The 68,681-nt window shown below is 43.0% G+C and overlaps 7 protein-coding genes across 20 annotated transcripts; 5 read left to right on the top strand and 2 right to left on the bottom strand.

Moving 5' to 3' along the window:
* The first annotated feature begins 6,531 nt into the window (after positions 1–6,531).
* Positions 6,532–9,264, top strand: LOC134077463 (migration and invasion enhancer 1-like). Its single transcript, XM_062533090.1, has 4 exons — positions 6,532–6,691; positions 7,523–7,620; positions 7,751–7,827; positions 7,917–9,264. The coding sequence occupies exons 1-4, from the start codon at positions 6,663–6,665 to the stop codon at positions 7,998–8,000; spliced, it is 288 nt and encodes a 95-aa protein (XP_062389074.1). The 5' UTR covers positions 6,532–6,662; the 3' UTR covers positions 8,001–9,264.
* Positions 9,265–16,179: 6,915 nt separating this feature from the next.
* slc4a1a (solute carrier family 4 member 1a (Diego blood group)) lies at positions 16,180–25,070 on the top strand. 2 transcript variants are annotated; one of them, XM_062533088.1, is made up of 22 exons: positions 16,180–16,338; positions 17,412–17,469; positions 17,642–17,697; positions 18,025–18,087; positions 18,203–18,306; positions 18,548–18,594; positions 18,834–18,999; positions 19,229–19,364; positions 19,547–19,610; positions 19,719–19,761; positions 19,966–20,150; positions 20,314–20,521; positions 20,614–20,817; positions 20,996–21,144; positions 21,380–21,574; positions 21,839–22,078; positions 22,300–22,389; positions 22,540–22,706; positions 22,871–23,112; positions 23,312–23,481; positions 23,625–23,798; positions 24,102–25,070. In XM_062533088.1, exons 2-22 carry the CDS (start codon positions 17,443–17,445, stop codon positions 24,177–24,179), a joined length of 2,808 nt encoding a protein of 935 aa, XP_062389072.1. In that variant the 5' UTR covers positions 16,180–16,338; positions 17,412–17,442; the 3' UTR covers positions 24,180–25,070. The 2 variants fall into 2 exon arrangements, with proteins under 2 accessions (XP_062389072.1, XP_062389073.1); XM_062533089.1 differs by lacking the exon at positions 18,025–18,087 and having other exon boundaries at positions 16,181–16,338.
* A 478-nt stretch (positions 25,071–25,548) lies between these two features.
* Positions 25,549–38,127, top strand: ubtf (upstream binding transcription factor). 3 transcript variants are annotated; one of them, XM_062533084.1, is made up of 21 exons: positions 25,549–26,094; positions 28,750–28,805; positions 28,890–29,062; positions 29,244–29,327; positions 29,446–29,601; positions 29,957–30,021; positions 30,196–30,322; positions 30,431–30,541; positions 30,634–30,767; positions 30,860–31,001; positions 31,376–31,417; positions 31,559–31,672; positions 31,795–31,956; positions 32,046–32,192; positions 32,325–32,435; positions 33,861–33,949; positions 34,216–34,405; positions 34,577–34,624; positions 34,797–34,865; positions 35,864–35,992; positions 36,107–38,127. In XM_062533084.1, exons 2-21 carry the CDS (start codon positions 28,769–28,771, stop codon positions 36,212–36,214), a joined length of 2,238 nt encoding a protein of 745 aa, XP_062389068.1. In that variant the 5' UTR covers positions 25,549–26,094; positions 28,750–28,768; the 3' UTR covers positions 36,215–38,127. The 3 variants fall into 3 exon arrangements, with proteins under 3 accessions (XP_062389068.1, XP_062389070.1, XP_062389069.1); XM_062533086.1 differs by lacking the exon at positions 25,549–26,094 and adding an exon at positions 26,213–26,233; XM_062533085.1 differs by lacking the exon at positions 25,549–26,094 and adding an exon at positions 26,292–26,665.
* Positions 38,128–38,755: 628 nt separating this feature from the next.
* Positions 38,756–48,813, top strand: LOC134077458 (ataxin-7-like protein 3). Of its 6 annotated transcripts, none has more exons than XM_062533079.1 (13): positions 38,756–38,968; positions 39,872–39,930; positions 40,029–40,161; positions 40,262–40,433; positions 40,860–40,957; positions 41,084–41,106; positions 41,195–41,240; positions 42,992–43,029; positions 43,259–43,327; positions 43,482–43,525; positions 44,788–44,859; positions 46,853–46,989; positions 47,231–48,813. In XM_062533079.1, exons 2-13 carry the CDS (start codon positions 39,880–39,882, stop codon positions 47,458–47,460), a joined length of 1,113 nt encoding a protein of 370 aa, XP_062389063.1. In that variant the 5' UTR covers positions 38,756–38,968; positions 39,872–39,879; the 3' UTR covers positions 47,461–48,813. The 6 variants fall into 6 exon arrangements, with proteins under 6 accessions (XP_062389063.1, XP_062389060.1, XP_062389064.1 ...); XM_062533076.1 differs by having other exon boundaries at positions 39,815–39,930; XM_062533078.1 differs by lacking the exon at positions 38,756–38,968 and adding an exon at positions 39,457–39,551 and having other exon boundaries at positions 39,815–39,930.
* A 253-nt stretch (positions 48,814–49,066) lies between these two features.
* tmub2 (transmembrane and ubiquitin-like domain containing 2) lies at positions 49,067–52,794 on the bottom strand. Its single transcript, XM_062533083.1, has 3 exons — positions 52,695–52,794; positions 51,444–52,026; positions 49,067–51,193 (listed from the first exon to the last, which is right to left on the bottom strand). The coding sequence occupies exons 2-3, from the start codon at positions 52,004–52,006 to the stop codon at positions 50,800–50,802; spliced, it is 957 nt and encodes a 318-aa protein (XP_062389067.1). The 5' UTR covers positions 52,007–52,026; positions 52,695–52,794; the 3' UTR covers positions 49,067–50,799.
* A 634-nt stretch (positions 52,795–53,428) lies between these two features.
* Positions 53,429–57,549, bottom strand: asb16 (ankyrin repeat and SOCS box containing 16). 6 transcript variants are annotated; one of them, XM_062533074.1, is made up of 7 exons: positions 57,324–57,549; positions 56,092–56,390; positions 55,466–55,733; positions 54,472–54,901; positions 54,180–54,263; positions 53,914–54,027; positions 53,429–53,759 (listed from the first exon to the last, which is right to left on the bottom strand). In XM_062533074.1, the coding sequence occupies exons 1-7, from the start codon at positions 57,347–57,349 to the stop codon at positions 53,574–53,576; spliced, it is 1,407 nt and encodes a 468-aa protein (XP_062389058.1). In that variant the 5' UTR covers positions 57,350–57,549; the 3' UTR covers positions 53,429–53,573. The 6 variants fall into 6 exon arrangements, with proteins under 6 accessions (XP_062389058.1, XP_062389059.1, XP_062389055.1 ...); XM_062533075.1 differs by having other exon boundaries at positions 57,335–57,547; XM_062533071.1 differs by having other exon boundaries at positions 56,092–56,466; positions 57,324–57,546.
* hrob (homologous recombination factor with OB-fold) lies at positions 56,951–65,559 on the top strand. The gene is made up of 10 exons (XM_062533068.1): positions 56,951–57,116; positions 57,394–57,444; positions 57,868–58,866; positions 59,052–59,135; positions 59,235–59,372; positions 60,784–60,892; positions 62,131–62,216; positions 62,401–62,523; positions 64,235–64,433; positions 64,761–65,559. The coding sequence occupies exons 1-10, from the start codon at positions 57,114–57,116 to the stop codon at positions 64,811–64,813; spliced, it is 1,845 nt and encodes a 614-aa protein (XP_062389052.1). The 5' UTR covers positions 56,951–57,113; the 3' UTR covers positions 64,814–65,559.
* The last annotated feature ends 3,122 nt before the right edge of the window (positions 65,560–68,681 follow it).

Below are 68,681 nucleotides of genomic sequence, written 5' to 3'. Positions count from 1 at the left end.
ATGTTCATATCTTTATCAGGATAATCAGGGTAGAAATGGCAATTTCAGTCATTTTCAGCCATGAATTGTTGGATTTTTGAGGGTCTCTGAGAGGGGTCCCAGAACTCCATAACAAAAAACAGCAGGAGGGTTTTAAGTATATGGCTGTTCATAGTTCCACATACTTATCACATATACAAAGTATGAGCCGATTTGGCCGACCCCCATCTTCCCACCTCTGCCTGGTTTTCTCATGCGATGACTCTTAAATGTTCTTGTAGTTGGAGCAAATATACACTTGTTTTATTGAAAAAAAAATGTCATCTGTAGATATTAATTATTGATAAACCACAACTTAATATGTGGACCCCATGGCTATGGGGTTGGACTCCTGTTTGGGAACCCCTGGCCTAGGCTATTGACTGACTTATCAGCAATATGAAGTTTGGCAAGCATCATTAGAGTGACATTTTTGGACATAGTCTTGTGGCTTCTGCTATTTTTCATCACATTGAGAGGGTAAAACATGACACATAGATTCATTTTAGGAGTCTTGTCTTTTACTCTCAGAAATAATATCTAATAATAAGGTTTGGGCATCAAGATAGCATGTTTAAGTGGCTGAGCTACATGTAATTCTAGTCATTTTTTTGTAGATTGCACTGTTCCTGACGCTCATTTGTTGTTGTTCTCCATGGAGCTCCCCCTACAGCTTTGGGCTGCATATTCCTCAACTGTCTCTTTGGTATTTTCGCTGGTTCTGCCCTGTCTATTACTGTCTAATGGTTCTGCCATGATGGACATCTAAAAATGTCCAGAGAATTTTAAGCATTTTGGGCTTCTCGCCCATTGACGAGCTCATGTCAATTTGTACCTGTTTTGATTGAATTGCTATTTTCTTTTCTTTTATTATTATATTATTTACCTATTTATTTATATGTATTTTTCCTTCCTTTTTACTTTTTGCAAAACTCAATCACTCGTGTAGTTTGTCTGATGAATATACCAATGACACAAGTTTGCATTTAGCACATTTGCACATCTGTGTTTGCACAGGTCCATGTGAAGTATATGGAAATGATTGATGGGCAGAGATGAGACGCTGGCCGCTTTTTGACAGCACTGCAGACACGGTTCTGCCTCCAGCTGAATTACTGTGGAATCATTATTGTACACAACTGGAAGTCTACCCTGTGCTTTAACACTTAAATTACAAAAGACTGAAAATGGCATCACCCACAAAAATAATTGTATAATTTGAACTGTCAAGTAGGCCTACAGTATTTCCTCTTATGAACAATGAGGAAAACAATCATTTTGAAAGATGATATTGAAAAATAAGGCCAAAATAAAAATAAAATAAACTTGTGCTTACTGAAACAAAACTGAGTTAACCTGTCATTTCAAATTGACCTGTGAATGCCAGAATCCTTTCAGTATTTTCACCGTGGAAAATTTGAATACAATGATTTTGCATTTGTAGTTATTTCTGGACCTCACAACAATTATATCACGTGCAACATGAATAACAAGAAAACCACAATCCTCAACATCAATCACAGTCAGTGTCTCTATCAAGCACTTGTGCAGGAACTGATCAGTGACAAGTTGTGTCAGCATAACAAACTCTGGAATCTCACAAGAATTCAGTGGTAAGCAGAAGTAGTTTTCAACATTTTCATGTTATTTTGATGTAGATGCTTGAACATTGTGAACTACTGTAAATCATTCTGAAATTCAACATTTTTAATTACCTTTTCTGCAAACTGTATGTCATCCTGCTTTATACAACCATAACTAAGAAAACATATATTTATGGTAATTATTCAGTAAACTTTTGAAATCAGGCCATCCAGTTGTAAGACTTGCTTTAAAGTGTATTTAGACCTTTTGAAGTCTGGCCATCCAGTTGTATAGACGTGCATTAAAGTGTATTTATTTATTTATTTTATGTGTGTACTGACCAAATGCTAAGGGGGACGGTATCTCATTTTCTTTGTGTACAGGTGTGCATGAGAAAATGACAATAAATTGAATCTTGAATCTTGAATGTGGACCTTTTGAAATCCAAGATAAAAATACATCGTGACCTTTTCATTTCACCAGCCTTATTCCACGGTTGACCAAATATGTGGAGGCCATTTCTCTCTCCTGATAATGGATCAACTGAGCCCACCAACATTTCTGTATCCTCTGAGAAATGCCCATCCCACCACCAAATATACTCGACTATGTTGGCCGCCACACAGCTCATTCATGCGGTTCTAGGTTTACCGGCGTGTGCGGCCGTCTTCTGGGTGATTCTCCAGAGGCACTGCCGGTCAGCTCAAAGAGGCCGCAGCAGGTTCTTCAGTCTTTCCACCTCTTCGGACCTCCTCATGATCAACCTCATCCTGATCGGCATCGTCCATTGCATAATACAGTTGCTCGAAGCCATCAACTCTCTCCCTGGTGCTTCTCATCTCCTCCCACCTCAGGTCATTAAAGTGTTGAGCCCCATCACGCTCATAGCCGGGCCGCCCTGCATGGTGTTCATTTGCCTGGACTGCTACCTGGCTGTGGTGCACCCACTGAAGTTCAAGCATCTCAGGACAGCATGGAGACTCCCGCTGCTCTTCACCATGTTCACGTTGCTCTACACCAGCATCATGGAGGCCATCATCATGGTCCTGAATCTCGCTCCGTTCAACTACATCACCATTATCACATTTCACATGGCCATGCTCACTATCATCCCCCTCAATGTCTCCACACTGCGGGCCCTGTGGCTGTCCGGTCCTGGGCGACACCGCCTGGCCGATCTCTGCCCCATCAAGCGCCAAGCCTTCTGGGTGGTCCTGTGCATCCTGCTGGGCACCATGTTCTACTGCCTCCCTCAGGTCATTCTGCAGACCTGCTGGCTTCTCAAAAGGGTGGAGCCAAAAACCTTCAGATGTGTGGTGCATCCCATAGTAATGATATTTCCCACCGTGTTCAGTGCTATGGTCTACCTGCTTTTTCTGTTTGTCCAAACACCAGTGAAACAGTTGGTGTTTAAACATTAAGTCCCCCTAGTCTACTGCTGTCAAAAGACCATTTACTCTATGTTGTTTTCTGCCATGGATATGATGTATATTGATGTATCTTTGTCATGTAAAGACAATTATTTCTTAACAAATAAAGTTATTGTGTCTGTGTGTGTACGTTTGTGTGTGTGTGTGTGTGTGTGTGTGTGTGGGGGGGGGGGGGGGGGGGGTAGTTTGAGATTGCAGATGGCGGGGTTTAAGGTTAGGTGGGTTCCAAAGGAGTTGGGTTTAGAGATTGCGGAGAATTTATTTATCTAACCTGTTTTTCTAGCCTGGCACGCCCTCCCAGATGGTAATCAGGCTACTGTTTTTCCATATTTTATTAAATCAAAATAAAATCACACTATTTTTTGTTGCATCACACCAGCAGACGTCAACTGGTTATAGACCTAATGTCTTAGGCATAATATTTGATTTATATATGTGTGTGTGTGTGTGTGTGTGTGTGTGTGTGTGTGTGTGTGTGTTTGTGTGTGTGTGTGTGTGTGTGTGTGTGTGTGTGTGTGTGTGTGTGTGTGTGTGTGTGTGTGTGTGTGTGTGTGTGTGTGTGTGTGTGCGTGCGTGCGTGCGTGCGTGTATTAATTCACCCACTGACAAGAAGAGATTTCGTTGAAGAATTTTCAGTGCATTGCCTTTAGCTCGCTACTGTAGGATGCTCACCCGGATGTGACACACCAGGAAATACAAGAGCCAGCTGAATGGTTGGCACGGGGCGTATGTTTTGTTAGTATGAATGGATGTTGTCGTCGGATTGAAATTCTGCTATCCACTTTATAATCTTGGTAAGTCATAGTCCGGTAGTGTGTTTACATCGTCAAGTCTATAATTGAACTTATTTACGATCCTAATCTTATCCACGAGAATGATGTATGCAGAGATAGCTATCTGGAAGTAGCCCACATTCAAAGTCTCCTCACTGGATGATGATGAAGGCTATTTTTTCTTTTCAAAAGATACTAACGTAAATGCTAAATTCTAGCTTCTGTTGATACAACAAAATGTAATTTTGGGTCAAAATGCATGCTTTTGTACGTTTAGTAGCCTGATCATAAGTCTGTTCACCATAATACCATGTGTCCACACTTGTACATTTTTGCTAGGTGGGGTGCTCTGAATTGCCACAGCTGTATGGCAGCATTCCTGTGACAGCTCTTCTGTTCTAGAGGGCCACGATGACACTAATTGTGGATGCACTCTGGGCTGTATGGAGCATTGGAGCCTCGATCTATGACTATTTCCAAACCAGTGCTATAGAAGAGCGTATCCTTGCCCTTGAGAGTGTGCTGACCATCCACCAATGTGTCATTGGAGTACTTTCAGCTGGTCTGATCATCCTAGTCACATACATCTTCTTGAGAAAGCACTGACTGCCAGAGGAGTGATGCCATAGCTTACAAAACAAAAGACTGTTGTGCAATGTGCCTTGAAGATGCTAACACCTATGCTGAACACCCTCATTGGAACTGTCCCTTGATTTATTTCTATATGTTTTTCATCTAGCAGATGTTCGGGGATAGGAGAGAAATGGTCAACTATTTATGTTTAGATGACGCTTACAACAGCTGTGTGTGTGTTACAGGGACCGATCTGGTCATTTTCATTTGACCAGGGAAATGAATTTGGAATGACCATAAATGCAGAAATAATATTTTTCCTGATAAAGGCAAGGCCATGCCATGTATTTAAAGAATTGCTGCTCTTATGTGGAATTCAAACACAGTGTGTTAAATATGGATTGTGAAAATGTTTTAAGTTAGTAGGGCCAGGGTTCCCATGATCATGGAAAACCTAGAAAAGTCATGGAATAATAAAAACCCACTTCCAGACCTGGATAAATCATGGAATTCAGGAAGTTCATTGAAAGGTTTGGAAAAGTCATATAGTGTCATTGTCCTACAAGGGACCATTGAGTGGTACGGTTCAGTTTGCTACAGTACAGTAAAGTTTGGAAAGGTAAACCCTGACCTGGCTTGCGTTTCATCTGCCAACCGTACCCTTAGGTATGTAGGCAGGGTGTAGACTGGATACCGATGGCAACCGCATCCACGTGATAAGTGTTGATAAGGAGCTGGGACAGGATGGACAACTTTGTATTTTTGTCGCCCAATCAATGGACTGCAGTGGATCTAGCCTGGTTTAGCGCCACCCTTTACGTTGCTCAACCCATTAAGTTTGGTACCCAAGTTGATTTGGTACCAGTCACAAATTCTGACAATTGAAACGCAAATATGTGTGTACTGCACAGTGCCAAACTGAACCATACCACTCAGTGGAGACATGTCATTAGGTAGCGTACATCATGTCACAGAATTCAGTTGCTTCCTTCATAGATAAAGACTAGTGGTGGAGAAAGCACATGTTATCCAATATTGTTGTTTAAGTCACATGTCATCGTTAGCTCCAACTTGTGGCGTAAAGTAAGCCATACTGATAGGCCATGAAGGTCATGGAAATTTCACTAACAATTATTGAAAAGTCATGGAAAGGTTTCCAAATTGTGTCAGTGAAGACCCTGTAGAGCCTGGTAAATCAGTACTTTGGTTTCAATATTTCTTGTCTCAACCCCCTAACTTACTGATGCTATCTGGCTTCTGTCACTGAACTTACAACCTTTTATTTTTATTCTTTCTGAAGCCATCCATGTCTTACATTACTTGATTTTGTGTTAGTTAGATATTTCTTTGTCATAAATATAAATGTGATCAAATGTAATATCCTGTGCTACTTGGAAGCTGACTCTACTACTGAGGTTACAAAATTGTCCACCATACATTAAAGGGAATATCATGATGTCTTTTGTGATGAAAACTTTGAAATCATCAACGTTAGTATTGTCTCAAGGCTGTAACTACCATTTTCTATTTCTCTAACTGGAGAATAAAATAATTTGATGAATGAAACACTACAACTCCAACAGTTCATTGTTTTATTTACAGAATGATTTATTTACAGATCTTAAATTGGTTTTTATTTACTAGTTACAGATACTGATATTTATTAAGGCTATCAATTGAAATAACAATTAGGCCAGGAAGAATTATTGCCTTATTCCAGATGACATCTCAGATGGGCACTTACTGTAGTCAAACTTGAATTCAGATACGGGTCATTATACTGACTAGGCTACTGTTTTATGGATCACTATCTTATTGTAATTTCAGACAATCTAATTAGGCTACTTGTCCAACTGGTTTCACCACTTGTCCACCACTACTCACTGCCTGGGCCTAGCAACTGGTCTAGTGTTACATGGTCAAACCATGTATTTTTAAAGTAGCCTATCTTGATTATCTTCGAAACTCAAGTATTACACAAATTAATTTGGTTTAAGTTGGCTGTTAACTGTCTATGAAAACAAAATATTTGTTGGGGAAAGCTGATAACATGCTTGATGCATTGAAGTAGGCTACATAACGAAATTGGTTACAATACTAACTGTCTGTGGTTACAATGTTGCCTTTAACGTTACAGCCGGTAGGTGGCAATCGTACACATAGCTTATCCATTTCAACAGAACCGAACCGTCTCTCTCTACGGCTCAGCAGACAGTAGAAGATAAACCCTGTCGTTCAACTTGTAACACATCACACACACCAGGAAGTAAGACAGACAAGCGAGATGGGCGTCCAAATCAAAGTCGAATACTGGTGAGAAAATAAACGTTATTTTATGTGAATTTAAGTGAACATGGCACATGATTTTGATTACACAGTAGGCTACGCCACCTTCTTTTCAACCAAAGCCAAAACAGAAGCTAACTAGGATTCACCCCGTGGCTTTATATGTTTACGTTAACGCTAGCTACCACATTATAATAGCTTGTTGCAAGTCGACAGTTAATCTCAAATTGTAATATTGTTTTCAGGTTGAGTGAGTAGTAAATAAGACAGTGCACACTGCCTTAGGAGCAGTTAACGTTACACAATGCGCAATGTAGCTAAGCGCATGCTAACAGCTAGTTGAGTAACATTAGCACCTGAGCTGATTTTTCTCGATTATCTGATTGTAGCATAAACTGTAGCCTATACAGTCTATGGATTGTAGATGTATTCAAAACATTAGCAACGTTAAGCACATTATATCAGCGAGGCTTTCTCTGTTGGTGACCGCGTTTTCTCTGGCATAATCCTGAAATCTTGCTTGTAATGCTGTAATAAAATATTATTGTTAGCCTATCCTCTTTAAGCCATCTAGGTGGATATCATAATGTTATGTGTACTCTCTACTACTCAGCTTTCTAATGTACAATTTAGATTATTTATGTAATGGTTCTTGAACGAACTTTTCTCATCTTTACCTTGGCAACCCACACAGCATGGTAGCCTACAACAACATAACAGTTCAGCAGGTGGCAGCAAAGATCTGAGAGCGGATCCAATGAATTTAACATGTCATTTTAGTGGATAGCTGACATGCTGCTGTCCAGCTAAAACAGTAGGCCTAACCACGTTAACAGTGCAATCTCTCCTATTTCACAGCGGCGGATGAGGCTACGAGCCCCGCTATCAGGAACTCAAGCGGGTGGTCACTGCAGAGTTTCCTGAGGCGGAGGTGGCTGGCGTTGTAGGGAGGCAAGGTATGATCATTTGTGTGTAGCCTATGTTTTCTTTTTAATTTTTTTTTTTTATCAGTAACCAGACTCTTTTAGGAATTTACTTTAGGATGGCTGATGTACCTTACAATGTTTTTTTTTCTTCTTTTCACAGGGAGCTTTGAAATTGAGATCAATGGGCAGCTTATTTTCTCCAAGATGGAAACCAGCGGCTTTCCCTATGAAGATGACGTAAGTTGTTCAGAGCCCCTACATGATCATTTGTTAGGTTATTTTGAACCCCATATTTATTTGAAAGTTGCCCCTGTTTTTTTTTTTAGGTCATGGATGCCGTCCAGAAAGCCAGTGAAGGCAAGCCGGTGGAGAAGATCACCAAGAGCCGGCCGCCATGTGTCATCTTGTAACCAGGTTGCGCCCTCTGACTCCTGACCCATGTCCCCTGACTGTGACCGCATCTCTCCTCAAGAGTCCACGTCTCTTACGCATAGATCCATGGAAACACTGCCACCATTTTCCTCTGTAACCATGCATGTACATGTTGAAAGAACATCCCGTGTCTGTTAAGCGATGTTGAGTTGGCAGCAGAGATGCATTACTGTTCCCTCAGGTGAGTCCTCTCTCCTGTCTGCTCCTGTGGGGTGGGGTTTTGGACATTTATGATTACTGTAGCTCAAATGTCAAAGGTTACAGTATGAAGAGACCTGTCCAGGTGCACCTTTTGCAGGAACAGAATGACAGAGGATGCCTGGGGATGTGGCATAGGTGTTGGGCGTCATGAGCATTTTCCAAAAGCCAGTTTGCCTAGTCCAAGTATACCGTATTTGGGTTTGTATTTGTTTTTATTTTATTCTTTTTTTGATCACATTAGACTTTTCTTTCTGAAAAGAAGAAACATGCTGCTGTTGGTAGTCTTGTCATATTGATGCCTAATATGTAAGGGATGACAATTGTTTTTTTTTTGTCTGTTTTTACAAGAAATGCAAAAATAATTACGCACAATTTGCAAATGGCTAATAACACCAATGTAATATGGAGAATAAACCAGTTGGTCTGAACAAAGTGCTGATAACCTTCTCTTGAACTAATATGAACTCTATTGTGGAGTGCTCTTCTTGACCAGCTCTGCCCATCTCTCTTTCTGTCTTTGACTCACAAAATGTACTGTTTAGTATTTTGATTTAAGTGTAGTATCTCTTTGGTTATGGCAAATGCAGATTTTCTAAAGAAAACTGCTATGTTAAAAATAGAGGACAACAAAGGCAACTGAAAACAGGTATCTAATGTCAGCAGTACATATTAGCATTCACTCTGTACCGTACTCCAGTGATTTTGGCCCCAGACCTGGTAACAAAAGGTTTTATTGCCCATTTCTAATTTGTGATTGCCATCAGTCATTGGCTAGTCATCAGAAAGTTAGCATAAACCTTTGAGAAATCCCAGACATCAAGGTACTGTCTGTTGAATTAGTGACCTTTAACAATGGTCTTGTAGTAGAATTCTGTGCTCTCTTGTTGCTTTCAGATATGCCATTACTAAGAGTTATCGTTACTAATGTAAAGTTAATCAATGGAGGTAAATAAAATAGAAATTCTGCTCAGGGATTTTTCAGTTGCTATGAATGACAGGGATGATTGATTTGAATAACTTCAATAAATATGATCAATTACATATTGTGCATTTTCAGATTTGTTCTATTTTCATATTACATTTACGGTAAAAAATGGGGGGTTAGCAATAGCTCAATCGGTGTATGTTCAATTACATTATGAGCAATGGAGCTCGTAAAATTACAGTGGACATGCATCACAGGAGCCTGGTGTCTATTGGTGAAATATGACCTATATGGACACAATTCAATTTGGTAGCACTACCAGATGAAATGTCACACCACAATCCTGATGATCTGTCAAATCACAATAAACCTCAGCTCAAAGCTGCAGCTCTCATCGAGGAAGCAGTCTTAAAACATCTGTCTGTGGACGGTTGAAGAAGCATACCAATGGGCTGTTCGGTTTCAAAGTCGAAAAACATGGATATTAATGTCTCAATCGAATATTGGTAAGCTTTGCATGTTATTGCAATAATTATTAACTTTAATCTAGCTTTTGAACAGAAAGCAATTAGAATTGAAGGATTTTAGGTACTTCAACCTATGGAACTGTAGGCTACATATTAAAATGTTACCCAAATTGAATTGAATCTATTTAGTGAACATATTAACACAATCCACAAATGTTCACATTCTGTTGATTGTGTTTGACAGGGGAGGATGAGGCTATGGGTCCCGCTTTGTGAACCTCAAACAGGGGCTTGGCGCACGGTTTCCCAGAGCAATGATTTCTGGCTTTCTTGGGAGGGAAGGTATGTTTTATGAGAATCAGTTCTACTGAGGTGATTATTGCCATCCTATATGGCGTGCATAATTGAAATGTTTCTTTTTCTTGGTGCAATAACAAATGAAGTACCTGAAAAATGCGGTCAACTGTGTCAACATGTGACTGGTGACAAAAGGTTGGACAGGCTCAGCTAACTGATGTCATCATTGACTTCCCATATAATATTGTGAGACATGATGGTTTATGTATGAGAAAATATTCCAAATCCAGAGTTAGCATATTCAGAAAAACTCTTTTCGTTCCCTTACCTTCTAACCCTTTAGAGAACAGTGAAGGTACTGTGTGCTACAGGAGTTTTATGACTAGAAATTCTGTTGGAGTAACACAAATGACCCTCAAAGTTATTCATCACATGCATCCGTTATATTTATACTGGTCACAGACTGCAAAACCACTGATCTTTTCATGGAAGACCTTTGTGTAATTCATCTGATATGATGATCCCTACAGGCTGCTTTGAGGTGGAGGTTAATGGAGAACTGGTCTTTTCCAAGCTGAAGAGCGGCAGCTTTCCTACTGAGGAAGATGTGAGTGTAATACAATTACACTAATACAACGAAATGGTGTTTGGCTTTCAGAGCTCGTTAGATCAATATTGTTTGACTGCAGTAATATGAGTTGAGCCGAGTTCAAACACAATAGACAAATAGATAGTTAAAACACAAGAGTAACAGTCAAGGCAATAGCTGGTCGCTGAAAGTTTTAGTGTGTGATTATTTAATGAAATAATTGTTGAGTTGAGTCTTTTGTCAGTTGAAATGATTCTATTATTGTTTCCCTTTTCTTTTCCCTGGTTTCCTCTGGTCCTCAGGTCATTGCTGTTGTGCAGAGAGCCTCTGAGGGAAAGTCACTGGTCAGAAATGACCGGCAACTCCTCACCAATCCCACGGCCTGTATTATTTCATAAGCTCTTCACCACACACCTAATCTGTGTCCTGTTGTAGTCTCACTCATTACTCAAAAACAGTGTGTCTACTATGTGTACAACTATAATGTATTGGCAACACAGCTGAAAAATGCAATGGACTTTCTCAGTTACTCGAAGGTAAATTACTTCTCTTTGAATAGGAAAAAATGTTGTCTAGGGTGGGAACTTTGAAAACAAAGAATTGATGTAGAGGCACTTAAGCGAACCTGTTCTTCGCATTTCTGTCAGTAGAATCTGGTGAAAGCCAACTTCAGTCAAGGTGTTTCTGATTTTCCTGTTCTTACTGAAACCACAAGCTAAGCCTAGGCGAACAATTAACAAAGGTTAACAATTATTGACTAAGAAATGCAGTTATTTTTGCTTCCTCCTAATGGTATAACTGTTAAAAGTTGAACTGACAACAAACCTTCTGAAGTGGACCTTCTTCATTCTTGACAGATCATAATCTTTTGCTTGAGGTTGGGACCCAGTGTAGTGACATAGGTGCCTTTTTTGCCCCTGCCCTTCAAGAAGTCTGTGCATGCCACCGTACATCTGCTCATATCAGATGACCTTGTATTATACAAGTATGATTCCATTAGGTGAGTCGTCTCTTTCCGGTCTGCTCCTATGAGGTGGGGTTTTGGACATTAATGATTACTGTAGCTGAAAGGTCAAAGGTTACAGTATGAAGACCAGTCCAGACTCCTCAGTAGGGGCTGGGACACAGAGGACACACTTTGTTGCCATTATGTGAGCTAAAGTCTCCGCTTATAAGACACCTCTCAAATGTGGTGTGTAGTGTCCTTAATATTTTGTGTATTGTGAAATAGACCCTGTAACCAACACTTCTAGTTTCTCGTTTCTGTTGTAAGAATTCGGTTTCAACCTGAGGAGGTTTGAGGATGGTACATTTTGAAAGTGATGCCATACAGCACTGTTTACCATGGAAACGTCATCTAAGATAAAACACATGCCATGGTTTTTTAAAAACAATAGATTGTAATGCATAATAATGATAATAAATTGTCCTCATCTCCTTTCAGGCTGAAGTGATATATTAGATCTCATGCTGTGTTAAAGCTTACGTGTCTAGAGGAGTGTTTCCCTTTTATCCTCTGGCTGGCAGCACTCTATTTATGAAGAGACAGTCTCATGCCACATCATTGTCATGCATTAAGCATTCAAAAGCCACAATTTATGTTTGGTGCTGTTTATGGCAGTGTAATATTCCTTGACCAGTATACAGGAAATGGTGTCAAGAAAGATAGACTTGTGCAAAACAGTATGCAGATTGACAGCAGTTCATCATAGAGGAATTTCATGAAATGTGATTTCAGTGACCTACAATTTTAGGCCAATTGTTAATGAATCAATATGGATTTTTTCCCTATGGCGCCATTGCATGCAGCTCTCACGGCACACAGTTCTGGAAACATTTCCCTAGAGGGCGTTTGATCTTCTCTCTACAGTGATGATGTAATAGGGGCAGAAAGACCTTTAAAGACACTCGTCAGATGAAGTATAATGTCATTCTTCTTTATTTGGTGTACTCATTCATCTGTATGACAGTGGACTCTAATAAAGTACAGTATGCAAATAACTTTGCACACTATGAAATGTAGCACGCGGAAAAGCTTAGTATTTAATAATTTGCTGTAAAAGTAAAAGTGCTCTATGTTTCAGATAAAAGAGCCTTGACGTAGTTGGGAAGTGTAGTGATCCTGACTATAGGTGGGTCCTACATACAGCCTCTGGCACCCCATGATAACTGGTGGCACTCAGCTCAACATTAGACAGATATGCCCTATCACAGAGGGCTCAGAGCAACACTGGAGCCTCACCCCCTTTCTGTCTACTCAGACCTTCCTCTCTGTCCTCCTTTTGAATAAAAACATTTTGAGGATGTAGAGGTTGTTGTTGCCATGACAGTTCAACTCAATTAAATGTTCAGTGGTGGGGAGATAAAAGTAAACTCTGACGACATGGGAGAAGCTAGCTTAGCAACAGCCACATGGGGCCTATTACAGTTGTTCTCGATCGCTTAATGCCTGCGTCAACTCTGACATCACGTTGTCAAAACCACACAGCTCTAAACAGAATCACTCTCGCCCAAACAACACATTTTGCTTGAAAAAGACTAACACTCTCAAAACTTCTAAAACACTTATTTTTCATGTTTGAAAAAAGAATATTAATTCTTCCCAAGATGTAACCATCATTGACATGTAAGACATACAGAAGGCACCTAGACAAGTCAATTGTTAATGAAATAGACAAGTTAATGAAAGAGACTGTTTTCATCGCAATACTCTCTAAATGTGCTTTAGATCATACATGCAAATAGCAACACAGAACAGTCATGGTGAAGAAATCTCTACCACCTGAATTCGTTTCCTTTTTGTTAAACACAGGGAAACAATATAGAAACAAAGACTGCAATAGAGTTTGCGATCTTTGAATGACATCTGTGTTAACTGCTTGGCAAAAGTGTGAGAAATGTGTGAGCCCAATGTGTGAGTAGTTTGAGAAGGCTAATGGTGGCTTATAATGACGCTATGAGCTTGCTGCTCCAAATACTGTAGTGCTGGTGTTCTCTGGTGTGCCTACATGTGAGACAATCCTCAGAAACCTTATGTATAAGTTCATGTGTCACCTGGATGAATCTGAGAACAGTGTCATAGAGGCCTTAACCAGCCCTAGAAAGAACTGTGTGTGATACTCAACCAGGCTTAGAAAAAACTGGCCAGGGAAACTATTCATGGATTTCATCAGGTCCTTTTCCACATTAAGCACCATGCAGTATGTGATAATCAGTGCTTCATTTTATACACCTGTGGAAAGGGACCTGATGAAACCCATGAGTACTGTAGATTGATTGATTGATTGATAGTTTCATTTTTATGAGCTGGTTCATCTTATTTTGACCTATTGACTGAATATTTTATGTTATGGACCCTCATGTCAGTCTGAAATAAAGATTGAATTGAAATTGAAATGGACTTTCTTTGGTTTCACAATATGACATTGTTGTTTGATCTAAATGTGTGTGTGTCTGTGCGTATGTGTGTTCAGGTACAATGAAATGGGTAACACTCGCACTCTAGCCCGTCATTGGTCACGGAGCAGGACCACAGAACAGCAGCAGGTCTTGGGCCGTTTCAGATGATTGAGGGGAAGAACCAGTAACTGTTATGGTGCATTGTTTTTTTTAATCAGGGCAACAGTGTTCAGATTAAATGAAGAACCAGTAACTGTTATGGTGCATTGTTTTTTTTTAATCAGGGCAACAGTTTTCAGATTAAATGAAGAACCAGTAACTGTTATGGTGCATTGTTTTTTTTTAATCAGGGCAACAGTTTTCAGATTAAATGAAGAACCAGTAACTGTTATGGTGCATTGTTTTTTTAATCAGGGCAACAGTTTTCAGATTAAATTATGTGCTCACATAATTGCAAAATGGTTCTCCAATGTTTTCTCAGTTAGGGTATTAAAATGATATCAGATTAGTGAACAGAATCTGAAGAGCTCTTTTCCAAAACGCTAAATCCACCATTTTTATGAATTTTCATAAATATTTTTTTTACATTTTCAGTGTAAATGTATTGGGTTATGTTTAGTTGATTTATCTTTACTCAATCAAAACAAAACAACTGCATTTTTATTGAAATACACAATTAAATAACATGATTTTTTTTTAATGTTTTCAAAAATGGATTTATAGAGCTTTGGAAAAGAGCTCTTCATGTGCCTTTGGAACATTGGATGAATGGTTGCTGATAATGAGCAACATAGATACTACATTAAAGATCAGCCAATTCTGTCTACAACAGTCGCGAACCTTTGCAGTTATGTATAATGCACATTATGTAATCTGAAAACTGTTGCCCTGATTAAAAAAACAATGCGACTGATCTCAGCTGGTAGTCTATAATATCTATATAATATCTATCTATAATGGAGTAGAATGGACATTTCTAAGTGACCCCACCATTTTGACCAGTAGTGTATGTATGTAGATAAAGCCAGTAGAGAACTGATGGTTGTACCCCTAGAGGGCCTCACTCTGTTCGCAATCGAATGATAAGAGGCCTCTGTCACCAAACCAGATCTAGCACACCATTTCCCTCTATCCTGCACTTTACCCAAACCATGAACAAGACTGAACCATTTCTTTGGGAGATTTATGCTTTAAGGGAATGTTTCAATGAATCTGTTGCCTGACATGTCACATGTCACATTCAGTATGGGCTGTATTTAGCGTCTAGATATCACATGATACATAACCATTGACTCACCCCTCCCTTCTGTACCCCTGAAGCAATGTCTTGTCTATCAGCTCTTCAGCTGTGCAGGAAAATGTCTTTTTGACATTGGACAGAGAGGAGAATTGAGCTTACTTGGACTGTAATTTTAAACAGTATTATGTGGTCGTATTAGGGCTTGCTACCAAGTGCCTGACAAAGAGCATGTATGTTGGTAAAGTACAAGCTTGCTTGTGTTTTTTGTGTGTCTGTAAGTGCATGTTGGAGGCTGGATGCATGTGAGAGAGAGATCTGACGCTTGAGTTGAACTTGATATACTAGTGACTCAGCGGAAAAACTGTCTATCAAATGGAAAATCAGCAGTGCACCTCAGAGGTGGTGGTGGGGGGTTCCTCCCTCCTCTTTCCTCAGCCGTGTGTGTGTGTGTGGGGGGGGGGGAGTTCCTCAGCCGGCACCAACGGAACCAGCATCATGGGTCCAAGGGTATCCCCAGCACGTCAACAGCACGACATCAGAGGTCAAGATGCATCCTCAGAGATAACTGTCCCTTAAACACACACACACACACACACACACACACACACACACACATCTTGAGTGCATGACCCCCTCATAACTGTCAACTCCACCAATACTGTACGCCTAACCTTAAAAACTCTCAAAGCCACCTTTTCCTTTCAAAATATGTGTAGATTAGGCTCTTATTTAGGTTTTGGCCTTTTCAATCCTTGATACCTTTCATGATTGATCACTGACACCTCCTCCCTCTCTCTCTCTCTCTCTCTCTCTCTCTCTCGCTGCACTTGCCTGCCTAGCTTGGCCCCTGACTCTGGTTGGCTGAGGGCTAGAAGGGCTGGGGTATCCCTGGCTCAAGGTGGGACAGGGCGATAGGGCTGTTTGTCTGCACCCTGGGCCTTATCTGCCCCTTACCCCCCCTCGGTGCTACACGCTTGACGTTGTGGGGGGGAGGGGACACCGTAGGGTGCCGTTGCTTTTGCGTTACTGGAGCTCAATGCATGACTCAGCTACGTAGTTTCCATGGGTGTTCCCTCGCTTTTCGACTGGCGCCCTGTTGAGAGTTCTACTGCGCCCGACTATTCACTTGTACGTTGGGCACATCTCCATACACAGGGGAACGTACACTCACTGTGCTGCCAGGATCACCTGTCCACAGGTAAGGGAGTGGTTCTATGCTTCAGCACTCAGATGTGTTTGCTATATGTCTCTATGCACACAATAATTGATTGATATTGGATTTGGATGTAGTTAAAGGAATAAGAAGATAGGTGATTGGGAAAGGTCTGATGTCAGCTTCAAGCCAGCTAGCTAATCAGTCGGTTGGTTTTAAAATATATAGCCTATATTAAGATGGCGTGTCATCTTTCATCTATCTATCTGTGACCATTTATCATTTTCTAATTCGAGAAAATGTAAAGATCTTTCAAACGTTTTAATGCTTTTATTGACTCTTTAAGCTTTTACACAGCATCAGCCATTAGGGATAAAAGAACAAGGGCTTGGAGACCCTTATTCATTTGTGGCCTATTTTCTAACAACAATTTAAGTGCAGTAGCAGTCATTTGAGAATATAATTGACTAGTTCTCGGTAGGTCGTATGAAGACCGCTATACATGCTTTTGGAGGGAGATGTTGGGTTTGGATAACATCCAACTCAGATCAAACATAATATTGAAAACTGTGAATCTCTTTACAATGGACAATTTTGTGGAACTGAATGGTTGTCTACTATGACACTATTCCTAACATTTCAGAACTGGTTGTTGTGTTTTTTATTTTTCCATAATAAACAGTATATCAGTTTTTTAATCTAGCAAAATGTAAACATAAAACAATAAATCTTTGTACTCATAATGGAAAAACATCAATTTATTTCTTCCAGTCTAATGACTGCATACATGAATAGTATGTAGAGAGTGAGATCAGAAGATATTTAGGTTAATAAAAGTGAATGTTTTGGGTAAATGTTACAGTAAATGTCCTTGGGTCCTCAGCCTTTAAACAGCATTATATTAGCATGTGTTGGTGGAGATAATTTGCAGCATTTGTGCTTCTTAGAAGGGTGTAACGTTAGCAAAGAGATAAGAGAAGCAATACCTCCATGCAAACCGTTCACCATCAACATACCTTCTAGCCTCTGTCGTCAGACTTTTGAAAGTCTGAAAGTTTAACTGACAATGCTTGTTTGTGTGTTCTGACAAAGCTGGTTATAACTGTGTTTCTGTAAAGGCAAAAAAGAGGAGCACAGAAAGACTTGCTGATGGAAGGCGCTCCAACCTTTGAAGGGGTAAATAACATTTGCATTCATCAACAACTTTAGAAGACAACACAACAATCTTTCCTTCAGTATATTTACCATGTCCATTTGTCTCCTCTTTCTTATCTCTCTCTCTATCTATCTATCTATCTATCTATCTATCTATCTATCTATCTATCTATCTATCTATCTCTCTATCTAGGACAATGACTTGTCCTTTGAGGACAGCGACTCTCCCTTCCCATCACCACTACGCCTGTGAGTCACTTGTTGCACACGCAAGCACGCACACACACACACACACACACACACACACACACACACACACTTTTTGTTTTTCAGAAGACCTTATACCCCGAAGCTGTCCAGCATGAGTGACAGGTTTTGTATCTCCTTGTGGTAGAAAGCAGAATTGCAGGAGGTGGTCTCTCCTCCCATCTAGAGATAAGGAAGCCTGAATGAGGCCTGTTGCCTGCCAGTTCGTTATCAGACAGTGAGGGTGGGGGTCTCATAGTTCAGCAGCTACAAGCACCAGCACTAGAAACTGAGAACTAGAAGGTGGTACATTTCTCTCTCCTTTGTCAGGGCTACCTTTCACCAGCTCATAAGGAGAGAGAGAGCACTCTGGTCTGTTGTGCGTAAGATCTGGTGAGACTTGGTTGCGGTGGTGTGTGGTGCTAAGTAAGTAGGTCTCCAGCAACGCCTCATAAGGGGCGTCAATCTCACCTGTGTGTGACCCACTCACCTTCCCCACTCCCCGCAGGACCCCGCCCGGGCACCAGGGGGGGTATGACCTGGAGCAGAGGCGGCAGGAGGAGGAAGAGGAGCAGCCTGCCGAGAGTTTCGTCATCCGCGCAGACCCCGAGGGTGAGTTCATTGGAGCGCGCCAGAAGACAAAGCATTTTGATTAGTCCAAGTAAACAGAGCAGAGCAGAGTGAAGCTCTAAGGTATCACTACAGCTGGTGATGGTGTAATCTTTTCCAATTAGCATTTCCTGCTTTGGCAAAGTACTTCCTTTATGTTTGTTTGTTTTGTCATATACAGTATCTCTCACAACTTATATTGGTGCACTGGCTCCTCTCATTGCTTTTTGTCTGTGTGTTACAGCTGCATTGAATTACAACACCAATGCAACAACCAGAGGAGATGCTCAGGTATCTGCACCCATGGCCCAGGCACTCAAACCACACACACAAACACATACACAACAACAGATACTCTCACAACGCAAACAAACAGAAGACATTTCAATCATATATTGTGTGTGTGTGTGTGTGTGTGTGTGTGTGTGTGTGTGTGTGTGTGTGTGTGTGCGTGTGCGTGCGTGCGTGCGTGCGTGCGTGCGTGCATGCATGTGTGTGTGTGTGCTTGTGTGTTTCACTCTGTATCCCAGGCCTACGTGGAACTGAACGAGCTCAAGGGGGGGATCTGGCAGGAGACGGGCCGATGGGCCGGCTACGAGGAGAGCTACAGCCCAGCCTCCAGGAAGTGGGGGTCCTCCCACATCTCCTACCTGACCTTCAAAAGCCTGATCCAACTCCGCAAAGCCATGAGCAACGGTGAGGCAGCAGTGCAGGATGGATCCTGAATGAGGTCACAGAACACGTTCAGGGAACACACCGCGCCGTTCTCACAGCTAAATTACTCTGAGTTTAGGTGTTACATGAATTGTTGCCTGGTTAATTGCCGTTAGTAAATATGAAAAGTAGGCCTTGCCATCTCTGGGTCTTTTGTTTCTATGATGACGTGATGGTGATTTGAGTCCATCTCCATGTTCTTTCCCTTCAGGTGCAATCCTTTTGGACCTTGATGAAAGCAGCTTGTCTGGTGCACTGGAAAAGCTGGTTGATGAGCTGATGAATAAGGGAGAAATACGGCCCAATGACCGTGGCCCCCTGCTGAGTGCATTACAACAGAAGCGCAGGTACGAATGCAGGGACAAAAGACATGTGGACCAACATCAGTCACTCTCTCAATATCACCTCAACTCTTCTAAAAATGACTGATCAAGTTCTCCCACATTTGAATGATGAACCAGTTCTGTTGTTAGCACACTGCCATTCTGTTCGTGCACTCACACTCCTCTGTGTCTCTGCACGATCTTAGTCAAGCAGATACTGGAGAACCTGGTGGAGACATTGAGATGCAGACCTTCTCAGTGACAAAGCAGGTATCACTTCATCTGACCACGCTTTCTCTCTCTGTCTCTATTCATTCTGTCTGTATACCGTGTTGTCTTGTGACTGTCGTAACTTCCCCCTCTTTCTCTCTTATCTAGCGAGAGTCTGCCGAGGCTATAGAGGCTTCTGTTGTTCTCTCAGGTATACAGTGTGTGTCTGTCTTCTTCCTGATGTTTGTTTATTACCAAAGAATTCTTTTAAAAAATGGGTGTTGTGAATCTTAAACAGTGGAAGTACTGTAAATAATATGGATGTGTGTGTGCGTGTGTGTGTGTGTGTGTGTGTGTGTGTGTGTGTGTTTGTGCATGTGTGTGCGTGTGCGTGCGTGCGCGCTGTTCACTGTAGGAATGGTGGACACTCTGCAGAAACCAGCTGTGGCTTTTGCCAGGTTGACCGACTCTGTGGTGATGGACTCCGTCCTGGAGTCTCCGGTGCCCGTGCGCTTTGTGTTTGTTCTCGTGGGGCCCGGCCAGAGCGGACTGGACTTCCATGAGAATGGACGAGCCATGGCCACTCTGATGGCCGACTGGGTGAGAGTGGAGGAGGAGGAGGAGGAGGAGGAGGAGGGGAGGGAAGAGTTAAGGGTCGAGAAGAATGGAATTGGTGGAACAGAATTACATACATGACAGCAAATAAATAAGTAACATCAAATGGGGTGAAATCACTATTGATTCAAAACCATCTGTCCAATAGGTATTCACCCTGGAGGCATACCTGGCAAAGAGTGACAAGGAGATAACCAATGCCATCGCTGACTTCATGGACTGCAGCATTGTTATTCCTCCCACTGAGATCCAAGATGAGGCCATGTTGACGCCCATCATTGATTTCCAGCAGAAGATGCTACAGGATCGACTCCGCCCAGCTGACGCCAGAATTTACTTTGGTCAAAAAGCTCTAGGTCAGCCATCATCTTGTGTAAAATATGTAACTTTATAGTGCCAGAGAGGACATTCATTTATTCCTTCATTCATTCACTCCCTGTTTGTGCAGCTCCGAGTGGCCCAGCGGAGCCTCAAGAGGACCCCCTGGCCCGTACAGGAGTACCATTTGGAGGAATGATCAAAGATATCAAACGCCGCTACCGCCACTTCGTCAGCGACTTTACAGATGCTCTGAATGCCCAAGTCCTGGCTGCCGTTATCTTCATTTACTTTGCTGCACTGTCACCTGCCATCACCTTTGGAGGTCTACTGGGTAAAGGAAACGTTTAGCATGAGATGTGTTACTAATATTTGGTGTTATATCTGTTTTTATTTTTAACTTATCACGCCTTGTCATTTGCATAGCTCACCTCTCTCCAAACCATCTACTCAGCAATGCCTTCAAACCTCACACCTGTTGCCACCACTGATGTTTATTTTGTCCTCACTAGCTGACAAGACAGAGCACATGATGGGTGTGTCGGAGTTGATGATCTCCACCTGCGTACAGGGCGTCATTTTCTGCCTTGTGGCTGCTCAGCCCGTCCTGGTCATTGGGTTCACTGGACCATTGTTGGTGTTTGAGGAAGCTTTCTTTCAGGTATGACTCAGACGCAGACAGACACACAGGTATTATTAGAGTTCAAAATATAAAAACAGGTTTACTGGCAGTTTCAGTCATGTGTAATAACTAGTATCTATGTGTTTTGTGCACCTTGTAAGGTTCATGGTCTATGGTTTATGATTTTTTTGCAAGAAGATTTACGATTTAAAATGTACCTTTAGCAATGCTTTACCTTTATACACATGTGCTGTTTCTCTTTTCTTTCCTTCAGTTTTGCAAGGCCCAGGGCTTGGAGTACATCGTGGGTCGTATCTGGGTGGGAATGTGGCTGATTCTGATTGTGGTGGTCATCGTGGCTGTGGAGGGTAGCTTCCTAGTCAAGTTCATCTCACGCTTCACCCAGGAGATCTTCTCCATCCTGATCTCCCTCATCTTCATCTACGAGACCTTTGCCAAGCTCATTAGGGTACGGACCACTTTGAATGCTTAGTGCCAGTTTCTTAGTCCTGCACTAAAAGGAGAACTTCAGTGGAGATCGTAAAAAACAGTTTAGCTTTTAGAACAAGGTGTAATCATACTGGAAACCGACCCTTAAAGTCTAAATTTAAAAGAAAGGCTCTTACACAAGTTACACACAGGTACAACAAAGCCATCTCGAGTTTGTCTCTTTCTCCATTGTTTTCACCTCATTTTGTCATTCCCTCATTTTGTCAATTCCTCCACCTTGTAGATTTTCCAAACTCATCCATTGATTCTGAACTACGAACATCTGAATGAATCCGACCCTTTCCAACTGATTACTGAAGTTAAAAACTTAACACACGATGGTGAAAATTACACTCTTCACCACATCCACAAAGAGCGCGCCTACCCCAACACTGCTCTGCTCTCCATGTGCCTTATGTTTGGATGTTTCTTCATTGCCTACTTCCTGCGACAGTTCAAGAATGGAGTCTTCTTTCCAGGCCCGGTAAATATATACAGTATATGTATATTAGACTTTAATCTCTTTTCTACATAAAAATACTATAATGAGTCAAAGGCAAATAGTAAAAAATATTGGTTATTTGTTCAAAATGGATCAATTATTAGTTGCTGCATTACCAAGATAATTGGAGATGCAAGTAAGGTTTGCTGTCCTAGATTTTAGTGTACTGTGCTTATGCTGAACTTTTTCCCTCTTCGTCACAGCTACGTCGCATGATTGGGGACTTTGGTGTGCCCATTGCAATTTTCTTCATGATTGCTGTGGACATCAGCATTGAAGATGCCTACACCCAGGTTAGGGAAAATTCACAATTGTTATTTATTTAATAAACAAACAAACAAACAAAATAAATAAATAAATAGATAAATAAATAAATAAGTAAATACAAAATCACTTGAGGCAAATCCATTCATCAACAATCATGTGGTATCTCATCCAAACAGAAACTGGTGGTGCCCAAGGGTCTAACTGTGTCCAACACCTCTGCCAGGGGCTGGCTTATCGACCCCTTTGGTGAGAAGAAGCCCTTCCCTGTGTGGATGATGGTAGCTTCACTTGGCCCAGCTCTCCTAGTCTTTATCCTGATCTTCATGGAGTCCCAGATTACCACGTGAGTGTCTAGTACCAGCAATGTCTGCAGCACTCAGCAACTCACTTCGATGGCACTTTATTAGTGTTTACAAGCTTGAAGGACTTTGCCATTTGTGTTACTGTTGAAGGACAGAAATCTGTGCTCATGATTTAATTATGCCTCTTTTTGACCTTCTCGACTAGGCTGATTGTGAGCAAACCAGAGCGAAAAATGATAAAGGGATCGGGATTCCACTTTGACCTCCTGCTGCTTGTGGCCATGGGAGGAGCGGCATCCATCTTTGGTGTCCCTTGGCTCAGTGCTGCCACTGTGCGCTCTGTGACGCATGCCAATGCTCTCACTGTCATGACAAAGGGTCCAAAAGTTGAGATAGAGAAGGTCGTGGAGCAAAGGATTAGTGGCATTTTGGTAGCCATATTGGTTGGTGAGTGCTGCCCCCTGGTGGTCTCCGAACATCCTAGCGAGTGATAAATACATTTAATGAAGTACATTTATGATACTTTCATGGGTGAAATGAGCATTTTTAATATGAATATTTCTCAATCTCATTTCTGGATGTGATGTTATGTTGATGTTAGGTACTCAGTCCTCAGACGGATCTTGTTTATTCCCCATCTTCTAAGGTGTATCACTTCTAATGGAGCCACTCCTGAAGATGATTCCCATGACGGCCCTGTTTGGTATTTTCCTTTACATGGGTATTACATCTCTGCAAGGCATTCAGCTTTGGGACCGAATGTTGCTCCTAATCGTACCAAAGAAATACCACCCCAATCTGCCCTATGCTACCAGGGTAATGCACCAGTGCCACTTTTATAATTTTATTTTGCTCATCCATTTTGTTCTGTTGCATGCATTGCCAGCAGTTGTTATGGACACCTTAATGTTTTAGCTATATTTGTATAATCTCTGTAACTGTTCTCCTTCTTTGTACAGGTACCCACTTTGAAGATGCACTTGTTCACAATAATCCAGATAGTCTGCCTGGGCGTCCTGTGGGCGGTGAAGTCCAGTAAAGTCTCTCTGGCCCTGCCCTTCATCCTCATCCTCACCATCCCGCTCCGTATGGCCTTGACTGGAACCCTCTTCACCAACTTTGAGATAAGATGCGTGAGTGTTTGAGGCTGTTAGAGCAGAGCATTACGTTTATTTCATTTACCATGTTATATCATATGTGCACTTATATTATATGAAATAGAAACACCCATTTGTGTATCCACTTGTGTGTAAAGATCAATCTTGCTTGCAAGGTTGCAGCTTTGAGATGTTTACTGACCCATGTTGGTAGTGCCGCAGTAACAAATGGTCTAAATGTGCAGAGAATGGGTTTGATTAAAGCAATCTGAACATGTCTTCTCATCCCCATGATAACACACGTGCTTTGATGAGTGACGTGATTTCATATCTCCTCAGTTGGATGCTGATGATCCCAAAGCGGTGCTGGAGGAAGAGCCGGGAGTGGACGTGTATTCGGAGTCCCCACTGCCCTGAGAGGCCAGCCATCACAGCAGAATTAGGGTGCTTTACCTGGCTATCTTTCAGTGAACATCACCATAGCCAGCTGCCAAAAATCGTTTTTGGCTTTTCACATTTGGCAACAAATAATATAGAAACCATCTGCCAATTGACATGTGTACATACAAATTTATCAAGGGAAATTAGAACATTATACCAATCATAGAATCTCTCAGGCAGCCTGAATTTGGCCTTCATCATGTGAATGTTAGTATTGCTGACTGCCATCAATTGGACCAAAAACTTTTGTATGTCAAAGCAGTGTCCACCACATATCCTTTGCTTGTGTGAAATAGAGGATTCAATTTTAATTTTATGCGGACAGCAGGTATTACAAAATTGATACAAGATCATCACATTTCAGTGCTGTTGTGTATTAGATATGTGCAAATTATTTCAACGCTTTAGTGCATTTGGAATTCATATGAGCTTTGCTTCATGTTATGTTATGTTATGTTATGTTATGTTCTGTTACATACCATACATTAGTTTACGTTTTCTTTGAGAGTGGTGTTCTGGCTGGGAGATTGCATTTGGAGCAATAGCCATATCAATTAGGGTCTTTATTGGGGCCCTCTTTTCTTATTGCTAATACATAAAGGTCTGTGCTGAATGGAATGTTTAGGTTACACTTTAGGAAGTCACTGTTTATTAAACATAGCTTTAGCCTGTTTTTGGATAAAGTTCTAGGGATATGCCTTAGTAAATCTTGTCTGTAAATACCTCTGATCAAAACCAAGTGTTTGTCTTGCCTCTCCATCAGGTCATTAGCAAGCATGACTGATGTACATTTAATCTGTATTTTCTACCAGTGTGCCGATTATTGACTGTTGCCCGGAGTTATAAATAAAGTTAAATTAAAACCTATCTTGATTGATTCCACATTTGCACATTAGCCTAACACAACAGACAGATACACATGAACTTCATTCTGTCCCTAGTGTTTTATTCAGTTTTACATGATGTACAAATGTATGTAGGCCTAGTAAATAGGTCTACTTCAACACACACACACACACACACACACACACACACCACCAGGCACTCCTCAAAGCAGTTGAAGGAGGCTTGCCTGACATCAACAGTTTGAGTCGAGCAGCGTGACATATCAACAAACTCAGTGCAAAATCCGCCACCCCTATGATGTTACAACCAAGCTGTGCTCTTATTGGAAAGTCATTTGTTTTCACAGAGAAGCGCAGCCTTGATTGGATGATGTAGGTAACGCCCACAAATAGACAAGGTGGAGTTGAAAGAAATTACATGGAGAAAAAATAGCTGTCAAATAGACTTTGCTAAATAAGCGAGTGGTATTTAAAAAGTAGACTGTATTTCGGGAATTTGTACCATAGACAGTGCAACAGTTTCGCTTTCGAAATCAATAGGGCAGACACTAGAGCTAATGTCCATTTGTCGCAAACATCATGTATCCCGCAAACAGATCGTATGTTATTATAACTTTATTGCAAATCGTTTCAGTTTATTATGTCAGACTAAGTAGCCTAAAAGTAGATGTATCAACCGTTACTTTAAGAAGGCTACAACGCATGTCAAAATGTGAGCGTTGTGAATGCTATCGTAGTCTACCCGTTATTCTACAGAAGCATCATGCAGGAGTTCTCGCAAAATCCGAATCGCCACTGAGGAGCACGATCATGATGCGGCCGGCAGCCGAAGAGAGAGCGAAAATGCGGATGTCTCTGGGAAGAGAAATGGTCGGATCGAGAAGGTTGCGCGCTGAGTGGAGGGAGCGAGCGAGTGAAATGGAGGCGGGGGGAAGTTCCCATCTCTGCGGGGACTGGAACACCAGCGCCCTGGACCGACAGCGCAGTGCTGGCTAACATTCAACCCTCCCCTTGTTCCACAACCAGTTCCACACACGCAGCGACAGGTAGGGTTCACCGCCGCCTCCCACGTTCTACTAATCGACTGTTTGATAAACAAACCTTTAGGAAAACATTCACCCAACACAACACAATTCGAAATCCTGACAGCCGATTGCACCGAGGTTGTTTTATTTTGTTGTGCGGGTGAGTTTCAAAAAATGCCTAATTTAAAACAATGTGCTATGTTGCGTGGATCAGAGGGCAGCACACCGTGGTCGCCATACCCGAATTTCTTGTCCTGCGACTGGGGTAAGAGATAGCCGATGTGCATACCACGTGTGTAGTTTTGGAATGTGTTAAAAGTCAACTAAAATATGTAAGTGTAGCGTACATTATCGTTAACTGTGTTCTTGGAAGTGTGTTTGAGGAGTCGACTACGTTTCCGCGCCGAGTCAAGTCTCCATGAGGCTGATCAAGGAACAACCAACCGCCTCTGGTTAGCCAACAGGGAGCTCGGTTAAATATCTCACCGTGTGGGTTTGCCTTCTCCTGCACCCGTCTGTAGAACCGCCAAAGCCAAGTTTAGGAAATTCTATCGTTCTCTGGGCAGTCGCATATATTCGAGGAAAAGATAAGGTTAGTTTCAAACTACTGTTTTATACAAAATAAGGTTTTTTGTTCTTTGTGTATTGTGTCGACTAGACGGACAATGTCTTGCTTCGGTTGAATCAAGCTCTCGCCATGCCTGGCTTTAGTATGGCGGCTCTAGAACCATCGTCACGCCAGAGCGCTGGTATCTGTCTCGGATGTAACATTTTTTCCTTCGCTACACCTGAATATTGCTGTTTTCCCCGCGGATATTGAGAATTTAAACACATTTTGAATCTTCTATTTATGTCGACGAAGACCATGGTTATCTACTGCGTTATTAGTTAATAGTTATTTCTATTTATTTAGTAGTTTCACCTTCCATGGCTTTGAACAGTCTGTAGCCTACAGACCGCCACCATACGGGTTCATTCGCCTGTTTCAATCCCCTGTACTCGAGAGTTTCCGCGCGGTTACTACTAAACGAGTTTATAATACATGGATCAATCAGGCATAGGGGGTTGTAGGCATTCTTTTGCCTGGCATTTCGATCCTCTTTTAATAGCCAATGCGTCTGGTTCCCCGTCAAGCCAGATCTAGTTGTAGCCGGCTGTGTAGCCGTAACCTTGGTCAATGTTTGGGTCGCTACGGGTTTGCATTTCACCGCCAATGTAGAACCATTTAACAGTTTTTATATTTACGTATGTCAAGTCAACTTCAAAAGACACCTTGAAACATAGTCCTCAATTGTTATTTGAACTGTCTACATGCACTGCTTCACGGACTTATTTTTGTTCATTTACTGTGTCTCGCAATTTTCAGTCAGTTATGCGCCATGGCTGTGTTAAACATGGTCATTAGAACTCACTGGCGTCCCAACAAACTGACTTTAAATGTAGCCAAATATTCTCTATATCCTTGTGAATTAAACAGTTGTAATACGTGTAGCTCGTACTCTTTACAGATTCTAAAATATCAGTTTGAGCTGACGAAGGGTCTGATTCTTGGTACGATGAAAACTAAACTAATCTACACCCTGACTGTTTCCCCACTGAAGGTGCGGGAGAGGGCTGGAGAGACCGACGCCATTACAGGCTCTCGTTCGACAACGCCTCGCTTGAGAAATATTCATGTTATTTCAGGCGTAAACACACGCGAATTGCTTGCTAAGTGACACTTTTAGATTATAATGACGAAAAGTATTTGAATGAGCCGAATGTTTTATTCGAATAACGAAATGCGTTCGTCCATTATCGGTCGGCTGAGCTGAAGGACGAGGGCAGATGTCCATGGCGGAAACGAGCTCCGCGCCCTGTTGGTTGTGAGGCTGTGTCGAGTGGTGCAGTATGGAGTATGTTCCCTGGCCACCTTTCCCCCCTCGACGGAGACCGAAAGCAGAGCCCCCGTCCTTGGTCAGCTGGTTGCCTACAGCTGCCTGTCGTCCAAATGTTCGCTTCCTCTTTCCGTGGTTCCTCCCAGCGCCCATTCGTCCCGAAAAAAATCCTCCATACGAGAGCCGACTCCGGTGGAATGGTCGACGCAAAAGGCGTATACTGGAGTTGTTGAGTGGCTAAAATGTAACGTTTGCGTTCCTGGAGCCGAAAGAAAAGTGAGGGATTCAAAGCATAGCCGTAGTCGCTGCCCTCTGCTGAGTTATTTGAGATTTGAAGCCGTCACAAGCAATAGGCTCTGTCTCACGATGCAGCGTAAACGGTTAGGGGCGGTGTAATGAACATCTTCTATGTGTTGGGGTGGATTTCAGTTCCCTGATTTAAATAAGCTAGCCCACTCAAATCAATTCAATAAGTCAAAAAGTTTTAAAATAAGAAGCAGTGTATAAGTATGGTCCGTCTGATTATTTTTTTTTAATGAAAATAAACTATTCAGACGACGTGCTCGATGTAGAGCTATTAGAAGCGTTAAGAATTTGCGCTCAGTGAAGAAGGATGTAAGAAGATATTTCAGAAATGATAGTTTTATAACTGAATCCAAAGCATGCACTGTGTGATTTACAAGATAATTTGACAGATTAAACATTTTGTTGTTTCATTTTATAGGCCTGTATTTGATTTGAGTGAATTTGTTGGGAAAAAAATGTACATTAACATGCATTGATATGTTTACTCCCTCAGATAAAGAAGATAGTTGAAAATGAATGGAGACATGGACGCCTCCACTAAAGACCAAGGTGGGCTTAACTGTAATTCATTAGCACTGTGTTTCCCATCTGTGAGGCATATTACACTGACATAACTTGTGTTCCTGTTTGTAGTGTGGTCTCAGGAAGATATGTTAAAACTCCTGGATTGCATGAAAGTGAACCTGCCACAGTTGGACATCACCAAATATAAGACATCAGAGTCCCACTTGAGTTGGGAGAAGGTGGCATTCAACTCCTACACTGCAGAGATGTGCAAGCAGAAATGGCAGGAAGTCTCTAAAGAGGTCAGTCCACTCCACAAGCTGCTGAAAGTCTTAAACATTTTCCATAAAGATGATCTATTTACTGTATTTCTGTTGGACTATTTTGATGTGATTGTGATGTCTAACAATTATTTTTCATAGTTATTATGGTGTGTTAAAATATCTATTTTTAATTAAAATAGTATTTTGATTTAAACCGTAGGTACGCAAATTCCGTACATTGACGGAGATAATAGTAGATGCACAGGATTGCATCAAGAATCCCTTCAAGGGCAAGAAACTGAAGGTATGTCTTCGCGTCTCTTAACATAACTTTCTCGGTGGTGTAATTATGTGACTCTGTGTTTATTAAAATGGAACTGTGGTCTTGCCTCATTAGTTATCTTTTTCCTATTCTTTTGTAGAAACATCCCGACTTTCCCAAGAAGCCTTTGACGCCATACTTCCGTTTCTTTATGGAAAAGAGGGCGAAGTATGCAAAGCTACATCCTGAAATGAGCAATCTTGACCTAACAAAGATTCTCTCCAAGAAATACAAAGAGTTGCCTGAGCGCAAGAAGGTGAGGAAGATGATCTGAGACTAGATAGAAGACTAAATGAAACAATTTCAGTGTGCCATCCTCCTTACCTGACCCTGTTTTTGATTTGTAAACTGATGGCAAAACTGAGTTTTTACCTGTGTTTTGTCTAAGGCTGCATGTACACTGGTAGGGCTTGATGCTCCGTTCTGTGTGTGTGTGTTTTTTTTTTTTAACTGCCTGTTTACATCTTCTTTTCAAAGTGTCCTTCTTGCGAATCTGCAAAATAAGCTACTGGTTCTATTTCAAGCCCTAGTTTTCTGTTTGTTTCACTTTGAAACTTCAGTTTTTACCCTTCAGCGGACTTCTTATACTCAGATTTTGGTTCTTTCTACAGGCAAAGTATGTTCAGGACTTTTTAAAGGACAAGGAAACCTTTGAGCACAGTATGAATAAATTCAGGTATGGATGTGTGCGTGTTGACTCAACTGAATACTGTTCTATACATTTCTGGAGAATTGTACTGGTATTACTATAAAAACCTTCAGGTAGCTTCCATATCTAGCATCTGGTAGCGTTGTGTCTGTGTGGGCTTGTGATTTTGATTATGTTTATTTGTTTGGATGTTTAATATAGAGAACTACACCCAGAGCTGTTAGAGAGCTTGACGAAGAAAGGTTCCAATGTCCCCGAGAAGCCCAAGACACCACAGCAGCTGTGGTACAACCATGAAAAGAAAGCCTTCCTTAAAACGACCCCAAGTGTAGGTTTCCTTTCACACACACACACACACACACACACACACACACACACACACACAGTATATCAAGAAACCTGGCTAAAACAGTGTAACTCTTTTATTTTTTTTCAGGCAACAACCAAAGACATCAAGGACAGTTTGGGAAAACAGTGGACACAGCTCTCAGACAAGAAGAGACTAAAGTGGATCGCTAAGTCTCTAGAGCAGCATAAACTATATGAAGTAAGCCATATGTTTATGACAACTGTTGCATTGGGTTTGTCAACAAGTAATAAGATTCCTAATTCAGTTTTGTCTTCTGGTCTTGTCCTCAGGAGACAATGCGAGATTTCATCCAGCAGCATCCGGAGCTTAACATGACGGAGGAGGACATTGTGAAGTCCACCCTGACCAAGGCTGAGCGACAGCTAAAGGACAAATTTGATGGCCGACCGGATAAGCCTCCACCGTAAGTGGCACTCTCTCTTTTACATTTTGTTTTACATGTTTCTCTCATGGAAAAAGGATGAGTAAAAAGGGTTTCTTTGATGGTTTTCCTAGGAACGGTTACTCCATGTTCTGTGCCGAACTGATGTCCAGCATGAAGGATGTGCCTAGCACTGAACGCATGGTCATGTGCAGCCAGCGCTGGAAGCTGCTCAAACAAAGCGAGAAGGATGGTTATCAGAAGCGCTGTGAACAGGTTTGCACACTCATATTTTTCAAGAAAATAAGTCATGTTTAGACACGTGTGTAAACACACACATTCACTACCCACAAAAAGTCAGGGGTATTTGGCTTTCGGATTAAATTTCAGGATGAACCCAAAATCCACTATAATTTTTACAGGTGAACTTAGTGTGACCTTCTCTAAACTTTTGAATGTGCATGTCCAACAGTTCATGTTTCAGTACTCTCTATGCTGAAACATTAAATTTCATCCGAAAGCCAGATATCCCTAACCTTTTGTGAGCAGTGTACATAAAGATACAGATACAAATTATGAATATACTCACCTGTGGTATTTACTGTTTGTTTACAGCTTCAAGTTTATGTTTTTTTCTCCTTTGTTTACAGAGAAAGAAAGAGTATGAAGTGGAAATGAACCGCTTCCTTCTTGTAAGTATCGAGTTCCACATTTCTAGTTGCCTGTGATACTACATACGTTTTGTCTGGCATATATGCCATATTCCACCTCAGGTGTACAGAGCATGTCTGATAACTTTATCAATTTCTGTCTTTCTTATATGTATGGCACAGAGTATATCTGAAGAGGAGCAACAGAGAGTTCTGGGAGAGTATAAGATGGCAGGCTTTAAAAAGAGTAGCGGGATCAGCAGTCCGTCCACTAAAAAGAAAACCTCCAAAGCTAAGGTCAGTCAAGTTACCATTTCATTTATAGTCTTACCACACTTGTTATAGAAACACTTCTTTGAAAGATTGTTTTCCACCCTCAGTCCTACTGCTTATTTCACTTTTTGACTCCTCCCCTCCAGGCACAGAGTGGCCCAGACAAGCCCAAACGGCCCATCTCCGCTATGTTCATCTTTGCGGAGGAGAAAAGACCTAAGCTCAAGCATGAAAGGCCTGACCTCTCCGAGAGTGAACTCACCCGGCATCTTGCTCGCATGTGGAACGAACTCCCAGAGAAGAAAAAGGTAAAGACAAAGAAACTTAAGAAAATTCAGAAGACCGGCTGAATTCTTAGCAGAGTACATTTGAGATTTACTGCATCGTATGTCTTCAGGAGAAGTACAAGAACCTAGAGGCAACCCTAAAGGCACAGACTGAGGAGAAGGCACAGGAAGAGAAGAGCAAGCTGCCAGAGACCCCCAAGAATGCTCAGGAGATTTGGCAGCAGAGTGTCATTGGTGACTACCTTGCCAAATATAAGGTATTACCTCTGTCTGACTCTTTTTTTGGAGTTGTATAAAATCTGGACTGAGGTTGTGGTAAGCCTTGCTTCAAACTGTAGTCAGAAATGAAATAATAAGGCATATGTTTGTTTGTTTGTTCTTTCCCCAAGAATGATCGGCCCAAGGCCCAGAAAGCCATGGAGAGCACCTGGAACACCATGGAGAAGAAGGAGAAGATTTTGTGGATCAAAAAGGCGGCTGAGGACCAGAAGCGATATGAGGTGTGTAAGAAACCCAAGCCCTGTGTTCTCTTGATGTTCTGCTTTGCAATAACAAAAATATTTGAACCGTAAGATTAAGATAATTGTTTGCCATACATCCTGATATAGATAGGGTGTAGGGGTGGCACGGTTCACAAAATCTACGGTTCGGTTTGTATCACGGTTTAGGGTCACGGTTTTCGGTTCGGTACGGGTCTTGTTGTTTTTTCTTTTAATCTTTAACACTCCAGAATAGGGGTGGGTGATTGATATCTGCTATAGCCTATTGTTTGCGATATTATCGTGAATGCTGTTTTGACGATGTAAATTACATTATCGAATATTTAAAGTAGGCTACTTAGAGGGGGGGAGGGGCACACTCAAAATCACGCATTGAAACCCCATAAATTCATTAAATCAGGAGGTGTGCAACAAAAGTGAGAGAAGCCACTGGCTGCCGCAGAGCAAGTCACATGATCACTAGTGGGCATGTTGTCACACGCGCCTAATGTTTATGTTGTGCAGCTACAGTCTATGGGATTTCTCATAGACATTAGCCATAAGCTAACGCATTAGTTTCTTTTCTGTAACTTGGAATGCTAGCCTACGTGATTGCTCTTTAACAAAACATTGAAGGAAATAAATGTGCCCTGGTAGCCTAGAAATCTAGACGCACCCTAGCGGGCAAAAATATTTTTGCCTAGCGGGATGGTCTAGGGTCGCACCGTTGAGGACAAGCCTGCGCTAGGCTCGAGCTCAGCCTAGCCAATCAGAACGCTCTATCTGTGTACGGAGTCCTTGAGCCCACCTTAGCTCACCTTCGGCTTCCGATAAGACGCCAGAGGGCTGGACCATGCGTCTTCGTTCGACGAGTTGAGACCGTATCGCACAACCATAGAGAAAAACAAAAGATGGATGAGGCTAACGAAGCACGCTCGTTTGAATCGGCTTTGGAAGAGTTAGACTTTGGCTTTTCTTTGAGGTTTGAGCAGAAAGTCATTCGTTTTAAAGGATGTATTTGCTGTTTTGCCGACCGGCTACGATTGGTCACAAATGCTGGCCTATTACGTGCAGAGGCAGTTTGAAAGACAACTGTTCATCCCACCCACAGGCTTCAACTCTGTGAATGGTCCGACCCCAGACTATACATTTCTGTGTAGTTTGGCTTGCCAGGCTAGTGCCCTGGTGTTCTGCCGGTGCATCCTGCAACTCCGGCCAGTCTTTGTCTCTCGCACTTCTAAAGACTCGCGCGCAGCACTTAAAACTCCATACTCCTACTCTCGCGCAAAAGGGAAACGAATTGTCACATGAACCGTAGGACCGTACAACGAACACACACTCCGAACCGTGACATGCCATCCGCACGGTTCGGAGCATTTTTCATAAACCGTGCCACCCCTAATAGGGTGTAATTAACCAGACCCCACCCCCACTTTATTTTGACAGAGAGAGTTAAGCGAAATGCGAGCCCCACCCCCGGTGATTGTTCCAGGCAAGAAGATGAAGTTTGAGGGCGAGCCCAAGAAGCCCCCATCGTGAGTATCTCTCAGTATTGTGTGTGTGTGTGTGTGTGTGTGTGTGTGTGTGTGTGTGTGTGTGTGTGTGTGTGTGTGTGTGTGTGTGTGTGTGTGTGTGTGTGTGTGTGTGTGTGTGTGTGTGTGTGTGTGTGTGTGTGTGTGTGTGTGTGTGTGTGTGTGTGTGTCTTTGTCTTTTAAATCAGCTGTTAGCAGTGACTTACAGATGACTGCATAAAGTGCTCTTAAATGTGCCTGCCCCTGAGAGTGCTTCTCCTGTTCCACAGGAACGGCTATCAAAAGTTCTCTCAGGAGATGCTGTCCAACGGTGAGCTCAACCACCTCCCCATGAAGGAACGCATGGCTGAGATTGGGGGCCGTTGGCAGAGGCTCCCACAGAAGGAGAAGGACAGATACAAGAAGATTGCCGAGGAGAAGCAGAGGCAGTACAAGGGGCTACTGGAACAGTGGCTAGCGGTGGGTACCATTACTTGTCACACCACATTATGCAACCTGTTCTGTTACATAACTTGCTTGTGAACTAAAGTCTTGATTGTATGTTAGGAAACCTGTTCTCCAGTCATCTGTAAAAGCCATCAGATGAATGCAGTGTTTCTCATAGTTGTCTTTTCCTGAATTTGTTTGCAGAGTTTGTCCACACAGGAGAGAAACACCTACAAGGAGTATACCTCTCAGGTAAGTTCCTTATTTGAGTTCTTTATTGTGTTAATTTTTGTATGTATGTATTATTTTTCATTTCATTAGATGATACCAAAAATGCAAAAGTCTGTTTTTGTCTGTTTTGCTCTTCATCAAGAAATAACTCATTTCCTTTCTTAACTGACTTTTCTATGTTTTTCCATGATAGAAAAGAAAGAGCACTGCAAAGCCTGGTGGCACAACTGCAAAAGTGAAGCCTAAGGCAAGGAAGAAGTCGGTGAGTTGTGTTTATTTCTTTCTGTTCTTTAAGTGTGGTTTCAATCACTGGTCAACATTTAATAGCTAAATGTATGGCTTCAGGGATCAGTACAATGTCAAAATATCAAATTAACCTCTAAAGTTGAAGACTGTGCTGATTTTTAGCAGAGCTTTTGTTGATGTGGTAGTCCAGTCCAGGGTGGGAATTATACCAAGGCCATGAGGCCATGGCCGCCGTTGCCCTACACTTTGGCCTTGATGCCCCCTGAAAAAAAACCCATCGTAAGGCCACAGTCCACAGTGGCCTTTATACCCCTGACTTAGGGTTGCCAACCATTCAGTATAATACGGAATCGTCCCGTATTTGATTTGTGGCAGGTAATTATCACAGAATGTACAAACCTGTCTGAAAACGGCTTATGATGCTTCCATGAGGGAAACATCCCAAAACAATGGTACTCATATTTGCTGTTGTTTTCAGAAGTATCTCATGCAAACATGCAAAAGAATGAACTATTGTAATTATATAGCCTATCTTACATTAGTAAAGCACACCCCTGATGTGGATAGTTTTCACAAACTTTTTGTAAACAATTTTGGCACAAACATTGACTGCTTTGAAGTGAAAGTGCATGTCTAACAATATAGCATAATACTAATTGTGATATGATAATCATAATGATGATTTGATGGGGGGTGGGGTGAGGTATGTGTAGATGGGCCCTATGACCCCGAAGTCTGCCATGATTGGGCTTCAACTTAAAGAAGTTTGAGGCTGTGTTAGTGTTTCTCAAAGCCTACAGCGACTAGCGGGTCTATGTATTTGTGTCGAGATAACCCTAAAATGTAAAACCATCGAATTTTACTCAGTGGCCTTTGTGCCCTATCATGTGGCCTTGGTGCCCCTAAAAAAAAAAAGAAGGTGAAGGCCAAATGGCCTTGCCCCTAAAATGACGAAATTCCCACCCTGGTCCAGTCTTGTTTAAAACCGGGTCCATCTTTTTCTGTCACGGGCAGGTTTCAGAGGAAGAGGACGAAGATGATGACGATGATGATGAAGAGGAGGAGGAGAAAGAGTCTGAAGAGGACTCATCCAGTGCAGAGGACAGTGATGAAGAAGAGGACGACGACGATGACAATGATGATGTAAGGCTGTGTTTGTGTTAGATAAGATGCCTAATAAGTTGACTCAGATCAGTGTGGACATTTGGGGGGTCTTACTGTCTGTTTGATGCATGTCATCCTTCCTCATTTACGCAGAACGACAACGACGATGACGACGAAGAGGCGGACGATAAAGAGAACAAATCCGAGAGCAGCAGTGGTAGTTCTCAGGACTCATCAGGTTCTGGGTCGGACTCTGAGTGAGCCGTGTCGGCTCGCTTCTGACCTTAAAGACTTCAGAGCAGCGCCCAAGCTGAGCCATGAGTTGCACAGACAGGCTCTCTGTACCTGTCCTGCACTCCTCCAACCACAAGGGGGAGCACTCCCTCTGCACCACGTCCACACGGTGTCATCCACCTTTGTTGTTCTTCTGTTGCCTTTTTCCCCCCCGGTTGTTCAGTCCACCGTGGCAAAATCATTGGGCAAACGTTTTTGAACCGATGACCCAGACCAGCTTCCACCTCAGCTTTTCAAATTCCCTTTGGCTTGTCAGGTGGCTTGACAGTGCTAAATGGGTCCTTGTGGTTTTCTATAGGAAACTGGCTTCAGTTTTGTGATTGCGGTTGTATTTGGAACGCAGTTATTCACACCCCAATCTGACGTTCCGTACATGTCTCATCCTGAGCCAAAGAATCTGTCTGTCCACATGGTTATGTCAAGAAGTGCAGGGGACCAAATAATTGCACTCTAAGAATGTGCTCTGTTTGTTCATCTCCACCGCCATCTTCTTGTTTTTTTTCTTTGTAGCTGCTCCGTTACCTCCGGTCCATTTCTCGTTTCCAGTGATTGATTGTTTGTTGTTCAAAAACTGTTTGGTTCATGATGATGTGGTGTCTTCAGGAAAATTGAAGCCATTTTGAATGTTCCCCCAGTGAAAGGACACAGTTACCGGACTGCTTTTGCAGTTTATTTATAAGGCACCTGTCCTTGGTCTGGTTTGTATGGACCATGAATCTGTCCTGTGTAGGGACACCCTCGCGTTCAAGAGGAGATCTGGTTATTTTTCTGTAGAAAGCAAAGGTTTGACCACCGGCAGGCTAAATAGCCATTCCAATGGCCTCAGAAATGGTAGAAATGGATTAAAGCAATGTTCAGTTTTGGTATTAATGTAACTATGATCTCAGTGATCAGTGACTTCTATGAGGCTTCTTTCTTGACTTGGGGTATATATATGTGTATATTTATATATACATACATATATAGTTTTTATTTTTTGGCTAGCTGATGCACATTTGTTCTCTTCCATCCAACCACTGTTTTGTTTTTATCTGATACTGCTTACTTGGTTATATTCTTTTAATATTTTTGAGCTGAGCTGTTTGTTTTTAAAAGTGACTGACACATTGGAGTCCCCCTCCCCTCATCTAAATACTGTGCACTTAATATTGAATCTAAAAGATTCGCCTTGCCCACTGTCACCGCATTTAGGTACAACATAAACACACCAAACTCCATGTCCAACTCCATGTCTGGTCAAGGAAACGAGTCTTGTACGATTCATGAATGTAGATGGATGCTTCACCTTAAAAAAAACCTTGTCCATACAGTGGAAAGATAGTTTGGTAGTGTTGGAGTGTTTGAGTTGGAATAGCCTCTCAGATTATAGCCAGGTGTTTTCACAAGATGACGTTCTCCTATTCCTAGCCATCATGCTTTTCCCAGAAAAAAAAGAGCACATAGCTGTCCAGGGGGAATGAGGGTCATTACTATTTTCAGGGTGATGGAACAAAGTCACCAGGCTTACTTGATCTTACAGAGGATGTTTGGTTTAAATGCTGTTGTAAGGTATTTGTAAATATTGCTTTTTTGTATTTTGAGTAAATATAGTTTAATTTGTCCTTTTATTTAGCGACGCCTGCCTAAAGGCACTGGCTGTGGCCAACAAGTCTGTGTGTGTTTGTTGCGTTGAGGGGGGAGGAAACACTTTTGATTTTATGTTTTTAGTTTTTAAAGATCTCCCCATGTTTGTTTATTTGTAGGATTTACTTAAAAAGAGGACAAAATGGCTTTACAAATTTGTACGGCTGATTTGAAACATTTGGATGTTTTGTATAGCAGGAGGTGTTCTGTCCCCGCGATTTACCATTTGGGAAATAAATTTTGTCTTTGACAGTGAATTTGCATGCACTGCATTTTTTATACACACACTCTTTGACAGCATGATAATGCAATATGTCACAGGTGTCCTTCTCTAGAAGAGTACAGAGTGGTTTGGTGAGTAACCTCAAAGATCCTTCATTACTGCTCCGCTTTAACCCTCTCTGGTAACCCCTATGTTGCTGGACAACTTCCCCCATACGGTAAGCAAATGGTCTTGCTTAAGGTGGACGAGTTTATAGGTTTATTATTTTTCTTCGTTTTTTGTAGGTACATCAAAAGATACTTTAAATAACCTAATGATGGAAGGAGAGAGTGAATGAATTAATTTAAACATTGACCAGCTAGGCCTCACTTAAAACTAGGAAAAGAAAAAAAAAGATTTGCCACTTTTCCTGCCATGATTTCTGTGCACCAGAGCTTCCTATGATTACCCTCTTCCTATGATCACCTGCATATTCCTACTGTAAGACAGTGTGTTGTTCAGTGCAGTCTGTAAGTAGGTGACGTTGACCAGGAGACAAAATATTTCTGTCTACTGAGATCATGACTGATATGTCATCGCTCGACGTACAGTGTGGTCGCGTTCTGCTTTACTGTCTGACTGACGTTTGTGTTTATGATTGATTAGTGATGCCTTACCTCAGAAAAATATGCCGTATCCATTTCGTAGCTGTCACATTTGATCGGCTTTAAGATTTGTTGTTGCCATTCACGTAGAGACTATCCTCACATCGCTATGCGACTGGTACATGAACAAGTTTAGAACGCTGTCTGATCATTCGTCTTGAACCACACCAAGAGGATGCGAGAATTCATCAGAATGATACACATAGTCCACACTGACCCACAATTCACGCTGTAAGTAACGTTACACCTGGATTAATAGCCATAGTTAGATTCAATGTTAAAATATCATTTTTTCTAGACTTAAGTTATGTGTGCTGTCCTAACTGGGCACGTAGATAACATCTCGATACATTGTAACATTTCCATAATAGCCTGTGTGTAGTCACGCCACCTCTTGGTGTATTGCAAACTAACCTAGCAGTATAGCTATCTGAGTGTTAGCTCGCTAGCTAGTTATAGCTAAATAGCTAAGTTAACCTAGGGAACTTAGATATTCTTTAATCTTTATTTTTGACCAAATCCTCACAACATTGCTCGCTACCTCACTGACGCTATGGGACTTTCGTTCTCTTTCGCTGAAATATCAAGACAGAAAACAAAAGTTAATTTTGTAACGTTAGCTATCGCTAGCATGATTTTCATTTGCCTTTCGTTCCTCAGTCATAGCTTAATTAGCTCGTCCCTTCGCCACTTATTGTAAACAAACGTTGCTTGACATTAGCATAAGCAGTAGCAGCATATCTGTTTACGGTGATGTTTGACAGGATAGTATTGCTGGTTGCATTGGCATACGTCAGTTTGTCATAATTTTAAGGTATTGATAAATGTATTGCTGTCTGACATTAATGTACTAACTCGACAGTCTGACTTGAATTTGTAGTGTTTTATGTGTTGATTAACTGAACCGAAATGTATTACTTTTAATGTTAAATCCCAGCTAAAATGATGGTTATCATTCAACTTCTAGTTTGTTTAGACAGTAACACGTCACATTCTAACACATTTCTGACAGACGGCACGAAATAACAGATTGTGTTAATTAGAGACCTGGCGTTATTTTCATTTTTCTACCCACAGTGACCCGTAGCCATGCCACCTGTCATGTAGATCTCACAACTGTCTACCTCCATTTAGTTTTTCAAATGAAAATGGAGGATATGTCTCTGTCAGGCCTAGACAACACCAAGCTGGAGGTATGTACTCTGATTGAATACACATTAAAGCATTATGTTGTCTGGGTAAATCTGCTGACTGACCTTCAGTTGTTCATTTGTTTCTGGTTCTCTGACAGGCCTTGGCTCAGGACATATACTCAGATCTTGTTGAGGATGCCTGCTTGGGGCTATGCTTTGATGTGCACCGGTCCGTGAAACAAGGCTATTTCTTTCTGGATGACACTGACCAAGAAAGCATGAAGGAGTTTGGTGAGTGTTACAGGATGGTTGTCTCAAGCATGTCAAATTGTGAAAGACTTGCAATCTTCTTGGCCAGAATGTTTTTATGAAGATTTGTCCCTTGGTCTAGAAATTGTGGACCAGCCAGGGGTAGACATCTTTGGCCAGGTGTTCAACCAGTGGAAGAACAAGGAGTGTGTCTGTCCCAACTGCAACCGAAGCATTGCTGCATCACGATTTGCTCCACATCTCGAGAAGTGCATGGGGATGGGGAGGAATAGCAGCCGCATTGCTAACCGCAGGTATGTTCTTAAAATAGAGAGATTGTGTGTGTGTGTGTGTATGTGTGTGTGTGTGTGATTCCATTTTTGCTTTTGTGCTTTCGTCAAAGCAGTGCAATGGTCACAGCTGAAGGAAATGCTTCTGTGACCAACTGAAGACCACTCTACAGAGCTATGTCATCATCCTTTCTGGATTGATGAAACTATAAAATGCAACTATCCAAACTTGCTTGAACGATCAGTGTGTCTGAACAATTTGCTTGTCTGAATTGAATGAGAAACTTGAAGCTGCTGTTAAAGAGAAGGGTGATTGATTGTGTGTGTGAGCGTGTGAGAGAGAATGCACACCTTCTGTAATGACGTCTTCAAGTGCACTCTCTAAAATGCACATTATCAGTGATCTATCATGTGTGTGCTACAGGAATGCCTTGTGTTTTAACCTTTTAGGATAGCCAGTAGCAACAATTTAAATAAATCAGAGAGTGACCAAGAAGATAATGATGACATCAATGACAATGACTGGTCTTATGGCTCAGAGAAAAAAGGTATCAGAGTACTGCACTTTATACTCACTCATTCATTCACTCACTCACTTCTCTCTCTCTCTCTCTCTCTCCCTCTCTCTCATAATGATTACTCCTAATATTCCAATCTTCTCTATCCTTCCACAGCTAAGAAGAGAAGATCAGAAAAGGTATGTGGTAATGAACGTCAACTTAGTGACATTCTGTGTACAAGTCACATTGGTTGGATACATTTATAAGCATTTTCTTCTGTCCCAGAATCCCAATTCACCCAGAAGATCAAAATCCTTAAAGCATAAAAATGGTGAGTTGTTTATCTCCTTTCTCCTTTCGATGGTTACATTATTGCTTAGATATGGATAATCTGATTTTACTTTCAGACCAACAAGAGTTCAACTATAACTCTCTGACAGTGATTTGATAGTGAATGTAGGTCAGTATCGAGACTGTGTGTGTGTTTGAGTTCCTTACATTAAGGCTGATGTAATCAATTCATTCTATTGTATTCCATTCTAAGTGACCCTGTCTATGTCAGTAGATGTAGTGGATGTTGGGTGCATGTCTGGATTGAGATGTGGTTTGGGATGATGTGTGTGTGTGTGTGTGTGTCTGTGTGTGTGTCTGTGTGTGTGTCTGTGCCTGTCTGTCTACTACAGTAAGTCTGAGTGAATGCCCAGTGTGCATTATAGACGTCTGACGATAATGATGCGTTTCCTCTTTGAAAGGAAGGTTGCATGCAGCCTCTTTTTCCCAACCTGCACCATGAGCAAAGAATTATGGGAAATTGGTCGGTGGCGGTGACCAATAAAATACAAAATGTTGAATACCTTTGGAGTGGGGAAGAACTAAAGAAACTATAAGGCACTCTGAGAATAATGGCAACTACATCCTACTACTACTACCTTCAAATGTTTTTATTTCCTCTCCTAGAGCCTTGCCAAAAGCTTTGTCTCAAAAGAGAACCAGTGGTCAGTATTATTATTAAGATGGTGGCCCACCCCCTGGTTGTTAACAGAGCACCAGTGGATTGTGGGAATGATGGGGTGCATTGTCACTTTTAGTTCACAGAGCAAGACCCAGGCAAACGCACTGGGGATCTGTGACATGCTACCCTACTGTAGATGTCAGCCTTTCTTTATGATGGCTCTTTTAATGTTGTTTCGTGGATCATGGACATTACAAAACAAATCGAACAACAACAGTGTTTACATTACTGCACTTTGATAGTCATGTTGCTGGTCTGGAGGCTGGAAAGGACTTGGTGTGAGATCATGTTAGTGACATTGGCAAAGACTTCCCCGGTCTCTGCACTGAGCTGTTGCTTTGCAGATGCCAACCCACTGTCAATGTGTGCATTTGTCCTATTTTGTCTATTTTTATGGTCTGATGTTTTATTTCTGTTATTCTGCATTCTCTCCTGATTGTGTACTGACCATTTCATCATGCAAAGGCTTCAGTGATAAGACAATTTCATAATGCATAAGCATCAGTAATAAAACAACAATGCTGCCATGCTCTGTAAAATAATAAAATAGAACCGCAATTTCCCCTCCAGCCTCACAAAATAAATGATCTGATCAACAAGCCACACTTGTGCGACTCTTACCTTATTTGACCTTTGACCCCTGTCCTATTTGCCATCCCGTTATTGGGTGTCCACTCAAAAATAAACAGCTTTATGACGTGTAGTAAAGCAAAAAGAGCAGCACTGAACTGATTGGTTTCTAATAGACCCCCTATTACCACTGCATTACCAGTGTTTTGTCAGCAAGATTACACACATTTGGGCCAAGGAAGAGCCGAATCTCGGCAGAACCAATGTCATGAGCATTGTGAGATGGCACAGGGCTGCTCTATTCGGTTTCTTTTTGGTTTCCTGCAATCGAGCACAGTTGTGATGCACATTCATTTATTTTGGCCTCCACATCTGACCAATCAGAAGAAGTCGGCAGTGGAAATGAATCAGGGCCTCCAGCCTGCAGTTCCAGTGGGCCTGAGTGTCTCCACTGATGGGCTGGCTCTGTAGTAGTAATACCTACTCTTGTCTGTTTACAGGGGAGTTCAACAGTAGTGTCAGCACAGACATCTACAAGGTAAAAAACATTTCATTTGGGTATCCAGATTTTATGTCTTGATTATGCAGATAACATTAGTGTTTGTTTCAAAATGGCTATCTACAGATACATTAGCAAGGTGTTTTTGTGTTTATATATAAAATACATGAATACATTTGGTGGTGAGTCATTAATATGACTTTGAGATGAAAATCAGTAAATAACTTGGTAACACTGAAGTGCTTGCATGTTCTTTGCTGCCTCGCAGTATAACTATAACACAGGCATCAGTTATGAAACTCTGGGTCCGGAGGAACTGAGATCTTTGCTGACTACGGTATATTTACCCCTCTTATCCTCGATTACATTACCATGTTTCTCCTTTGGTCCACATACTCATTCAAGCTTATCAGATGTGTACAATTCTTTTGATGAAAGCTGAGTTTTGTTTGATTCTTCCATTTCTTATGAATGCAATTCTGTCTCCACAGCAATGTGGGGTCGTGTCAGAGCACACCAAGAAAATGTGCACCAGGTAAGGCTGATGCCGCCATAGCAATCTCTCTCTGTGGGCGAGTTTCCCCCCTCTCATCAGATTCCATCTCAGGCTCCAGAGATCATTTACACTCCAAAAACTAAAATACCATTGTAATGGTACCCAGTCTTATGCGAACACTTGAACTTTAAACACGTAGAGCAGTTTTTTTCTCTGACTGATGTGTAGTATGTGTAAGGGCTTAAGCTTTGTGTTTTGTTTCGGGTGTCTGACAAACCATCATCGTCCACTCAGTTACTAATACTTCTCTACATTTTACCATAAGCATTTGTCTTGGTAAGAGCTCAGGTAACATTTCTGGGACACCTGATATGGCAAATTTAGTCATAGACATAAACATCATTCCACAGTTTTTGACACTTTGTGTAGAATAGTCTTATTTAGGGCATCCATAGTTATTGGCATTAAGGGAGCCATAGGCCCTCTCTACAGTATGTGCTGTTGGCCAATGGCCATACACACTGCACTTATCAAGCTAATGGTAGCGTGATTCAAATGCAATTGGTTGGACTTGTTGATTACTGTTAGATGAAAGCTTTTTCATCTTAACCAGTAACATACAAGATTAGTATCATACTAACTCTGTTCACATTAAACTGATAGTGTGTAGCTTTGTGGGATGAACTCATGAGCACAGGAGGCAGTCTCATTTTTAAAGGCCTGGCCTGAAGTGAAGTAGCCCCAGGTACAGGTCACAGGGTTCATAGCTGTTGTTGTGCATGATGTTGGTGTGAAGACATGGCCTTTTTCATCAATGGGTGGAAAGGGCCATGCCATTTTGGGACTTACTTTTGGTACACAAGTGGCAACTCTATTCATCTCAATTGCAATTCAAATCAGTGGCCTTGTCAAGTCGCTGAAGTTTCGAACCTGTTAACATTCTGTTTTCTCCACAAATTTCTAAAAATGACTCTGCACTACTAAAAAGACTGGATTTTGCCATTACTGAGCTTTCCCAAAAACAGATGGCTAAACCTGAGTGTTCTGATTGGACTGACAACACAAGCGTTGGGCTTAAGAGACGGTAACCTGGCAAGACTTGCCACATATGGGCAGAGACTCTCAAGGACACTGCCAGCGCCCACCCATCTCACCTCTAACCTCTGACTGCCCGCTCACCCCTCTGCTCTCACGTGCGATTGGACGCTGGCAGTGTTCCCTTCCCATTCGCGCGCTGCCATTGGAGTGTCTCTGCTGTGGCCAGCCCGAGCTGTGCGTAATGCCACGTTGTGTCCTGCCAGGTCCCACCGGTGTCCCCAGCACACGGACGAACAGAGGAGGGCCGTCAGGGTGTTCCTCCTTGGGCCGTCCGCGTGAGTTTCAGCCCCCTACCCCATCTCACCTCACCTCAACCCATCCTTACCTAAACCAGTAACCCTCCTGCCCTACCCCCCCCTGCCCAGTCTCACACTGTTCTGACAGTGCACCCATTGCTTTGTGTCAGAATGTTGCTGTGAGAATCATCCTCATCATCAGTTCAGAATACCTACGGAGTACACCTCGTCTTTGCTTTCTCAGGTCCCATTGAAAGTGGCACCTTAGGTCAGACCACTAAAAGGAAAGCATGTCGCTGTGTTTGCTGGTCGGGCAGTAGTCGTTGATCAAGCTTTAAACTTGGCTGGTTGAAGTAGTGGTCAGTTCTGCATACACATTAGTGTATGGGAGTCGATAGCCATGGAGTAGGGTGAACAAATGAGGCAACGTTCACTACAACATTTTACACTCCTTTTTTAGATGACATATTGTAAAAGTAGATGACAGGGCAGCTGATTATTACAGCTGACATGCTTTTGGAACGACTTGGTTAACCTTAGGCTTTGGAATGAAACGGTTATCCTTTACAGCTTACTCTTGTGATGCCTGAGTGCTTAGTGCTGTTTAGGGTCCTAATAAGAAATTATAGAAAGAACTAGAGAATGTAATTCCAGGGAAATTACGAGTGCATGAAAATGCAAAAATGTATAGATACAGTAGATAATGTAGATATAGTTACTAAGGTGTAGCTAGGGTAAACATGGTGGTTGCATAGTTTAAAGAAAGCTGATAGTGTGAAGGTAGACAGTTTAAAGCTTAAACATTACAGTTCTAACTGAACTATTGATTTCTAGCAGTTATGTTAAAAATGCTAACAATGCTAACCAGGCTGATTAGCTAACTTAGCTAATCATTTCTAACAGTTATGCTAAAAATGCTAACAATGCTAAAAATGTTAACTATGCTGACTTTACTAACAATGCTAACCAGGTTGATTAGCTAACTTAGTTAATCATTTCTAGCAGTTATGCTAAAAATGCTAACTATGCTAACTAGCTAACTTGGTAATGAGGACTTTTATTTTGAAACATTTGTTGCTAGGGTATCCATGATGGCCACTATCAGAAATTAAGAAGTTACTGTAGTAAAATCATGTTGGTTGCTATGGAAACGGTCATAAACGCTTAATTTGAATGGTTGCTATGTTGGTTGCTAGGTATGTGGAGGTTTCATGTAGTTGACTGGAGGCATAGGTGATGATAACTGACAGTTGGAATGGTTGAACAGTTAAATAGTTGAGTATTTTCAATGGTTAAATGATTTAATAGTGTATTATTGCAGTGAGGACTTTTATTTTGAAACAGTTGTGGACAGAGGAAACAGTTAACAGGTTATGTAGTCTTAATGAGATTGTATGCTTAAAGCCTGAGAGAGAGAGAGAGAGCTGCTGCAGCTGGACTGGCCACCTGGCATAAGATTCTAATTGCCCTATTATGATGTCATAATCGTAATGTTAAGTCTATGGGGGGAATTTTAATAGTTTTTATTTAATAGTTCAAAAAGTATAAAAGTTACAAAGTTGAAAAATACATAGCTGAAGTCACCTAAGTAAGACCTACGCAGCGCAGTTTGAATGAAGTTTCTACGTTAAACGGTTCAAGCTGAATTGCACGCACAAAAACGTTAGAAGAAAAATAAGAAGAAGAAGAAGTCGGATAACAGTAGAGTGCATTTTCATGCACTCTAATGATGACATGGAGTACGGTAGTCTCCACCATTTTCAAAAGACTGAACATACCCACCGTTTGCTTTTACTAGCTTATCGACCAACAATATTGAGGAAAAACAAGCCTGTTAAGTCCAGATGATCACATTGTTTATGTAGATATCAAATGCATGTTCTTATTTATGTGAGGTATATCTGTCCAGATAATGTACCTTTCACTCTTACTGACCATCCCAAATATGACTCTGTGATTGAAGTTGTTGAGGCTGGTGGATGGTGGAGTAGCTTGTGGGTTGCAGTGTGTCTTGTGTGGTTGTCTCCGGCAGGTCCACACTCCCTGAGCCAGAGCTGGTGATGGAGAGTGATGGCTACGACGTCTCTGACGGACAGGTGCTCATGGGTCGCCTTCACTGGGACGGCTCCTCGGACATCTCCCCCTCAGACTCCGCCTCATCCAAAGCTAGTGAGTTCAGATGTTTTAGTAGCTACTGTACAAGTCTTATTGGCAGTGCTTTACTGTATGAAGAAGTACATATCAGAACATAGTATCCTCCTTATAGGGACTGGTTTAGCTCCTACTCCAAAAGTACGTCATGAAAATTTTCGTCCAAAATCTGTTCATTTTTGCATCGAGTATACAGTACATATCACAGTACCTATCCCACCCCCTCTGTGATTTCCCTTTCTCTTTGTCCATGTCTCAGGTACTACAAACTCAGACCCAAAAAGGACAAAGAAGAAGAAGAAGCCGAGCTCTCTGTCCCTGACCGCTGTGGGAGTGGACAGAGGGGAGCGGGAGGACCGAGGAGGGAGTGGGAGCGGAGGACTGGGAGGCAGTAGCAGTTCCCAGAGTGCACTTGGCCTCCCCGGCCGAAAGAAGAAGCCCAAACTCCCTGCACCTTTGGGCCCTAGTATCTACGACGACCTGAACTGAGACAGATGCCCTATATTGCACTCCTGGTCCTCACATCCTGTTTTGCTCGTCTCTCCGTTTCCCCCGTTGACACAAAGATGCCTTTTGAATTGATAATCAAATTGGATGCTCGTTATCAGTAGCTCAGCTTAGGGATCAGTGGTTTGACAATCCTGAAGTACATTCATCCAGTCCAACCCACAGATCAGTTGATGGCCTGTCTTGTAGGCATACTGTATAGACTTGTGTTGTGTAAAAGACGGCGACAGACTCGGCTTCTGACTAGTTGATCATGTGATTTTACTCATTTTAACTTTTTCATTTGTGCGTGCATGCATGTGTGCGTACGTGTGTGTGTGTGTGTGTGTGTGTGAGGTGCAATTGTAGGTTCTGGTCCTTTGGTTCTGGTGTGTTGCTTTTTTTTTGTAGTGTAATTGCTGGGCAGAGTGTGTGATGGCCCCCAGTCAACTGGTGGTGTAAAATCCTCTGTGGGGTGTGTGTGTGTGTGTGTGTGTGTGTGTGTGTGTGAACATTTCTACATGGATCATGAGAAGAACTAAGCTGTGCAATCACTATGACTATGCTGTGTTCAAATTACTAGCGGTGGCCCTCCTCACTTGTTTCACTGATAAATCATGTCACTGTTGTCAGTCAGTCCCTCTCCATGCATTTTGCTCTGCTGGTTTGCATAGTCCTGTCCCATAGTCTTCCACCTCGTGCTCTCTGTTACATTGTGCCACACTGACTCCACTGAGTCGCCGGAGACAAAGAGCTGCTTACTGTCACTGGCTTCAGGAACTCTGCATCTGTATTTATTGCTGCACGGGATTTTCAAGCAATGCATTTTTTTTTTGTTTCTTTGCTTGTGCATCCTATTATATTGTTATCTCTAAATTAATATCTAAATTTTGTATATGTTGTCCATGTTTGTATGTTGTCCAACATATGCACTCGACATGTATAAATCCAAACTTAATTTTAATGTCCTATTAGGTGAAAGTGATGAAAATTGTGGTTACTCGGCTGTAATCCCAAGAATATCATATATTTGAAGGTTTTTGAGACATGTCTGCAAAGGTTGGGGTGTCTCAGCCCTCTGTGTGTGCTATTGTATGTGAGCGATGCATTCTGCTCCAGTGCTACTGAAACTCTAGCACTGCTGGCAATGAAACATGTAAATATTTAAGAAAAAAAAACGTAACAAAAACAGAATTATTTTTTCATAACACATGCATGTGTGCTGTGTTTGCCCATGCATATTGTGGTGTATATATTTATATATTTGTGAAAATATACAGTAGCTTGCCATTTTCCCCCTATCTTTTTAAGGTGGACCATTCTGGTCAAGAATAAACAAAAAAAGTGACTCAGGAATTTTTTTTTTCCCTGTTTGTTTACTAGTTGTTTTACTCAACCGGTGTGTAAAACTAGGTGATAGTCTTACCTGCTATAGTAACTAGATTTGAACGCTGGAGAACAGTTGGCCTGCCATTACATTTGTTGCCATTGGCATGTTCCAGCTAATCTGTGACGACCGGTCATCTGTAGGTAAGGTGTGTAATAATTGCGTTGTTTGTTTGAGGCAGTCCCCTGGATAAATGGTTAAAAGTGAACAAAAATCACCAGATCCAGTTGAAACTCATTTAATCAGCCTTTCAGTACGGAAGCCTGCGAGGAAAACTGATTGCAATATTTTACCCTCTGAATGACTTCATGACAATGACATCCGGAAATGACAAATGGAACGGAAAAGCTGTTCAACTTTCAACTCAGATATTGCCTTTGCTTTCACTGGATGTAAATGATTTGTCTTACAAATGAGATGCTTGTGATAAACTTGCTATTACAACTTTGCAAGAGATGAGATATTACAACATCTCTGCAGGGTCAACATTTGTTATCACATAAATGTCTTTACATATCTTATATACAACAGGTTTATACATACATTAAAGCCCAAAGAGCCTGTTTCTGTGCAATTAACAGCTATATTAGTAAATAGAACTGCAACCATTATAGCGAAAAAAGGTAGCAACAACTTATTCTGTCAAAGAAAACATATTGCTTAATGAGTATTTACAGTACCTTCTGAGAAACTACAACCCTTTTCCCCCACTGGTAATAAAACATCTGCCATTAACACGTTTGCTAAATGATTTGCAAACACTGCATATGACGTGAATATATGGAAAGTGATGATAGTGGTACGGGGGGTTGGAAGGGAATTCAATAGTCCTGGCACGACACTTGGCATGGGATCAGAGACACTCTAAAGGCACAGTAGAAATCTACACTGACGCCATTTACAAGTTATTCCTGTTCCATGGAAAGAGCTTATTCTTCCCAAACACAATCTTTTTAAATCTGAGTAGCACTGTTAATGCACAAGGATGTAATGTTTCTGTGTAGGTATATCATTGCACAATTTAGGGCTTGGTTTAAATGATTCATAAAAAGTGTCTGCTTTTGGGCTGTATGACTACCAAGCCACGTGTTGGAAGAACCCTACAAGAAATATCTGGGGAAAGACTATCCTAATATTACAACTTAATCAGTTTTTCTGACATCTTAAAAATCACACCACTCTTTTCCCCTTTTCAAGCACACACACGGTCTTTGTCACTGAGGGAAGTAAGTCACTGGCTCTACAGTCTAGTGGTCTACTTATAACACAGTATGGAATGGTGTTGAGACGTTGCACTGTACTTGGAAGTGGTAGCTGTTCCCATCTAAAGAACTACTTGTATAGCTTAGCTATAGGTTGGCATATGCAGGGAGGTCACTTAATCTGTGATTGTATGTTAGTAGGTTCTGATGTGCATTGTTTCTTGTAATGCAGTGTAATTGCTGGGCATATTTCTATCAGTGCATAGTGTGATGGGCCCCGTTTACAAGTGGTATAAAATCCTACGCTCTGTATTGTGTGTGTTCTACATTAATCATGAGAAGAACTAAGCTGTGCTTAATGTCATGTGTCTTGTTCACAAACAACAGTGGAGGAGCTCAAAGGGAAAGAGTGCAAGTAGCAAAAGACCGAACGGAGAGAAAGGACAACGTTTGGGCAATGTTCCAGCACACCACAGATGATGACTGGGCACGTGAGGGTCTGAGATGAGATTTAAAATACAAAGAAGGCCTTGTTAGGCTGCTTTCCTCCAGTATAATCAGATTTGATTGGCAGTCGAAAATAGAGAACACCTGTGCATATGGTTTTGAAAGCATACTGTACCGGTTCATAGAAAAGGGTTAATGTAACAAACCTTGGGCTGTGCCCAAAGCCCACTTCTCTTTTAGCATTCTTCACCTTCGCATCATTTGTCCATCAAGCTCAAACCCCCCTTCTCAAATCCACGTTCCCCGTCACCGGCTGTGCATCCCGAAAATGAAGAAGCTGAAGAACACCGTGACGCCCACCAGGGAGACGGTGGCGGGTGCGGTGAAGAGCTGCCGGTAGTGGATGCGGAAGTACCACACCACAGCCAGCATCACCACGAACACAGGCACCACCAGGCTGCTGGAGCTCAGGGTCAGGCCGACCGAGCGCAGACCGCCGCTCGCCCCCGACTCTCCCCTGGCCCGAGCGCTCTCCTCTGGCCCGCCGGGGGCCTCGGGCTGGGCCGGCGCCTGGGACACGTGGCAGTGGAGCACGCTGTTGTGCGTGATGTTGAGGGAGGCGAGGGTGCGGCGCGGGTCCTGCAGGAGCTGGCCCTGCCAGATGAGCTTGATCTGACGCTCACGGCCAGAGAAGTACTTGCTGCAGGGAGACAGCAGAAGGAGACACAATGAAGTGTTTCATGGAGGACAGATATGACTTTGTTTTGGTGACACTAATTTTTTTACATTACTTCACATAACCAAAGAAAAAATGGCAAAAGTTGCCAATTCTCCATAGAGTTTCCTTACTTCCTTTATTAATGCCTTATGAATGAGTGCTACTGGTTAATTACTTTCTTATAGCCTCGTGAGATACTATCTGAACACATCTACTGGCCACTCAATCTCACCTCTTTAGCAGGCCAACTGTGTCATGAGGCCTGAGCACGGCCACCTCTTCAGTATCATTCAGATACTTCAAGCGCACTGTGATGTTTTCCAATTCGTCATCTACTTCTTCCTCCTCCTCATCGTCATCATCATCATCGTCGTCCTCTTCATACTCCTCCTCATCCTCTCCTCCTTCGGCGTGTTGCCTGCTTCCCTTATTCTCCTTTTGGATTTTGCGTTTCTTCCTTCTCACCCTCTGGATGTCCAGGAGCTCGTCCTCCTCTCCCTCCTCGGCTCTGCTCTCCTCCTCTTCGGGCTTCTCCTCTGGGTTGGAGTTGGCGTCTGGCTGGTCTTCCACGTCCGTGCTTGAGGGCGCCCCCACATAGCCGTCGTGGCCTCCTAGGCCGATGAGGGAGGCATGGGCACCCACCGTGAGAATGGTGCCCAGAATGTGGTCTCCACGGTCGGCCACATGGGTGGACAGCCAGGCTAGGATGATGGCCACCACCAGGAGAACCACTCCGCCCAGAGCGGTTGCCTCATCCCCAACTCCGTCCAGCACAGTCAGAGCACACACCGCCATACCTTCCCCTCAGTACACTCCTAGAAGAGCAAAGGATGTGGACTTAAAAGGACAAAAGGCATCAAGTGTTTTATAGTGTATCAGAACCTTGGTAAGGTCACCATACAATGTGTCACGCTTTTAGCAAATATTCTTCAGTTACTTTATCAACCGTCCCTGCCTTTAATGTTTTTGGCATAGAGTTTACCTTGTGGTAAAGCCAAGAGCACTGACCCAATGACCCAAGATGATTAAACATGCAACTCGGACAAGCCATGGTGTGGGCAGCGCTTACAGGCTAACATTAGAAAACGGAATCCTCAAGCACGACACGTAAACAATTAAATCTAGACTTAAGACAGCTAATGCCAGCTATCTATGTTAATTAAAAGAAGTCACCAATACAACCACAGAAGGCATCTTATTGCAAAACCATGAACATACATGTGCGTGTAAAATGTACCATCGACCTTCAAACAAGCATTAAGATGATAGGGAAACGTATAATGTGAAACAAGACAGCAAGTTTGCTGAGCGACTAGCTGCTAGCCATCAGACAAACTTGCTAAAGATCCGAGGCTAACAAGCTAACTCAGCTGACAACGACGACCTTTGTTGAATTTCTAGACACCTATGTTTTTCTTCACAAGAAAATAAAAACAAACAAACATATTTACTACATAAAACATATCAAGAAAAAACGACTCACCGAAATGTTGCTCAGATCATGGTTGGAAGCTCATAAGTTAGCTTGTGGACTTTCTGTCAACCTACTTTGTCCACATAAACAGATGATACTGACGGATGACGTCACGGGCGCTAAACTGAAGGCTGCGCACGCACATCTGTGATCAAGGTGCAGCACAACCAACTCACATGTTTACAACATAGGATTTAGTTGTTTGATATTGTAATAACAACCTAATATTTACTGTCTATTACATATGATAGCTCATAAATATTGTGGCTAAGGCACACCAAAGGTCAAAAGTCAAAACAAAAGGCCAAGGCATAACAACTGAAATATTGTTACTGATAATGAGAACAGATGAGGCTACAGGAGTTTATTTTCATATACCCATATTTTTTCGTAGAGAGTGTTCATGGGTAGCCTGACCAGCGAGCTGTGCACAACAGAAAGGCAAGTTATGACCTTATTCACAAATTGAAAAAGGAGATTTTATTCAGTTGCTTGAAGGGAAAACATGCTGCATTTTTTGTTGTTGTGACCATGGGTAGTAGACTATTGTGGCAAACAGAGTTGGTGGTTGCCTACTAAAAAACAGGTCTAAAAAGTTGTAAATCTATTCTAAATTAAGAAGCTGTGTCATTGATGCATTCAAACATTCAACCTATTTCACAAGCCTGTACAATGCTTTGGGTAAATTCTATGGCACACCTTACTTGAAGGACCAACAGTGTAGAGTGGAAAGACTGAATCTTTAAATATAGTTTTTAAAAAACATTTCTAAGGTGTTCATAATCTATTTGACAAAATACAATTATATTCACACTTTAAAGTAGCAAGTCCATCACCATATTCACATGTTCATGTTCTTATATTTAGTGAGAATCTGATTTATTGAACCTATCTAATCTCTCCTTCCAAGCATAGTAACAGGTAGTCTTTCATACAGCTGGGGATGTTGAGGCTGTTTATAGCAGTGTGACACTTTCCTCCCAAACAAGATCGGACAGAGCAGCGACACAGGTGCTGTAATGATCGAGGCTGTCCTGACATTCTCTGCACAGATTCAAAAAAAGATTGATTCGCCTGGGAGAGATAGACAGAGAGAAAGAGACAGAGAGATTTAGAAACTTAAGATGGGTAACCACATGTCGTCCAACACTCAAATTCCTCTCTCTGAACTCCATACACTAGAAAAAAGGTGCTATATAGAGTGTAGAATATATATTTTCCCACTGACCATCTTGAGATCCTTTGGAACCTCGTTTATCCAGTCCTCACAAGGTGGGACAACATGGTATGAGTTGATCATCACCTCCAGAGTGGCCGGGGACAGAAGACACAGCTTCAGCATCTTTGGGAGGAACAGTTTATTCGGTTGCACTATTATAGATGTATAGTAAATGTGAACACAATGACATGAAATACATTAAATAACTCAAAGCATTAGAGCGAAGAGTCACTTCACAGGTCATACAACAGAATTGTGCTACGTCGTCTTCTCACCCTTGGTGATGGTGGCTGAGCTCCGTGGTTAAAAAGGCTGCGGGCGATCTCCTCAGGCTGCTGGTCAGGGTAATCCTCTACCACCTATGCCAGAGAGAACAACAGTATGATTCCATAGCATCACAATCAAGACCTGGACCTGTCCTTATTTGGAAGTAAGGTGTTATTTACTGCATATATATATATACATATTATATATGCTATAGATTTATGTAAATGTAAGTGTAGCCTCAACCTATACTCTATAAAAAAATATATATCTATAAATATATATATATAAATATGGTGCTACCTGCCAATATCCCACTCCCACCTGCAGCAGGCAGTCCATTGGTGTATAACCAAAGCAGTTGGCGGCGTCTGCGCGGGCCCCGTGCTGGAGCAGTTGGTGGGCGATGCGTGGGGAGCAGTTGCCGCAGGCATTGTGTAGCGGCGTGTGCTGCTTCTTGCCGGCCTTTCTCGGGTCAGCACCTACCTCTAGCAGCCTTTTGACCACGCGCAGGTACCGGCCGACCTCCGATGCCCTCTCTGCCCCGCAGCAGGCGGCGTTGAGCGGGGTCTCGCCCTCCAGGTTCTGGGCGGCCACGTCGGCATCGTGGGCGATCAGCAGCTCCACGTGCTCGTCCAGGCCACGGCGCGCTGCCATGTGTAGTGGGGTGAGGCGGCTCTGGCGGTGGGAGATGTTCACATCGGCGCCGCTCTTCACCAGCAACTCCGCACACCTGGATGAGGACAATAGAGGGTTGTCCAAAATGCATATATGGGTGTGCTCTAAGGAGGAGAAAGGCTTCATTGAATGAAAGAGATTAATGGACCAACAGCTAAACACTTGAAACCAACAATACAAGCCATAGCATTCAAAGAAAACGTAATATCATGACTGAGTTGGTATCAGATGTGTTTGACCTAACAACATAAAGGTAAAAATACACATCAGTCTTTCTGTCAATTCAATTCAATTCAATTCAATTCAAAGGTGCTTTATTAGCATGACTGTTTGGTACAGTGTTGCCAAAGCTAGTGTTACAATTAACACAGTAGTATCATAAAGGAAAGAAAACAGAGATACATCATACAATGTAAACATCTGAGCACAAAATAAACGGTAGTACAAATAATGCTATGATAGGTAGAGGTGAGTGTATGCGTGCGTGTGTGCAAGTGTGTGTGTGTGTGTGTGTGTGTGTGTGTGTGTGTGTGTGTGTGTGTGTGTGTGTGTGTGTGTGTGTGAGAGTGTGTGTGTGTATGTCTCTCTCTCTCTCTGTCTGTCTCTCTGCACAACTCACTGATAGGTATCTGCAGTGTTGCACAGGTGAAGAGGTGCATTGCCGTCCTCTGCCAGAACATCAGGGTCTGCTCCATGGTTGAGAAGCAGTTGGACACAATTGGCATGGCCACCTGAGCAGGCGTCGTGGAGGGCCATTCGACCTCCAGGGTCCTCGTTCACCTCGGCCCCACGAAACAGCAACTCCTCCACACAGCCAGAGTGCCCCCTGCTGGCTGCCAGTCGCAGTGCAGATGTCTGTTTGATTTTGGTGGTGAGGGTCCACATGCCTTTAACAAATAAATACACGACACTACAGTTTAACTAATTCAGCAACCTCTAGCTGCTATGTAACAACATAGACAGTATTTGATTATCCTAACACTGACTCAACTCAACACGAGAGTGAAATAGCCGTAACATCCAACACAGATCAACCCCACAAGTAATATTCAATGTAAGCCTTTATTGGTGAATTGCCTGGTACAACTATGGATTAAAAGAAAATCTTGACTCAGCTGTAAAATGTTACATGTGAATAAAATGTCTGCAGGTGGGCCTATACATTCAACTGCAAAGACACAATTGTCATTTTAGCAGCCAAATCCAGCTGTCATGATTCAATTTTAGAAATAATCTAGTCCCTACCCATTTCTGGTGCCCACACCATCTCCTCCTGAACAGTCTCCATCAGTGCATTGACCATGCCAGGTTCTTTAAGGACAGCATAGATCCCAGCCATGTCTCCACACATGAAGGTGTTGTGGACTGCTGGGTCCCTACAGCGGATCTGCGGTGGAGGTGCCCTGACCTCCTGAATCTTGTCGGTCCTAGATCGAGGTGGGGGTCGGGTACTGCGAGCAGGTGGCAGTGGCCTCCGAGACATATCTCGCCGGTGGGCCAGCTCCCGCCGCGCCTCCTCCCAATCCTGCATCTCCTGATCAAGTCTGAGAGAGCGGAGGGAGGCAGAAGTGAAGGCGAACGTTTGCCGTGACATTAAACCCCGAGACCTTTAGTTCCTTCCTGCAACATAGAAATTACAAGGGACAGAGGATGCTTCACGAAACACTGCCGTTAAAAGCACCCAACCTAACCTGTCGCACGGTCGTTGTTTTCAACACCCATTTAACCTCAGAACAATAAAAACTATTTTATGTTACATGCTGCCTGTAACACTGGCACAACATGCAAAGTAAAGATGCAAATTATCTGTGTAGAAAACGGCTAATGGGATGCAAATATCAAGTATTCCAATTTTACTTCCGTTTGGCTTTATCCAGTGACAGACTCTTCCGAATGCACCTTGGAAAACCTCTGCCGGTCACAAGATTGTTGACCGCACAGCACACAAATGGGCTGAATGTTATTAATAACTGGGAATGCAAGCTGACACCCATGTAACAAACAACACAGCAGATGGCGCTAGAATGCCGAAAGCTACGTTTGCCTTGCGGAACATACGTCAGGACTACGCAGGCCACGTACTGTTTGAACGTAGCGGCGCCAAGCTTACAGTACGTTCGTATAGCCTGCCTTTGCTAGGCAGGTTTTTCACTTCATCACATTCGATTGTAAATATGCTAATAACATAACGTGTATCACTGTATTGTCAACCTGTTTAGTATTTTTAATGGCAGGATGTCAAGAGTCCACTCGTGACTAACAAGGCGATGGTAAGTTCATGACTAACGTTAGTAGGCTAACTCGGTTCAGCCATCATTAGCTAAGTTCACGCCAAAATCAAACAAATCAGTGTCTTGTTCAGCAAGAGTTTCGAAAGTTGTAGGTCAGATAGCTAAATCCATACGTCTTATGCAATGTTGCCTTGTAACACTTGTAAGCTATTAGCAGTAGTTAAAAGCCGTATACTACCAACAAACCTATGTTGTACCTTCAGCGTTTTCATCCAGGTAACGTTACTCTTTCCTTTTGCACGAATGCGATTTTCAGGCTTGCAAGTGGAATGGTCTTTTCAGCGTGGGAGATGAATTCGACGACGAGGTGATATTTGTGTCTGCATGTCTTTCAACCCTGAAAATGCCAATTGCCGATGTTGTGTGTAGTAGTACGTAAACAGTATCAGTTGGGGAAAAACAAGGCCATCAACGTTCCCTTAGTACACATGTATTTCTCATTAACACAGTCACACCTGGCGCTGATGACCCCTCGGTCTAGTAATTCGTGTAGCTGCTAGTGCAAGTTGGTAATACATTTGCTGTTAGAAATGCTGTAATATCCCCACTAACGTTAGTTGCAGGCCACTACATATCAGTCGTTGTTTGACAAGTCATTTCTGTGCTCCACACCAATCGTCATTGTCGCCAGCGTTTGTGTAATGTAATACATCATGTTATTATGCTGTGTTGAACTAAGGTAAACGATTTGTCTTGGACATAGTATTCAATTAGCATTGTGCTTGCATAGGACTTGTTGCAAGCAGACTGGACAGTGCCTACTGCCCCAGCCACCACCCTACAGTCCTTAGATGATCAAGGGACCTCCACGTCAAATACCTCAAAGCAAGCCGGCCCTGCCACAGCCATTACCATCCCAAATGAATCAGACCCAGGGAAACAAGCTACTCGTAATGCCCCTGGGCAGCCCACCGTTTTGGGCCTTAGGGGTTTCTCTGCCCCTAAGCTGCCCTCCACCTCAGGTGCTGGAGCCTCTGCCAGTCTATCTGACGTGAGGAACAGTATACAAAGTACTGGACCTACTCATCAGAACTCCCTAACACCTGCTTCAGGTGCCTGCCCACTGGATGACTTTGATGACTGGGACGTGGATCTCACGGACTTGGATGAGAATGTGTCTCATGTGGTGCCTGTGTCTCATGTGGGGCAGCCTGCTCCAGTGACTAGCGTAGCCCCTCCAGCGGCTATCTCTAACTGGCCCTGCGAGGATTCCATATCTCCACCGAAGAGGATGCGCCCTTCATCCTGTGCCAACGGCTTAACTCCCCCTGGTCCCAGTTTGAGAGGGTTCAGCATTGCTGCCCACACGCCTGAGCCTCTCGGAAGAGCCCCACTCCCCAGAGGTTCTTTTGCTACCCCTGGGCCACCTTCAGGTCCTTTCCGAAGCCCAGCTGCCCTCCCTGCCCCTCCACGTAGTCCGGTTATTCCAAGGATGGCGAGCAACTTTCCCAGCCCTGTGACACCTAGGCCGTGGAGGCCTCAGACTCCAGGGCAGACGGGCAGTGGCATGTGCCAGCCTGCCAGACACGTTAGGGGGGGGCTGTTTCAGGCTGTGTCCCCCTGCCCGCCCCCCATGCCCTCCCCTCGCCCCCTCCACACACCGGTCCTGACCAATCACCTGGTCCAGCTGGTGTCTGCCTCCAAGAAGACGCCTCAGAGGCCGCGGACTGACCCGTCCCGGCCCAAAACCCGACGCTTCCCTGGACCGGCCGGGATGCTTCCTCAGCAGGTGGGTTTGCCAGGCCTGCTAATATCCTATTTATTCTAGTTACTGGAGATGTTGTTAGGGGCAACTGCAGACCTACAGCACTCTTGCTGAAACCTTTTTCTTGAGTGAAGATTCTTTGACATTTAGTTTTGTCATGTCTGCATCCAAATAAGTGTCTTTTGTTGCGCTCTCTCTCCTTTTCCTAGTTGAGTGGCAAAAGCCTGGATGACATTGTTGTGGCAGTTCCACAGACTCCTGCCCATGGTGCTGTAGCTCGACTCAGGACTGAGGTATATATGCATTGCACAGCACACATATGACACTTCACGGCAGAGGACAAATCTCTGTTAGTCTGTTTAATATTGTGTGTGTGTGTGTGTGTGTGGCAGGTCCCCAGCTCACAGGCGCCCGACGAAGAGGATTTCAGTGGTGGCGCGTGGGCCGCCATGAAAGCCGAGATGGGATTGGACGAGAAGAACCCCTCCTGCTTCCTGCACTCCTACAGCGTTGTCATGGTGCTCCGCAAGGTGGGTCCCCTGGCGTCCCCCATTCATCTCCCCATTAGCGCCGCTTGTACATCATCGGCACGCCACGGATGCTCCACACTCTCTCGGCCCCTCTGCCTACTAGAGCACTCTTGTGACTGATGGGGAGGGAGGGCACCATGAGCCAGTGAGTGACCCCTGAAAAGGATCAGCAGCCATCGCCTCTGCTGCACTGGATCATGCTGTAACATACATCAAGTGTGTCAGGCATACAAATTCTTGTGAGGTATAACAGCCCATGTTTCCGGTTCGGCACTCTCTGTCTTGACTAAATGCTACAGGCAATGACCACAAGGAAATTCCTTGTAGTTCAGGCAATTTAGAATTTTCTCAAAACTGCAGTAACATGAGGCAGAGCACCTAGTGGAACCAAATTGAGTTATCCGCTGTGTGAGGCAATGGTTCTGAGTAGCAGCCAATGTTATTGCTTTTTAATATGGTCATGTTCAGTCACATGCAAATTGCGAAAAGCATTTCTCCAAACTGAGAATTAGCCATTTCAGGTGTTGCCTGTTAAGGTGTTTGGAAGATGCTGGCACTCCTTTTGGATGTCAGTGTTTTGGCTTTTACAGAAGCACACCATGTATTTAAGAAGTGTGATTTCAACAGTCCCAGTGTTGAACTTTGCAATGGCAGAGCTTATATAAAGAACTCTGATGAACCCTGCAGTGTAAGTGCTATTACGCATGGGTCCTTAAATTACATCTTTAAAACACACTCTTTCGGTTTTTGGTTCCTGCTGTGAATGACTGCTCACTTTGATTTGGAACACAATTACGAAATGGCTTATGAACTTTAGTGCGCAAACTCCAGGCTAACAAATGAATGCCCCTCTGGTCCACTCCACTCCCTCCTCTGTGGTCTGTCTGTGCACTGGACCATTGTGTTCCCCCTGGCACAGCCATCCTACTGCTGCGGTATGGCTGACTACTCCAAATGTGTTTGTTGTTTAATGGTAATGGGCCTGTCTTCCCAGTGGGGCCTGACGGACCTAAGCAGGATAAATGGTTCCTCCCGTGGTTGGGAGCTTGTAGTTATTCTGATAAGTATTGTCATGCTCATCTGTCACCCTGATGTGATTATTATTGTAATTTCAATGTTTTGCCGTTAACGAGCTTTCGCTAATGGAGCTTGCCTGTTAATTATTCATCAGCTGCTAATTGATGAATGTTAATGATTGGCCTTATGCAGAATTCATTAATGGATTTTTTTTGGAGGACTATAACATTTGATTTGCTCTCTCTCTCTGTATCTCTACCTCCATCCCCTCTTTTTCTCTCCCCTTTTCACACTGCTCCTCTTGCAAGTCTTTTTCAGTATATTTTCCTTTTTGTGTGTCGTGCATCCCTCTTCTTAATTCTCTCCCTCACCAGTTTATTTGACTTATTTTCAGGCTGCACTTAAACAGCTAAACAAGAATAAAGTTCCCAACATGGCTGTTGTACTGAAGAGTATTCTACACACACATGCTGATGCCAAGGCTGTTTTTAAAGACCCAACAGGTAAAATACACTCTGCAACCCCATCCCCCTACACACACACACACACACACACGCACACAGACGCAGTGTATGTATCCCAGCGCAACAGCCTATAACTATTAGGTCACATACCCTCTCCATACACAAATAAGACCTTAAGATGAAGTGGACTTGTGCTGTGGAGCTTGTGAAGAGGACCTATATTGTGAGTGCTGTGTTGGTTTAGTAGATTTTAAACAGCATTCACACCAAGAACGATAACGATAACCATAACGATAAAAGCGTCCACACTGGCCAACGATAAGAAACGTCTCTCCTCGTGTTAATGAATGTAATGGCTAAAATATTATGGGTTCTGATTGGCTGCTAGCTTTTATTGTTCTCGAAATCGCTCGGAAAGTGATCCCCAACGATATTGTTCTTAATGTTGTTATCATTATAGTTTATGTGTGAACATTACTTATCATTCATATTAATGAGAGCGATATTTGTTTATAGTTATCGTTATTGTTCTTGGTGTGAAGTTGAACAGCCCTTTACTTGTGAAGAGGTCTATATTGTGAGTTCTGTGCTGGTTTAGTGGACTTTACTTGTGAAGAGGTCTATATTGTGAGTTTCTGTGTTGGTTTGCATCTGGTATTTGTGGCTGAATGAACAGTCGAGGCAAGGGGTGAAGAGGTCTCCCTTTGTTCTATGCTTGACTACATACACACACACACACACACACACATACACATAGTCACTTACACACACCCACACTCACACTCAAACTCACTCATACACACTGCAAGTGTGCAAGACATCTGCTGTGTCTCTTGTGCCCTCCAGCTCTCAATCTGTTTTCTCTCCCTCTTGGTTGCCTCTGCAGTTCTGTCTTCCTCCTCTCTTATTATCCGTCTCTGTGATGTTGCTACTCATGGGCCACTCAGGCATTCCTCCCCCAGCATCCTGCTGCCCTCGTTCGTCTCCCCCTAATCCCCAGTCATCGCCACTCATTTCTCTTTATGCCATCTGAAATATGGCGCTCCGCTCGACATTTGGAGCCGCGCATACTGAGACACCATCGCATCACTGCTGCAGCAGTCATTTCCACCAGCAGGGGGCTGTACTAATATTCAGTTTTGTGTGTGTGTGTGTGTGTGTGTGTGTGTGTGTGTGTGTGTGTGTGTGTGTGTGTGTGTGTGTGTGTGTGTGTGTGTGTGTGTGTGTGTGTGTGTGTGTGTGTGTGTGTGTGTGTGTGTGTGTGTGTGAACGAACAGGTGAGATGCAGGGGACCGTGCACCGCCGACTTTTGGAGGATCGACAGGCAGAGCTCAAAAGCGGAGCAGTGCTGTTGCTCAAACAAGTAAAATGCAAACCTAGCTCTTGGGAGTGTTCTCTCTTCAGTGCTTATTAGAAGAGAGTACAGTGCATGAGTGCTCTCAAGAGTCTGGCTTACTGGGTGCAAACATAAAAGAAGTCATTTGTCACACTGACAGTCTGTGAAAGTGTTGCATAGGTTTTTCAACATCCTCTCTTGTCTTGCGTAGGTGGGAGTGTTCTCCCCCTCCCATCGGAACCACTACCTGAATGTCACGCCCAACAACCTGCTCCGGATCTACCCGCCAGACGGAAGCCTCCAGCCCTGCACACTGCTGTCCCAGCACGCCCTGGTGAGCTAGAGACCCCTCCGCCTGCTGATTGTGTATAGTTCCAGGGAGTGTTTTGTAACTGTCTTACTATTCTCTCAATTAAGGTTTGGGCTAAATTAACAGAAGTCACCTAACACAGGACTCATAGATTCACTTTTCATTCACAATCACAATGCTCATTTGCTGAACCCTCAAATAGAAAAAATAAACAGGTGAAATTGATGAATGAGCAAAACAGAACATGAAATGGATTTGTTTCCTGTAAACATGTAGCAAACAATGCAGGAAAAACATAACATTTTCTAAGATGGCTATAGGCCTGTGTGCTTCACACAGACACATGGTAGAAATGGAAAAGTTCATGCAATCCCACGGGCTATAATAATTAGTCCAGTGCCAATCAATGGAGAGCGTGCGTAAGCCAATGTAATCCACTTCCACCGATGACTTGGCTTTGATTTGAGACAAGGCCTCACGTGGCACTTTGGGCTACACTGGCCAAACATTTAACATGAGAGTTTGCAATTAGTGTGATGAGTGCTGTCACCACAGTTGAGTATGCGCTCTGACTGCCTATCAACGAGTCAAGGTCATCGTAGGGTTGGGTTGCTGTGAGGCCATCGGAGGTGTACACAATGTGGGAGTCATGTGAGGGACCCCCAGGATGAGTTGACCCCTGTGTGAGGGATCGTGTGTGTGCGTGTGTGTGTGGAGCACCCTGGGATTGGATTGGAGATGTACAGCTGTTGGATGCATGAGGGACGCCAATGTGTGTGAAGCGCTTGGCATGTTTCCCAAAGGGTAGGGCGGTGTGATAGAGTGCTGTCAATACGGTTGAATATTGTGCACTCGGACTGCCATAGATAGCAATGTGCCAGGCTCTTTGCCGTTGCGATCAAAGGTAGGTTTGGTAACCTGGATTCAAAGTCAGGTGGGGTGACTGCTCTCTCCCTTCACTAGCATGTCATTCCTAATGTCGGTGGGTGTTGAAATGTTCAATAAACAAAATCTTTTGAGTAGGTTCAGGTCACAATCATACCATGTTTAAGTCACTCATAGAAACGTAATTTCTCTGTATGAAACAATCCATTTACTGTAAACAAGGTTTACTGGCCATCCATCAAAGTGCTCAATGTACTCCGTTTACATCAGTGAACAGTGAAACTCAGTCATACTTAGGCTTGGGCTCTAGGCGGATGATGCAGCAACACAGCAGTCTACGTCTCTGTGTAGTGTCTCAGCCAGGTGCATCTAAAAATGCTGCCTCCCAGTTACCACAATGGCAGGTAAACCGTGCTGTCGGAAGGTCTCCCCCGCTCTTTAGCGTTATTTTCCAGGTGTGGTGGTTTGAAGGTGTGGTATATCCTCTGAAATGAGCAGGCTGTCTACAAACTGCATGGATTTAACCCAAACTTTGTCTTGGACACCCTTAGCTCTCATACCTGGTGAAAACACGGAAACGCTTTTTCTAGTGAACTTTAATAACGGGCTGGACAGTCACTAGTCTGCTGTGTTGGGATCAGGGGAAACATTTGGCCATATTGAGGGAGGCCTTCTTTGCAGTGGCGTCACAGTTTGCACACAGTGGAAGTTGCATAATAATGGGATAATAACACTTGTTATGTTTTGACCCTTATGTCATTTGATCAATGTGATCTTAAAGATTCCTTATCCCCTCACATGGTGGTGTTTGATGTCATTGTGTGTGTGTGTGTGTGTGTGTGTGTGTTAGGGGCCAGCAGAGGTGTGGGGTGAGGACTCCACCAGGACAGTAGGAGGTCCTGTGTCTCAGATGGAGCTCCGCTTTGAGGACGAGGACGAGGAGGAGGAGGAGCTGGGACAGAAGAGCAGTAGAGTGCAGGGATGCCCTCCTCAACCTGCTGCCCACAACAATGGACCATTGCTGACCAATGAGGGTGCATGGGACGCAGGTGTGTGTACTTGCACAATTTTTAGAACTGTGTGTGTATACTGTGTGTGTGTGTGTGTGTGTGTGTGTGTGTGTGTATGTGTGAGTTGCGTGCTGCTGTTTCCTCCCTGTGGTGGGGCCAAATAGTGTCTCTGGTTTCCCAGCAACTGGATTGTCTGAGCAACCCCTGCAGAAATGCCTACAGCCAAAATATCTTTCAGATTGCTTCTGTTTATAGGCCCTGGTTGCTATGGGGGAGGTACTTCTGTGTGTGTTTTTGTTTGTTTGTTTGTTTGTTTGTTTGTTTGTGTGTGTGTGTGTACATGCCCACATATGTATTTGTTTTCAGATGGCTTGGATGAGTTACTTGGAGAGCTGCCAGTGGAGACCTACTCTGTGTGATGCCAGCCACAAGATCAGTGAACCGCACTACAATGCATTCCCTTCAGTTGCCAAGAAGCTCGCGCACACACACTCACAGACACACATGCACATGCAAGCACACACACATATACACATGCACACACCTGTTCATGGTAAACAATCTCCTCAGGTGGCTCCATGTGTTGGGATCAGACTCGTTTGATCTGTGCAGGAGCCAGATCTGAGCCGGGGTCGGCGCACGGAGCGTCGTCCCCCCCCCCCCCCCCCCCCCCCTCCAGGAACACCTGTTGCCATGGCGACGCGGCACAGCAGGTCCGAGAGAGAGGTCCACCTCGTCCTCGCACCGCCTCGTGTCGTCTCGGCTTGAGCGCGGCCCCCCTGCCCCTGCTCCAGTCTGCTCTGTGACATTTCTCCCTCCCTCGGGCCCACCCCGCGCCCTGGCACTGGCCCCGGCTCCTGAGCAGAAGAGCGCCCCCACCCCACCCCGGTCTGGGGGCTACGCCAGCACGGGCATCGCTTGTGCACGGACGCGTGCAGAGGCCGAGTTCACAGAGGACATTGGAACTGAGCGGTTGACAATTTCTGTCTTTCTGTTCTTTTCTTCTTTCCCCACCCCCTCTATTGCCTGTTGTTATCCGCTCTTTTGGCTCTGTATTTGTTATAACTCTTTGTGATGAAGAGACTACTTATGTTGTAAAAATGTATATAATTTATAGTGCAGCCTATCAGATGATACGATAGCACACACTCTAATAAATGTGTGAGCCACTACACTAAAAGAGGGCTCTGCTGTTTCCCTGGTTTTTGACAGCATTGAATGAATGAACCTCTCCTAACCCCCAAAATCTGCCTGGTCATGCCACCGCTCCACACCACTGCGTCTAGTGTATGAGCACTCACTTCTCCTAATGGGTGTGTGCCCTGGGATACCTTTAGCTACCATCTCCAACGTATATTCAAGACCTATGTTAAAAAAAGGCAGGTTAAGCCTAAGGTTTTTACTTTAATCTCGTCCTACAACTGTGTGTGCCTCCATTAGTGATAAAGAAATACTTCAAGCCGGTCTCCAGGTTCACCTTGATGTGGCACAATGCTGCACTGCACAAAGAGAACCAGTTTCCAATAGTTTTCTTTGTCTGCCGAAAGAGCAGAGCAGTTTGGGAGAACGAATGAAGAAATGTATAACACTACACCCTGAGAAAGCATCATGTAAATATGACAAGAGCAGACCAAATACTGTGTGAAAGTGCACTTAGATGTATTTGGGTCCAATCCACCAAATACCTTTAAAAGCACTGGGTGCTGAGGTACCTTGTGAACCAAAATGAAACCGGGGGCCTATTCTTCCAGAACATTGGGTTGTGTTTGGGAATGTGAACGGTCTGGCCAGTTCACTCAGGAGAAGCAAAGGATGCAGTTAGAAGAGGGTGTTAAAAGCCTACTGAAGAAGAGGGGATAACAAAGTGATTTTAGAAAATTAGCAGGTGCTTTGGGCTATGTGAGGTTGGAGGGGTTTTATGCCCCTCCTGACTAAACTTTTATAATTAAAAAACGGTGCATGGTGAAAGCTTGGTCAGCTTGGTAACTTTGATGGGTTAATTGCTCTTTGATGGCATAATTTCTAATTACGAAGGGACCACAGTGGTATTCCTTCAAAATCGTACAAAGCCCACTTCTTCATTCCCTGCTCTGAAGTAAACCATTGAAGATTGGATTTCATTTCATGTTGCTGCCACAAACCTGATAATGGAGTGTGAGTTGCAAGAGAGTTTCAGGCTTTGGTAAGCAAACTTTTCCATAACGTTTCACTGATGGAAACGAATGCCAACTGAACTACTGTAGGGGCCGGCTTTGGTGTGATCACAGGTAAAGTGAATGTCCTTACTTTTCTGTTAGACGTGTTGATTCTCATCTACTGCTTTTGGTCAGGCCTGGTGGACATAACTAAGGTTATCTTTGTTTATGCAGCGACAGGAAGATAGTAGCCAGAGGCCTATCTCTACAATCTGAATGTCACCTACATACACATATCAAAAGTCATCATTGTGTCCCTCCTTTGATGAGAGAAGCTCTTGCCTCCTTATGGAAGATATGCCAAAACTACATTTATTTATGACCGCCGCTAGCAATATTAGAGAGATTGTCAAAGTCAAATTCAAAAAGTATCTTATCGCAAGATAATGAAATATTTCTATTAGGCAATCTGAAGACAACCAAGCTTATTTATTTCTTCTAAGGGCAGGTGCTTGCTTCTTTTAATACGGGCATGTGTGTACTCTATGTTTGTTTATTGTATATTTATTTATGGTAACTTTCCAGTTTTGGGGAACCAGTGGGCGTCCTCTAACTTTGCTCCAGCTGCGAGATCACGACACATGATTGGTATGATGGATTCACAAAATACCATATGATTGTATGCTTTCACATGTCAACTTTTGGGGGCGGAAGACAACATGTTTGCAATACGGTACTAACTACCCCCATACATTTCTATGGGATATTCTTTGAGTGCCCTGTCTCCTCATTAGAAAGTCCCTGTTTTATCCTACTGATAAATTATCGAGTTATCTAGTCAGCACCTCTCGTGCATTATTGAGAAGCCATGATGACAATCTGACACTCATTTGGTTACTGGTAAAGTTGACTACGGTAATTTCCTGCATATAAGTCGCATTGTGTATAAGCCACAGGACAGTGTTTTATGCAAGTTAGAAGAAACAAAATCATATTAACTGCCCCCCTGTATTAACCTCATAGCTGAAGAAATTTTGCAAAATCAATGTATAAGCTAATAGTCGGGAAATGACGGTATCTTAGTTGGATCAAAGTGCATTCACTTGTATTTTGTTATCTCAAGAAAATACACTTGTTTTCTCGAGGTAATGAGAGCATTATATTGTTAACTGTTACCGTAACATAGCAACATCTTACATTTATGTAGCACTTTGTCAAGTGCTTTACAGTAAAGGGGGGACTTTACCAACCACCACCAATGCACCTAGTTGTACAGTGTAAGACAGCCATTTTATATGCCAGAATGCACTACACACCAGTTTAGAGTGGAGAATGAGGGAAAGAATGAATGAGCCAATTACACTGGGGATGATAAGGATTGGGAATTTAGCCAGGACACAGGGGAACCCCCTACTCTTTGCTGTGAATGCCATGGGATCTTTAATGCTCACAGTGAGTCAGAACCTCGGTTTAACATCTCATCCCAAGGACTCTAAGCACCTAAAGCACAGTATCCTCACATCAGGGGTTCGGGATTGATTTTTTGACCGCAGGGTGCCACTTACAAGTGCTATCCACCCTGCAAGGCAGCAACGTTTGAGATAATGAGGTAATCAAGTTGAGAAAAAATAAAGGTCTGAAATAAATGTAAACTTATGGCACTATCATGGCAACGGGCTTCCATGTTTCCTAAAGTTATTGGTCTTATCTCAACCTTCCTTGACATTTCTCCCCCTTCTCACTCGTCCTCTTCCTCTCACTGGCCGGTTCTTTCTCCTCTCTCTCTCTATCTCTCTTCTTTCTTTCTTTGCTCTCCTTTGTGGCCCCAGTCCACCCCCAACTTTACCCTCTTCACTCCCCGGTCATTGTACTCTCTAATTATGTGCCCAAGGAGCTTATTTTACACACACCATTATGAAGTTATGGAAGTGTAATTACTCATTCGATCTGCACAAGCGTATCGGGCTGTCTCTGTTATCATTCATTATTTGATAAAACGTCAAGTCTCCTTCTCCTCTGTTTTGGTAACCCCCCTCCCCCCAACTCTCTCAACTCCAGCCCTCAAGGCAATGTGACTTTTATCTGTAGATAAAACCAAAGTTAGCTTTGAGACTTTGAGTATACTCCTGAGACCAACTTGGTGATGGGTGCA

Source organism: Sardina pilchardus, chromosome 3 (assembly GCF_963854185.1).
Source record: "Sardina pilchardus chromosome 3, fSarPil1.1, whole genome shotgun sequence".
Taxonomy (NCBI): domain Eukaryota; kingdom Metazoa; phylum Chordata; class Actinopteri; order Clupeiformes; family Clupeidae; genus Sardina; species Sardina pilchardus.
This window is presented reverse-complemented; position numbering and strand designations above follow the sequence as displayed.

Coding starts and splice junctions, on each gene's coding strand:
- LOC134077458 (XM_062533079.1), top strand. CDS start 39,880: ATGAAAATGGAGGATATGTCTCTGTCAGGCCTAGACAACACCAAGCTG. Junction 41,107..41,194: donor AGAAGAGAAGATCAGAAAAG/GTATGTGGTAAT, acceptor CTTCTGTCCCAG/AATCCCAATTCACCCAGAAG. Junction 44,860..46,852: donor TTCCTCCTTGGGCCGTCCGC/GTGAGTTTCAGC, acceptor TGTCTCCGGCAG/GTCCACACTCCCTGAGCCAG.
- hrob (XM_062533068.1), top strand. Junction 60,893..62,130: donor TGTTTTTAAAGACCCAACAG/GTAAAATACACT, acceptor GTGAACGAACAG/GTGAGATGCAGGGGACCGTG. Junction 64,434..64,760: donor TGAGGGTGCATGGGACGCAG/GTGTGTGTACTT, acceptor ATTTGTTTTCAG/ATGGCTTGGATGAGTTACTT.
- slc4a1a (XM_062533088.1), top strand. CDS start 17,443: ATGGAAGGCGCTCCAACCTTTGAAGGG. Junction 18,088..18,202: donor TCTGTTGTGCGTAAGATCTG/GTGAGACTTGGT, acceptor CACTCCCCGCAG/GACCCCGCCCGGGCACCAGG. Junction 22,707..22,870: donor ATGGAGTCCCAGATTACCAC/GTGAGTGTCTAG, acceptor CTTCTCGACTAG/GCTGATTGTGAGCAAACCAG.
- asb16 (XM_062533071.1), bottom strand. CDS start 56,440: ATGTCACGGCAAACGTTCGCCTTCACTTCTGCCTCCCTCCGCTCTCTC. Junction 54,264..54,471: donor TGGGAGTGGGATATTGGCAG/GTAGCACCATAT, acceptor TCTCTGGCATAG/GTGGTAGAGGATTACCCTGA. Junction 54,028..54,179: donor CTCAGCCACCATCACCAAGG/GTGAGAAGACGA, acceptor TTCCTCCCAAAG/ATGCTGAAGCTGTGTCTTCT.
- tmub2 (XM_062533083.1), bottom strand. CDS start 52,006: ATGGCGGTGTGTGCTCTGACTGTGCTGGACGGAGTTGGGGATGAGGCA. Junction 51,194..51,443: donor ACAGTTGGCCTGCTAAAGAG/GTGAGATTGAGT, acceptor GTCTCCCTGCAG/CAAGTACTTCTCTGGCCGTG.
- ubtf (XM_062533084.1), top strand. CDS start 28,769: ATGAATGGAGACATGGACGCCTCCACTAAAGACCAAG. Junction 31,673..31,794: donor AGAAAACCTCCAAAGCTAAG/GTCAGTCAAGTT, acceptor CCTCCCCTCCAG/GCACAGAGTGGCCCAGACAA. Junction 31,957..32,045: donor AACTCCCAGAGAAGAAAAAG/GTAAAGACAAAG, acceptor GTATGTCTTCAG/GAGAAGTACAAGAACCTAGA.